Genomic DNA, 72,089 nt, shown 5'->3' on the forward strand with positions numbered 1-72,089 from the left:
TTCGATCGAAATTATAAATTTAGAGATGGCTGCTACCGAACACGGGTTCATAACGATTCCACCAGAGTCAAAGTCAATACTCACAGACCGCGGTGACTCCTATAGTCAGGTAACTCGACGTATCTATTGAAGGATGGACCAACTGGGCGAAGATAGATTTCAGTTTCGCAAAAACCTAAGGACACTCGAAGCAACATGAACCTAAACTTTCGGGATGGATAAAAAAACCGTAATTACAAAATTGGTAGACCCAGAAAAGTCTTTTGACAATAGTGACTGGAATACATTCATTGGATTTAGTGCTAATATACCGAAAATGAAAGATTATGTACCACAGGGAGAGACTTTAGTTCAAATTTTGCAAGGACAAAACGAGAAACAAAGTAATCGAAGGAGTCTTGAACAAAGTTGTAGACTATCTTCATTGCTGTTCAGCCTGTACATCAAGAAATCGGCAGTGGGAAACGAGGATATATATAGAAAGGGAATTATGAGTTCAAGGTGAAATAAGATGAAAGTTTCAATCTTGCCAGTGACACTGTAACTCAGTCAGAGATGGCGAAATACTCGGAAGTTAAGATCAAGGTAACGAATAGCTTATTGAGAACGGTTTCGTGGTTAATATGATGCTGTGCAAGTAGTATTAGGAAACGAGATGATGAATGTAGTGAATTAACATAGGATTTCTGTTAATATCGTGTCGGAATTTGTTTTGCCAGCACAGAGTAGCAACTGGACGTATCATGGACTCAGCAAGACCTCGAAATTCCCACGCAGAAATATTGAGCAGTAAGTGCGAAAGTGTTGCCGGTACAGGATTTCGTGCACGAACTGACCTCTCGATTATGTCCCATAAATGTTCAGCGGCATTCATGTCGGGCGATCTGGGTGCCCAAATGGCTTGGTTCAAATGGCTCTGAGCACAATGCGACTTAACATCTGACGTCATCAGCCCCTAGAACGTAGAACTACTTAAACCTAAGTGACCTAAGGATATCACACACATCCATGCCCTAGGTAGGATTCGAACCTGCGACCGTAGCTGGGGGCCAAGTTATTCACTCGAATTTTCCAGTATACTCTTAAGATAAATCGCGAACAATTGTGGCCCGATTACATCGTGCATTGTCGACCATAAGAATTACACCGTTGTTTCGGGAGACGAAGTATATGAATGAGTGTTGTGAAGTCGGACGCAACCATTTCCAGTCGACGATCGGTGCAGTTGGACCTGAGGACACAGTCCATTCCGTGTAAACACAGTCCACACCATAATGAAGTCACCGCCTGCTTGCACAGTGCTTTGTTAACAACATGGTTCCATGGCTTCGTGACGTCTCCACCAGACTTGAAGCCTACCATCAGACCTTACCAAGAGAAATCTGGACTTACCTGACCAAGCCACGGTTTTTCAGTGTTCTTGGAACCAACCGGTATGATCACAAGCCCAGGACGGGTGCTGCAGGCAGTGTCATGCTATTAGCTAAGGCATTGTTGGCCTTCGTTTGCTGCCATAGCCCATTACCCCCAAATTCTCTGCAGTATTCTAACGGTTACTTTCGTCGTATGTCCCGTATTGATTTCTGGGGATATTTCAATCAGTCTTGCTTGTCTGTTATCACTGACAGCTCTACGCAAACGCAGATGCTCTCAGACATTAAGTGAAGGCCGTCGGCCATTGTGTTGTACTTCGTGAGACGTATACCTGAAAACTGCTTGACACTGTTGATATCGGAATATTGAATTCCCTAACGATATCCGCAATCCAACGTCCCTTACGTCTACATTCAAATACCATTCCATTTTCAAAGCCTCTTGACTCCCGTCTTGCGCCCATAATCACGTCTCAAAGCTTCTCACGTGACTCACCTGAGTACTAATGACAATGCACTGCCCTTCTGTGCCCTGTGAACGCGATATTACCGCCATCTGTATGTGCACATCAATGTCTCATGACTTCTGCCACCTTAGTAAAATTTGCTATTTAGGCTGAAAAAAAAACTTTGGCTGAAGTAAAATGGATAGACAGATTGCAACAGAATGAAAGAGTTCCTGAAATACCGCAATTTCATATCATCAAACATAACCAAGTGCTACGAAACCATTTCTGATACTAGTAGTTTATTCGAACGTAGCCTTGCAACGATGTTAAAAATAGAAGGTAGAAACTTCATGGGAAAGAAGCTTTTGAAGTGTGGTGCTGTGGAGTTTCGATAATGGGAATGTATTGGTCTAGGGGCACGATAATAAGGTCTTTATCACACGTATTAAAATGTAATGAGTCAGGGGTGGGTAAACAAATACCAATTAAAACATTAAGATGCCCCCAAACACACTCGTTAGTGTAGAATACAGCTAAAGATCATACTGCTTCAACAAACAAATGTAAAGGCATTGACTCGGGTACCAGGAGACAGTTCTTTAAAAGAGAGGTAAGTTCATAGGATGTACTGCGAAGCACGGAGCAAACATTGTAAATTAGATGCGTAGATCGATCAACTATTGAGGAGGTCTTAAATTAAGTAAGAATAAAAGAACAAATAATTTGAACATAAAAAGCTATAGGTTAATGTTATACCTCCTGAAACATGAGTGAACTGTGAATTTCGTGGTGGAAGGAAGCATTTGGAGTGAATTCGATTCCAAGTCCTAAAATTGTTTTGTCCGGAGACAGGTTTTACGCAGCTTTCCACGCTAATCTACCCTCTGTAAGATTCTTTGTGTTCACATGACTACTGCAACATACATCCGTTTGAATCTACGTAATGAATTCCTATTTTGGTCTCCCTCTACTGCTATTATTCTCCTCCCCTAACCCCGCCACTCCCGTCCACAATATCACATATACACACCAACACACACACACACACACACACATACGAGGACAAATTGTCTACATAACCAAACCGACGACTCCTCCTTCTCTCCGTAAGCTTCTCATCAAGCGATCCCTTCTTTTAATCAGATTGTGCGATTAATATTTTTGCTACCCCAATTGAATTCAGCAGCTCCACATTATTTACTTGATCAGTCCACCTAATCTACAGAAAACAACCATTAATCTAATGAAAATACGAAACACGGTAAATGCGGCAGCAGACGAATAGCTGTTCGCCGCAAGACAGCAGGAGCATTCAAAAGCCAGTAGACAAGAATGACATACTGACGAAGGAATCAGACGGGAACACACGATGGTGAAAGAGAACGTAGATGGGGGAAAATATTAAAAGGGATTGTTACCCACGGTACAAAAAACAGCCATGAAATTCACTGTGGTTCTAAATGTAGGTCACGCAATTAGTGATCGGGAATATATCATCAACAAAAGATTTATTATACAGATGAGAGATAAGTGATAACATCTGTTGGTTTGGTGCGTAAGTTCATAATGTTTTTTTTATAAGTGAATTAAAAACACAAATACACTTAACAGAGACCTTGGTGATCAATAATATATTCTACTTTAGTATTTACAAAAGTCAGCCAATCCTGGTGTAACTTTGTAATTTCGCGACTGTAGAAATAACATGGATTCGAGGCGAAGAACTCATCTAACCATGTTCGGAGCGTAGAGGAAGTTTCTTTGAGGCTGTTAGACAGAGAGCAGAAAAGGTGAAAATCTGAGGATTATGCAATAGGTGAAGAAGGCGGCTCTGTAGTGGCATCTCAATCTAACTCCTGTATAGTCAGTTCAGCAGAAAGCGGGCTGGCGTTATCGCGGAGTATTATGACTTCACGCAGTCTTCCTTGTCGTTGTTTTTGGGGTCGTCTGCAAGATGTCTCAATCATTACGAATAAACGTCAGCAGTGATGGCTGCACCTCATGGGAGCAACTCGTAGTATACCACACCGTCACTGTTCCACCAGATGCATAACATTTTCTTTTGTGGTTGCAAGCAGGTCTTTGTGCAAGGAGTTTCTGCTTTGTTTGGGTTCAACCATTTTTTATTTTTGTTATGTTACCATAAAGACATTATTTATCGTTATCAGTAACGATATGGGATAGGAATGGTCGGTTTTGTTCACGAGCCAATAGATAGTGAGGAAGTCTAGATGCGCATATGGTTCAAATGGCTCTGAGCACTATGGGACTTAACATCTGTGGTCATCAGTCCCCTAGAACTTAGAACTACTTCAACATAACTAACCTAAGGACATCACACACATCCATGTCCGAGGCAGGATTCGAACCTGCGACCGTAGCAGTCGCGCGGTTCCAGACTGAGCGCCGAGAACCGCTAGACCACCGGATGCGCATATGGCCGGCCGCTGAATTTATAATTTTGCTTAGCGCATGCGGTATCCATACACCTGATTTTTTAACCTTCGCCACTGCATGCAAATGTCAGATGGTGGTGGAATGATACAGTTCATCACATATGCCAGTTCTCACGTACACTGACGTGAAACATTGTCAATTATTGCGTTTAAACGATCTTCATCAAACTTAGACCGCCTTCTTGAATGTGGAGGGTCACTAACGTCAAAACGATCCTCCTTGAAACAAGACTACCGTTTTTTGCTTGCTCTGTCTAGTGGCATTATGCTCATACACAGCGATAATGTTCTTGATTATCTCCACCGCTTTCGCCCCTCTATTTAACTCAATGTTCCGATATCCCCACTTGGAACTCGATTTTCTATCACTCACTTATTCTCTCCAAATGACAAAAAGACAACATGTAAACTCAGATAGCAGCAGTGATGATCCCTAAATAAACTCACAGCAACTGGAAAAGCAACATACAAAATGAAAACACTACTATCTTAGTGATCAACCTAATAGTTTCGACAGAGGGAGATGGCCCAGTCGTTAGCACACTGGACTCACAGTAGCAAGGTTAAAACCCGCATCTGGGCATCCTGATTTAGGTTTTCCATGATTTCCCTAAACCGCTCCAAGCAAATTCCGTGATGGTTTCTACACTACTGGCCATTAAAATTGCTACACCAAGAAGAAATGCAGATGATAAACGGGTATTCATTGGACAAATATATTATACTAGAACTGACATGTGATTACAATCAGTACCCAGAACAACCACCTCTGTCGTAATAACGACCTTGATACGCCTGGGCATTGAGTCAAACAGAGTTTGGATAGCGTGTACAGGTACAGCTGACCACGCAGCTTCATCACAATACCACAGTTCATCAAGAGTGGTCACTGGCGTATTGTGACGAGCCAGTTGCTCGGTCACCATTGACCAGACGTTTTCAATTGGTGAGAGAACTGGAGAACGTGCTAGCCAGGGCAGCAGCCGAACATTTTGTCTATCCAGAAAGGCCCATACAGGATCTGCACAATGCAGTCGTGCATTATCCTGCTGAAATGTAGGCTTTAGCAGGGATCGAATGAAGGGTAGAGCCTCGGGTCGTAACACATCTGAAATGTAACGTCCACTGTTCAAAGTGCCGTGAATGCGAACAAGAGGTGACCGAGACGTGTAACCAATGGCACCCCATATCATCACGCCGGGTGATACGTCAGTATGGCGATGACGAACACACGCTTCCAATGTGTGTTCACTGCGATGTCGCCAAACACGGATGCGACCATCGTGATGCTGTAAACAGAACCTGGATTAATCCGAAAAAATGATGATTTGCCATTCGTGCCCCCAGGTTCGTCGTTGAGTACACCATCGCAGGCCCTTCTGCCTGTGATGCAGCGTCAAGGGTAACCGTAGTCACGGTCTCCGAGCTGATTGTCCATGCTGCTGCAAACGTTGTCGAACTGTCGTGCAGATCGTATTTGTCGTGCAAACGCCCCCATCTGTTGACTCAAGGATCGAGAGGTGGCTGCACGATCCGTTACAGCCATGCGGATAAGATGTCTGTCATCTCGACTGCTAGTCATACGAGGCCTTTGGGATCCAGCACGGCGTTCCGTATTGCCGTCCTGAACCCATCATTTCCATATTCTGCTAACAGTCATTGGATCACGACCAACGCCAGCAGCGATGTTGCGGTACTATGGACCGCAATCACGATAGGCTACAATCCGACCGTTATCAAAGTCGGAAACGTGATGGTACGCATTTCTCCTCCTTACACGAGGCATCACAAGAACGCTTCACCAGGCAACGCCGGTCAACTGCTGTTTGTGTATGAGAAATCGGTTGGAAACTTTCCTCATGTCAGCACGTTGTAGGTGTCGCCACAGGCACCAACCTTTTGTGAATGCTCAGAAAAGCTAATCACTTGCATATCACAGCATCTTCATCCTGTCGGTTAAATTTCGCGTCTGTAGCACGTCATCTTCGTGGTGTAGCAATTTTAATGGCCAGTAGTGTATTAAAGGGCACCGCCGATATCCTTCCTTAATCCGAGCCCGTGCTCCGTCTCTAAAGTTCCTATGGGACCAAACAGATGACGTCATCGCTCCATAGGCTTACACATTACTTAATTTAATTTGAACTGACGTACGCTAAGGACAAAACGCACACCCATGCCCGAGGAACGACTCGGACCTCCGTCGGAGGGAGCCACGAGAACCGGGGCAAGGCGCCGCAGACCACCGGCTACCTCGCGCGTCAATGATTTCGTCGTCGACGCGACGTTAAGCACTAATCTCCTCCCTCCTACTACTCCAATAGTTTGGACGACCATATTCTCAAGAATGCCGACATTCACATGACTGTAACGAACCATACTGGATCGGATTCGCAGGACACACGATGATAGCACTCCTGTGGTCTCCACAGTCAACAGATACCAAATTCACAAGATGAAGTTCAGCATCGAGCCAGTCATTACACCAATAACCACAAAAGCAGCAGCATTTGGAAAGGGAGTAAATATCTTCCTCAGAAGTTGAATGTGGAGTTTTCTCGAGAGGGAAACATTCTGAGAGGAAGTGGAGTGGTGGGAAGCTCCCTGCGGCGTCACCTAGGGGCGCGGCGAGTTGTTTTTCGGCGGAGTGCAGGCGGTGCGCTGTCGGCGGTGCGCCGCAAGAAGAGCGCGCTGCCGTTGTTTACGGCGCGCTGCGCGCGCGTAACTCAGGTGGGAACGGCGGCGCCGCCTCTTGGAAAGCACTCGCTGTCCCATTAGTTACGCCGCGCGGGGCCCTCGAGCCGCGTTACGGCCGCTCATGTCTTGTTCCGCGCCTCCCGCCCGCCCGGCCGTCTTCGCGCCGAGCTCACCTCACGGGGTGAGATTCTCCGCCCCACAGGGAGCACTGCTCCGTCAATAGGTAAGTCATGCAGCGGAGGGGTCTGACTGAGTGGGGCTCGTGCCGGGGGTAGTGCAGACTTGGGCTTAATTTGACAAACCACTTCTACTAAACCAAAAACAACTCCTATAACACGTCACAGAACAGCAATTTGACAAATTGAATTTCAGTATGTAACTTATTTATAGTGCCTGAGGTATGTGCCTTACAACAATACAATAAATCTATCTACATATGTTCAGGACAATAATAAAAAGAATTAAAATTTATCTCCGTCCCACTGAATTCGGGGACAGCAACAAGACACGAACATGTTTTGGTTACGTGACAACCAATGCGTTTTTAACCATCAGCTTATAATTTTAATAATTATTGTGTTTATACTGGTTGTTGGTGAGGAGGAAAGATAGTTAATAGTAATTTATTAATGATCTCATTCATAATCAGCCATATCACAGTCATCACAGTCACTCAAGAAAGTTATAATTAAGCTTTACTTGTTTAATCAGCATCGGATGATGACTCTCCTTGACCGCAGTCTCGATGATTCGAAGCGATCTGCAATCATGTGTGAATAAAATGTCTTGGTTTTCTTGCGTTGCGTAGTCAGTCGGGAAACCTCAGATCAAGCAGAAAGTTTGCTTTGATAGAGTTTAATTATCCGATGAAATAATGGAGCTCTTGGATCTAATAATTGCAGGTTCGTTTCCAATTCATCGGAAGTTCCCTTCTGATTACCAACGAAAGGACACCTACGTGCAAATTTCCAATTAGAGAATACATGTATAATGAAATTCCTTACACACCTTTGATGTAAACGCTCACTGTGGTGTCACCGCCAGACACCACACTTGCTAGGTGGTAGTTTAAATCGGCCGCGGTCCATGTAGTACATGTCGGACCCGCGTGTCGCCACTGTGATCGCAGACCTAGCGCCACCACCAAGGCAGGTCTCGTGATACGAGAGTGGACTCGGCCCCAGTTGTACGAGAACCAAGCTACCGCCCAGTTGTACGCGAACCTAGCTATCGCCCAGTTGTACGAAGCCTTTCTCTCTCATTAGCCGAGAGACAGAATAGCCATCAGAAGTTAATGGCTACGAACTAACAAGGAGCCATTTGTATCAGTGCCTATAGCTTCGAGTATTCAAGAGAGATGTATTCCAAGGAATCAATAAAAGTTAAGTAAAAAGCATCTACATACTTTTCTTCTTATTCATTCATAAGTTCTCATGTTCCAGACTTCACGCCCGTCTGCGTTATGCCGAGCGTGCACTATCGGCCACCGCGTTAGTTTAGCATTCCTTTTCAGCAATCCACATCACGGTGTCGGTCCAGCTACCGACACTACAATTAATGGCGACGAGGGAAAAGGACCTTTTTCTGATTGCTTACATTTATTTCTGATTGCTTACATTTCTTTGTGTCATGGCTTCGCCACATTCTCCAGATGTACTGTCCGAATTTTATCGCTTGCAGAATCAGCAGACGCAGGCGTTACTGGATGCCCTTGGACAGCTCGTCCAGGGTCAACGTGCGCTGCACACCGATGCGGCCGCAGCCGCTTCATCGCTACCGCAGCCACAACCTGCCGTTGCACCGCCTTTTAGGCACTACGACCCGAACCACGAGACCTGGCAAGAGTGGTCTCGTCAGTTCGCATTCCACCTTGCTGCCTACAGAATTCAAGGTAATGAGCGGCAGCCGTTTTTGCTTTCTTGTGTCGGTGTGTCCACATACCGTGTGATAGTGAAATTGTTTCCCCGACGCGACGTCGCAACTCTGTCCTACGAGGAAATTTTGTCTGCATTAGATGCCTATTTCAAAGAAACAGTTAATGTGGTTGCAAAACGGTATACGTTTTTTCGTACAAAACGTACGGCCGGTCAAACTAATAGGGAGTGGGTAGCAACATTGCAAGGACTTACTAGGGACTGTGCCTTTGAATGTGACTGTGGTCTTTCTTATTCAGATACAATGGTGCGTGATGCAATTGCACAGAACGTTTTTGATGTTCGCATACGGGAGCAAATTTTGAAACTAGTTAATCCCTCCCTTCAACAAGTGATAGACATATTGGATAGACAGGACACACTTGACTGTGCTCAGGAATCTTTTGAATCTTCGCCAGCTGTGTGTAACATTAACCGGCCCGCCGGGCGCGCTCGCGCAACGCGGCCCGGTCAACTGCCCTCGCGGCCGTCCGCACAGCGACCGCCGCGTGCTAAGCCAGGTGTGCCGCGCCAGCACACAAATGCAGTGAAATCATGCCCGCGGTGTGCTACTAGACATTCGCGTGAACATTGCCCGTCACGCCAAGCTATTTGCTTTTTCTGCAATAAGAAAGGACATGTTCAAAGTGTTTGCCAGAAAAAGCTCAGATCAGACAATCACAATCATTCCAGGCCCTTTGCTTCGCGCCGGAATCGAACCAAGGACACTCAGGCTCGTGGACCTTCGCCTATGGACATTCATGTCGTTAATTCCACTTCGTCCAGTGACACTTTCTCTAACAGTAACTGTGATCGTCCCACAAAAACTGTGCGTCGACGTCGCCGGAAATCACGTCAATTAGCAAGTGATTCTGTACCAGTGTCTGTTCCAATTGCACAAAACAGTCGCTCTTGTCGTCAGCAGGACAATAAACTTTTTGTGGACTTAGACTTTGAAGGCAAAGTGATACCATTCCAGCTCGATACCGGAGCTGCAGTTTCATTGCTCAATCACGATACATACAAACAACTGGGCGCACCTCCGTTGCGTGCCGCGAATGTTAAGCTCACTACATATTCCGGACAGAAAATTCCTGTGTTAGGACAGTGCAGCCTTCTTGCAACATTCAAGGGACAAACAAAACTTGTGTCATTTTACGTTCTTCGTTCTTCTTCTGCAGTGAACTTGTTTGGTCTAGATTTATTTAAGTTGTTTAACATGTCTATTGTAAATCAGGTCCTATCTGTGCATCAGACTGTGCCTACAGACAGTGTTTCTCGGCTGTGTGACGAATTGCAGACATTTTTGCACCGGGCTTAGGTTGCGCTAAAAACTATGAAGCACATTTAGAACTAAAGGTAAACGCGCAACCGAAATTTTTCAGGGCGCGCAATGTTCCCCACGCATTGCGTGATGAGGTCGCAAGAACGTTACACGATCTCGAATCACAGGGTGTAATTGAACGTGTGCAAGCTTCTCTCTGGGCCTCACCCTTAGTAATTTTGCCAAAACCTTCCGGAAAATTGAGACTTTGCGTGGACTTCAAGGCCACAGTGAATCCACAGCTAGTGACTGCTACTTTTCCTTTGCCCCGCCCGGAAGATCTTTTTGCTAAACTGTGCCCGGGAAAATATTTTTCAAAGTTGGACCTAGCCGATGCGTACTTGCAAATACCGGTGGACGACGAATCCCAGCGCGTATTGGTGGTTAACACGCATCTTGGATTGTACCGCTTCAAAAGACTGCCTTTTGGGTGTGCATCCGCCCCTGCCTTGTTTCAGCAATATTTACAAACTATTTGTGCGTCGGTCCCTACTGCAGCAAACTATCTGGACGATATAGTGATCTCCGGACAGACAGAAGAAGATCATCTTGCGAATTTACGAACATTATTTCAGGTCTTGCGGCAAAATGGTCTTCGCTTGAGGAAGGACACATGTGTGTTTTTTGCTCGTGACTTACCATACCTGGGACATGTCATTAATGCCCAAGGCATACATCCGAGTCCAGAGCACCTCCGTGCCATACAAGAATTGCCTTCCCCTCAAAATGTGAAACAGCTACAGAGTGTGTTGGGTAAAATTAATTATTACAATAAATATGTGCGCAATGCCTCTTCCATTTCAGCTCCGCTTCATCGCTTACGCCGTAAAGGTGTTCCGTTCGTCTGGACGCCGGAATGTGAACGCGCCTTTCGCCAGTTGAAATCGGCGTTGCTTTCTAATACTTGCCTTACGCCATTCGATCCCCAGAAACCCCTTTTGTTGATGGTAGATGCATCGGATTTCGGGATCGGTGCTGTGCTTGCGCACAAAGTTGGCTCGCATGATCGCCCTATTGCCTTTGCGTCCAAATTGCTCTCGTCTGCGCAAAGAAATTACTCGCAGATAGAGAAAGAAGCTTTGGCTCTCGTGTTTGGTGTTACTAAGTTCCATGATTTCTTGTATGGTCGTCACTTCACCATCATCACAGACCACAAACCTTTGACATCGCTTTTTCATCCGAACAAGCCTGTACCTCCACGTACAGCGCAGAAATTCATTCGCTGGTCTATTTTCCTCTCGCAGTACCGCTACGATATCTTGTATCGGTCCACTGCTAAGCACGGAAACGCCGATGCGTTGTCCCGTTTGCCTGTTGCTGAGGAAAAAGCATTCGATTCTTCCGAACTTGCTTGCATGTTCATTGATTCGGAAACCGATGAAGTGGTCGAATCGTTTCCGATTGATTTTCGTCGTGTCGCTACAGCCACAGCTGCTGACCCTGTCCTTGCTACTGTTTTACGTTTTGTTGCTACGCAATGGCCTTTGTCAAAGTCTCGGATCGAGGATCCGTTGGTTCGCCGATTTTTTGCTCACAAGGACAGACTTTTTGTTCGACGTGGTGTTTTGTTGTTGCGTTCTGATAATGATCAGTCCAGAGTCGTGGTCCCACGTTCGTTACAGTCCTCTGTTTTACGGCTTCTTCACCAAGGACATTGGGGTATAGTGCGAACGAAACAACTTGCTCGTCAGCACTGTACTTGGTTCGGAATCGATGCTGCGATTACGAATATGTGTTCTTCGTGCCCGGCGTGTGCCGAACAACAGTCCGCACCGCCGCGGAAAGTCTTTGCGTGGCCAAAAGCCACTTCCCCTTGGCAACGCTTGCACATTGATTTTGCTGGTCCATTCTGGAATGCTCGATGGTTGGTTCTGGTCGACGCCTTCAGTAATTTTCCTTTTGTTGTCCGGATGTCTTCCACGACGTCCTCCGCCACCATCCAAGCGTTGTCTGCTATCTTTTGCATTGAAGGTCTTCCGCAGACTATTGTTTCCGACAATGGCCCACAATTCATGTCCGCAGAATTTCAGTCATTCTGCCGGGCCAATGGTATTCAACATCTGACATCCGCGCCGTTTTCGCCTCAGTCCAACGGTGCCGCTGAACGATTGGTCCGGACTTTCAAGTCACAGATGTTGAAATTGAAAGAGTCGCATTCTCGGGAGGACGCATTGTTGCTCTTTTTGTCTTCGTATCGCTCTCAGCCCCGAGATGGTCGCTCGCCGGCTGAGTTGCTCCACGGTCGTCCTCATCGCACCTTGATGTCTTTGCTGCATCCGCCGCATCAGGGTCCTGTGCAGCGGCAGACTCCTGCTTTTGCTCCAGGCGACGTTGTATTTTATCGCAACTATCGAGGTTCACGGCGTTGGCTCGCAGGGCGCATTCTTCGCTGCCTCGGCCGCGCGATGTATTTGGTTTTGGGGGCCTCTGGTGAGGTGCGTCGGCATCTCAATCAGCTGCGCCTCTGTCGTCGCTCGGGTTCTGCCGCTCCCCGTCTGCTTTCAGCGACGGTGCCGTCCGGTCAGCGCCCTGGGGACCCATCTACTGGCTCGCCTCATCCCCAGGTGTTACCGACGATGCCTTCCATTTTGCCCCATGGCGACGCGCCGCCGCCGCAGCAGCAGCAGCAGCAGCAGCAGCAGCCGCCGCCGCCGCCGACCGCATTCGACGCTTCGTTGCGGCCGCCAAGCGCCTCCCAGGGTCACGCGCCGCCGATCGCTTCCCGTGACCAGCTGTCCTCCGCCATGGAACGCCCGCCCGCTCCGGACCACATGACGTCATCGCGCGTCGGCTACCCCGACGCCATGGACGTTGACCCTTCAGGACCTCCTGTCTCTTTACGGGCGCATACACCGCATGTTGACGTGCACCCTGGACTAGTTTTGCAGGCGTTTCCTAGCTCCCCTCGGACCGGATGGCCGGGTGCGGGTGGCACAGCCTCGCCTGTTGTTAGGCTCCCCACCTCATCGCATACGTCAACATGTGGTCCTCCCCACGGCGGGCGGAAGCCTTATCTCACGACCGTTCGCCGATTTGCGGGGGAGGAATGTGGTGTCACCGCCAGACACCACACTTGCTAGGTGGTAGTTTAAATCGGCCGCGGTCCATGTAGTACATGTCGGACCCGCGTGTCGCCACTGTGATCGCAGACCTAGCGCCACCACCAAGGCAGGTCTCGTGATACGAGAGTGGACTCGGCCCCAGTTGTACGAGAACCAAGCTACCGCCCAGTTGTACGCGAACCTGGCTATCGCCCAGTTGTACGAAGCCTTTCTCTCTCATTAGCCGAGAGACAGAATAGCCATCAGAAGTTAATGGCTACGAACTAACAAGGAGCCATTTGTATCAGTGCCTATAGCTTCGAGTATTCAAGAGAGATGTATTCCAAGGAATCAATAAAAGTTAAGTAAAAAGCATCTACATACTTTTCTTCTTATTCATTCATAAGTTCTCATGTTCCAGACTTCACGCCCGTCTGCGTTATGCCGAGCGTGCACTATCGGCCACAGCGTTAGTTTAGCATTCCTTTTCAGCAATCCACATCACGGTGTCGGTCCAGCTACCGACACTACACTCACCATATATTTTCTTGAGTAACATACAATATATTTTCAGTCTCCTTCTCCCAGTAATCTCGGTAGCAAAATTACAATTATTCAATGCGGCTATTCAGCACGGAGAAGATCTTAGAAGGCCTCTCAACCCACCAGAGAGAATATTACAAAGAGTAATTATGCGCTCATGTAATAGTAATAGTACTGTACTATTTTGCGCATCGATTCTGCGAGTATATAGATGGTCAAGTAGGAAACGTAATTCACTCATAGAATTGTGCAGGGATAATTAGTAGAATATAAAGAGATATTACAAGCTGTTCTGATTATGTGTTTGAATGTTGATTGCGGATTCTCACTATGACAACTTTGAGGTTGGATCAGCCAAATAAGAACATGAAGTATGCTCTTACCTCATCTGTTCTCGCCTTACGTCCTGTTAGGATGGTCCCTGACCGAAACCTATAGACATAAATTTTTTTAAAACAAACAGCTGATGGCTAAAATGCATTTTTTTCGAGAATCAAACAGTTCTCAATATTCTGGCGCTTGTCCAAAAACGATAATCACAGAAAGAAAACAACTTCCAGACAGAACCATTTACGTTTCAACCTAACTACTGGATCTGCTGGCCAATAACTTTATGACCTACTCACCAGAGCAATCCTACTACCGGTCACCTAAAATACTATCCATTTGAAGTTGGGAATTAGAAATCTCTGTACAATAGCACATTAAATTCTGGTTACACTTACAGTATAGCAATAACAGACCAGATTAACATAGCTCTGCCTCCAAGATAACAGACGCACATCTAGTGTGTAGGCAAACACAAATCTCAGAATATCACGCTGTGCACATTGTCTTTTCATGTAGACGATGAACAACAAATCCTTACACTCAGTGTACGCCAGTTGTTGCCTTCGCTGTACACTAAATACATGTCGAATCAATTCAACTCAACTGACCAAGCTTGCACTGTTATTCACTAAAGCACACTTTTAGTACTCCTCTCGAACGAGTAATGCCTCCGAATTTTTATGTGAGAACGGTTAAAAGCTTTATAAACCATGTAAACTTCCTTCTCTAATGGCACTGTGCCTCCTCCACACGCACGTGCCCCCCCCACCCCCCACCCCAATTCCCTGTCAATCCCTAGTGTACACTGACACGATTGGAAAAATTACTCTTTTATTTTGGACATGCTCTCTGTGGTCTCAGTAGGTTGAAGCTTGCATGATTTCTTTGGCAAATTGTATTAAAAATTCTAATGTCTTTCTTCGTAATGGTGGCCTTTACATTGTTCCCTCTTTCTCTCTCTCTCTCTCTCTCTCTCTCTCTCTCTCTCTCTCTCTCGATGGCGCCTAGTGTGCAATGTGATCACTGTATGTGTCCCATGACGGCTTTTGATTCGTAACGTATTCTATGTTTTATTTTTTATTGACGATAAGACGTATATTCTAAAATGTCATGTGGTTGGAATATTGGCCATGTTTCGAATGTTATAAAATCTGTGTCTTGGTTTGTCTCCATCCCTGACACCAACGCCATTTGTCGCCAAGATTGTGTAATACCGCCGTCGAGTCTGCTGTCTTCGCCTGCCAGGGTGGCCGAGCGGTTGTAGGCGCTACAGTTTGGAACGGCACGACGGTTACGGTCGCAGGTACGAATCCTGCCTCGGGCATGGATGTGTGTGATGTCCTTAGGTTAAGTAGTTCTAAGTTCTAGGGGACTGATGACCTCGGCAGTTAAGGCCATAGTGCTCAGAGCCATTTGAACAATTTTTTCTGGTTTCTTCAGTCTGGCATGTAACGTCTCAAAATAACTTCGTTTCCAAATACGCCTAACGGCAGTTGCACATAATATTCTATACTTTTCTTATATTGCTCCCTTTTATGACCTTTCCTAAGCATATTGTAAATACTTTTACGTAATTCCCATTTATTGTTCAGCTGATGCCGAACAGTAAATGAGAATTATCGTAGAAAACTAACTTTATTAACATTCTACATCTTTTTTCTTCGAGCCTATATGTTTATTTCTCAGTGTAGTCTCCCCAGGAGAGACCAGTTTGTTGATACCGTCGCTGCGGAATCTCTGACTTGCTGGACGAAGCTACAGCGTCATCTCCGCTGGGAATTCTTCAAGTTTAGATACAAACGGAAATCGTATAGGGTGTAGTTCGGCATATATGGAAGATGAACGGTGAAAGGGAACACGAGGCGTCGGTTTCTTGCAGATATCGCAACGGTCGTCTGTGGTCTGGCATTGTCATGCTGGAGAAGATCCAAAGAAGAGCGGCGCGTTTCGTCACAGGGTTATTTGGTAAGCGTGTTAGCGTTACGGAGATGTTTAGCAAACTCAAGTGGCAGACTCTGCAAGAGAGGTGCTCAGCATCGCGGTGTAACTTGCTGTCCGGGTTTCGACAGGGTGCGTTTCTGGATAGGGTATCGAATATATTGCTTCCCCCTACTTATACCACCCGAGGAGATCACGAATGTAAAATTAGAGAGATCCGAGCGCGCACGGAGGCTTTCCGGCAGTCGTTCTTCCCGCGAACAATACGCGACTGGAACAGGAAAGGGAGGTAATGACAGTGCCACGCGAAGTACCCTCCGCCACGCACCGTTTGGTGGCTTGCGGAGTATGAATGTAAATGTCGATGTAGAGAAGAGGGTGTTCCACGCATGAACGAACTCTTCGAATTCGTGCTTTCAGGTTCTTTAGGGCCACCATTCGTCAATTCTCTAAGTCAATCTGCATATCCATACTGTCTTCTTGCGTTGCTACCATTTTAAAGACAACCGCATCATCTGCGAACATTCTTAAAGAGCTTCCGACGCTTCCTAGTAGATTATTTACATAGATTGTAAAGAATGATCATATCATACTGAGCCGTGCACGACTCGTGTTCATGCCGTTTATTACTTGACATCTTGTCTTTGCGGTACTGCCGTCTCGTTTCTTATTCGATTAACTGGCGTCATTAAGTTACTGGCTTGCCTGCCCGTCAGTGGCAGCAGCAGCAGCGCATGTCGGTAAGAGTAGTGTCGTACTATCTTTGGGGCGACCGCTAGTATTTCCGTATCATTGTGTGTCGGGACTTCAGTCAGGACGGAGCAGTAGTGAGGTGCCGACAGCCATGACTCGCCCCACCGATGCCGACACACATGACTGGGTTGACTTGGTTGGTCGTTCGGTCGGTCGTCTCATCGGACGACGTGTATTTGGTCGCCGACTGCTTCTGGGTTCTCTGTGTGTGCCGACTTGTGATTCGTCCTTGTTGTTTCACAGTTTTAGTATTGTTCTAGTTGTTTGTGGAAGTGTTTTCGTGGAACATTGTGTAGCTTCTTTGGGTTTCACTGGGCAGCTGTTTTAATGCTGTCTGCGTGCTGCATGAGCAGCGAGGAACCCTCTGCGGCGCATGGCCAGGGGCCCTATTCTGTATCGTTCATACCGAACGGTGTAGTAGGTTAGGCTCGGTAGTGACGTCATTTTCGGTTCTTTATCGAAATATCCAATTCAGTAAGCTTGTGGGACTTGTTAACGAACGGTCGTCCCACCGATTTTACAACAATTGTACCGAGAGGTTTTGGATTTCGGTCTGGCCCTGGCGATCGGTGAGCTGTGGTTATCTTAAACATATTTCGCTTTGGATTAGTGATTGCGTTACTGAAGAGTCACCAGAGGATGCATCCAGGTGGAAAGTGAGTTCATTATAGACTATTTTCCTTTCTTAGATATATGGTTGGGTTAGGTTCTTCAAATGACTGAGCACTATGGTTAGATTGTGACTGTGAATGATTACATCCAAACAGAAAACGTTTTCGGTCAATATTCTCTCAAAACACGTTATTTTAATGCAAATAAGAGTTTAAAGATCATTAAATACCAAGACATCGGCTCTGCTTACGTATATTACATGAGCGTGAACTGACGTTACTAGTGACTTTGTGCACTTTTTCCCACAAATGGTTTAGTTAGTAACTATCGAAACGTTGCTACAACTTTCAAGTAACAGTGGAAAGAATTATGTGAAGCCTGATACTAGAAAACTTCCAAACTGTTACGCATTTCTGACTTACGCAGCATCGTTTGGCAACGCCGTCAGCCTACATTCCTACACAATAGTACAAGAATTCTGCCGCGTGTAGTTATTTTTTGGCGTAGCCACGTGGTTAGCGCGCGGGATTACTACACTTAAGGACATAGGTTCACACACAGATGGGTGCAAAATTTTTTTTGCTCTTCATATATGCAACACGTTCTGAGACATTGTTATTCCCGTAAGTTAAGATTTTTCTGCAGTATTACTACATGTAAGAGCGCACTTCCTCAGTAATGATTTCATGATTTCTGTGTGTTTAAAATGCTAAATATTAAATTGTTGGACATGAAATTGCTGTGAGTGAAACAACCGACTGTTACCTTTATATTTCTTCTTGTCAGACATAATTCACCATTTTTTCCGAATATGTAGTGATTTCCGAGTATGCGGTTAGACAAGAATCTAAGAGCACAGCTTAAATTACTGAGAATGGAACTAGCAGCACTCATCTTTATAATCGTGTTTGTCACAAGTCTTTATCTGCAATCGAATCCTCAGCAACAGTCGATAGAGATGAAAGACCTGCGCCGTAAAATTTTTAGACTGTAGCACCATATACGAAACATTTTCATTCATGAGATGCATGTTATAAACTCTGACGAACAGCAAGAGCTCTCGAAAACGCATTTTTTTTTCAATTTTATTTTTAAGACGGAAATCGTTGACGTATCATATAGGTAAATGGGCTACTTAATCATTTGGAACTCTAAGAGCGAGTTATAACCACATTCGTATTACTCTTTTAGCACAGGCTATAAATACTGGCCAGAACTGTTCAACAATAAGTGCATCTCCATACACAGGGTTGCTGGTTTTGTTTCAAATAAAATACCCATAGACGACAATCACAGTAGCAATCCTAAACACTCTTTCACTGTCACTGAACTGTGAACCTACTAACCTCATTTTTGTCCGACATCTCCGCTTGTATTTTAGCAACACTTTGTACTGCGAAAACGCAAGTTTGTTACTGCGAAGAATAGCGCGCCTGTGTCGTCTGCTAGCCGCTTTGTGTTCGTGGCGCTGTGCGCGCTGCAGTGCGCATGCGCGGATGTGCAACCGCGTGCTTTTCATTGGCTTGCGTGACGCGAACCGACAACAGCGCTTCGGTTCTCTAGACCCGAACGGTATAGCTACTGAAATGCATACTGAATAAAGATGGGACTCTAATTCGAGTACTAGACCTTTCGGTGCTCTTGAGTACCGAAACGATCGGCACAATGGCGGAAAGATACAGAATAGGACCCCAGGCCGGGACCGTGGGCGGCTTGCGATCGCTGTCGGATCGTGAGGCGTTAGCTGCGAAGTTCGTTGCCCACCGAACCTGGACGCTGAAGTCGAGTTATCAGTTAACCTGTTATGAAGCCTCAACTATTGTGATATCTCTACGTTCATTTGCGAGTTCTTGCTCCCTGGACCGTACAGGCTAGCAGCAATGTATGATGTGTTGGAGTCTGGGAAATCTTGCAGCCGTCTTCCTATATTGTGATTAATTATTAAATTGACTGTTACTTACCAGTGAAATGCACCAGCGGTATTGTCTCCCCTGTGGTCTTTAACGCCCCAGTTACCTGCCCTGGTCATTATCGGATTTTTCTGGCAGTGTGCTTTTGCTCGTCATGTTGATGCTGTCCAGCACGGCGTGTAGTTCGACAGCCTTTTAAGTGTTTGGTTCACATTTTGCTTAGAGTGGTTATTGTTCCCATGGCTGTTTTTAGACGCCAATTTCTGAATATATAGTGCTGTTCGTATTCTCGTCTTCTGCCGATATTTCCCATCGTTGTGCCGTTGGTCACACGGAAAGTAATTGGTTAAATTGTTGGTCGGTCCTTGGGGTGTCCCTAGTTTGGGTTTCCATCCGATTGTTTAACGTCAACCCTTGGCTGCCTGTCTCACCTCACCTTGCGTTTGAGCTACCTTCAGGCCGACCCATGGAACACTTCTGAGCATCACTTGTTCTGTTTGTTTTAGATTGTGATTTTCATTTTAGTTTGAAGTATTGTGTGAGGCCTTTGGCCGTGTATTAATTCAGTCTTTTTAAATTTTATGTAAAGACATTCGGCCGCTTTAAATTAAAATTTTGAAGATTGTTTTTATTTAAAAAATTTTTTTTCCTTGAAAGTCATTCTATCTGAAATTGTTTGTAATCCAGGCCCTAACCTGTTAGTTGTTTGATTTGTTATGTTTGGCCTTCAGCAGAGGATTTACGTGAACCCCCTTTTAACAAGCCGTTCAGTCGTGTGTATTCTTTCACGGTAATTTTTTTTTATAAGAAGGAAGGGGTATATTTTAAATTTGTTTGTCTGACTTGTTGTTCAATCCTTCAGCCGTTGTTTCAAATTTGTTTGTGGCCTTCAGCCATGCAATAAGTTACTATTTCTTTAATTAGGCTTTTGGCCGTTCTGTTGTAAGTTTAAGGAGAAATGTCTTGGTTAGAAAAAATTGTTTATTAATGTGTTTTAAATACAGTTTTCTTTCAGATGTGTAGTACAGGCCTTCAGACGCTAATTGTTTTTAATTGCATGTTTTTTAGTTTTACCATTTTTAATTGCTTTTGATTTCTAAGCCAGGCCTTCAACCTTTGGTGTGGTTTTGGGCCTTCAGCCCAAAAAGAAAACCCAGGTTCTGTAACTAGGCCTTCAGCCGTATTGTTTGGTTGTGATCTTCTAAAGCAATGTGTAAATGAGTGATTCTTACAAAAGCAAAGGTGTGTGTTTGATTGTGCAACTCATAGTAACTGTTTACAACCCCATCCGCAATCATAACTTTACCCTTTGCACTCTCTAAGTGCCTATCAACCTGTTTTCACATACATCCTTGGATACTCTGGAAATTACATTTACATCTGTCGATTTTGTTCCGTTGCAAGTGACGTGTTGAGTTGTGTCTACAAGGAAGTCTAGAATCCAATTGTAAATGTGATGGGATATTTCGAACAGCTTAATGTTTTTACTTCGACCAAAATCTCTTAGCGGTTTTACTCAGATCGGTAGACAAAATTTTTATATCAGAGTCACTGAACGCGTCTCTCCTTGCTCTCATTTGGGCTTCATTCGGCTTTCGTTTGTCAAGTTTCGGCTGCTCCTGAAACTGTCATGAAGCACTCTTTCAGTCAGAGTTTTAAACCACTGTGGTGCTTGCCCAGCCTTTAAAGCCTTGCTCGGAACATACCTTTCTAAGGCATAGTAATCGTCACATTCGAAATTTTTCAATTTTTGCTCTACATCTTCGTCCTCAGTAACGAATATTTCATGTTGCCTACTTAGGTACTCTACAATTAATATCTTGTCACTCTTGCCAAACAAACGTATTTTCCTATCTTTCTCAACAATTTTAGTAATACCCGTAATTGTACTTACTATCGCAGCTTTATGATCACTGATGACTTTCTCTACGTCAACTGATTTTTAAGTTCAGTTCTGTTTGTTGCTAGGAAGCCGAAGACGTTATATTTACGAGTTGCTTCTGTATCTACTCGAAGTGAGACACAACTAAGATAACACAAACCGCAGTTTCAGTACAATTGCGGACCAGTACCGTGGCCGCAGTGGCAACATTTTTAGAGGGAACGTTAAACCCAAGTAAAAATGGAACTCTTATACGATCACTTCGTTGTCTGTTTGTCCGACTGCTAAAAACCATTTTTCTCCGGAACGGATAGACGTACAAACTAGAAATGTATGGTACATACTGGAGCCTATGCTTCCTTGATGGTGCAAAACACTGAACCTTCGAAGTCAACGCAATGAAGAGATACGGCCATTTATATCACATATTTTAACACTCGCAAACTTACTCATCAAAACCAATAGAGGACTTCCCGTTGGCCTACAACCATTAAATTTAGGAAAAACGTACGTTACACATATAACCAAAGGAAAAAATCCGAAAACTCTGTTATTACATTACACGAAAACAACCTTTTTGGCATTTCTTATCTGAATCTCCATCTTTTCCTGCGGCTGTTAAGAGCTTTTCTCCTCAGGAAGGTGTAGACGTATCAAGTTGAAATTTATGTTACATACTAACGTTTACAGGCCCTTGGCTGTGTAATAAATGTAAGCTTCCAAGTCTATACAACCAAACATACGGCTATTTATATCACATACCTTGATATTCGCTAACTCATTCAACGAAGCCTATTGAGCTGGTGCGCTGCTGGCGCCAGTCTCCATTGATTCTCATCACGATCGTCTGAGTCGATTTTCGATGCCTGCGTGGTGAGTGGCTGAGTCGGTTCGACGAAGGAGCGTGGGCCGCTGCTGCGGCGTGTTCAGCCGTTGTAATGCAGACCCGCTGCCGACGGTGACCGGGGTTTCTCGGATATCTGAAAGATTTCCTTCGTGTCTCTTGCATGTGATTCAAAGTCAATGAACTGGAGTCGTTGAAGTGCTCATCGGTGGGCTCTGTTCATGATAATTGAATACCCCTGTGCACTGAAAACTATCTTGGCTGTTTCAGTTGCCTTTGATATTGCTGCCGGCCGGTGTGGCCGAGCGGTTCTAGGCGTTTCAGTCTGGAACCGCGCGACCGCTACGGCCGCATGTTCGAATCCTGCCTCGGGCATGGATGTGTGTGCTGTCCTTAGGTTAGTTAGGTAGTTCTACGTTCTAGAGGACTGATGACCTCAGATGTTACGTCTCATAGTGGTCAGAACCATTTTAACCATTTCTTTTGATCTTGCTGCCTGATTTGTTGACGACATCTAAGGGAGTGCTAGTGACGCACACCCAATAGCCATCTAGCTGTGTCTAATGCATACCAAGTAGTGAGTAAGTCTGTGCCTGGCGTTCAGAAGCGGGCTGAAATATTTTCTCTAATTCCTTTTCTATTTTATTAAGTTATTTGTGGTTTTACAGGTTGTCTAGTCAAATCTTAAGAGCCACTGTCACGTATGTTAAGCCTGTTTAGGGTTCATTTTTTGCCGTGTAGTATTAAAGGTTTATTGATAACTGGTTCGGTTAATATCCTTCTGTATCTGTTGCTTCAGCATGTTGTCTGCCACTGATGTGTTTATGTTTCAGATAATTGGCGGTGGTCGACGCGAGCTAGCACCGATCGTGCTATCACGGTGGAAGAGTGAAAATTAAGGACCTGGATCGGTATCCATGGTTACGTTGTCCGCCCCCGGTAGCTGAGTGGTCAGCGTGGCAGAATGTCAATCCTAAGGGCCCGGGTTCGATTCCCGGCTGGGTCGGAGATTTTCTCCGTTCAGGGACTGGGTGTTGTGTTGTCCTAATCATCATCATTTCATCCCCACCGACGCGCAGGTCGCCTGCAGCAGGCGAACGGTCTACCCGAGGCCCTAGCCACACGACATTTCATTTTTATGGTTACGTTGTTAACGTGCGGCAGTTACATCTTGCCGGTGGAGCGTTGTGGTTTTCCACGAGCTTACTTGTAGCTGGAAGTTGAGTATATTTTTATTTCACCTCCTGGTTCGTGCATCTCCTGTATCTGTTAGAACCTTTAGGTTTGGTGCCGTCCATCACCAATTTATCGTATACTTGAGGCAGTCCCATATTAAGACGATTTCATATGTTATTATATTGAATGTATTATACTCCTGTGAATTTGTCATAAACTTTAAGACAAATTTTGGAAAGACCTGAGCTTATTGGGCTTAAATGGATTAATGTTCTTGGCCAGGTCATGAGTTACATGAAAACCAGTTTCTATGTTAGATGAAGCATGTTTGAGATTTGATTAATTGTTGTTTTATGAATATTGTTTTAATTAATAGAAGTTGGGTAAGCAAATTTTGAAAGATCTATATTAGTTGGCCTTAATGCATCCCCTTAGTTGTGGAAGTAGTTTTAGAGTTTTGATGTGAATTACATGAAAAAGTAGTTGCAATGTAAGTGATGAAGTTTGTGAGGTTTAGTTATGACAGGTATATTTTATTAATAATGGTTTTATGAATATTGTTTTAATTAAAGGAATTTTTTTGAGACAATTATGAAAAATACGTGGCAAGCGCCTTTTTATAATCGTTACTACTGTTAATTTGATAAGAGCAATATGTTTGTAATAAAGAAGTGTGGCACCTACAAACTGGTTATGTGTTTAATTTCGGTATGTCGAAAGGTATCCACACGTCACCTATAGGGTACTTCCTGTTGAACTAGTATCACGAAACTTGGCAAGAAGCAATATTTCACAATAAAAATAAAGGAAAAATTTCTAAAATTGTAAATTTGTAATTTCCTCTCGAAAACCTATTTCTTATGACATTGGTTGTTCGATGTCAAACATTAAATTAAAACATTCACTAGTTCATAATTCTTACTGACTGCGTCGCTATCGTAAAAGTCAAACATCAGGCGGGGAATGAATTTGTTGCTCATATGACGTTTTTCTTAATTTATGCATCATAAGTAAGAGTGAGTACTGCACGTAGATCTAGCGTTTCAAGTTGTATGTGAAAAAAACATTCTCAGACATTCAACGTAAACTGCTTACAAAAGTTTCGGTCTCTTGTCGCTGTTCTGTCCTACATGTTGCCCTCTTGCGTTGGCTCTCTATTCACTCGAAGTAAAGTTCAGACAAGACATACACAACAATCAGACATAAATCTCTGTCTGTGACACCAGTTTTAATCCCGTGGTTCCTCAATATACGTAGATCAGTGCAAAAGAAATGAACACATGATTACAAACTCCAGCTATTGCCTGCAGCTTTGCTATTCACATAGATCACTGAAAGCATCCTCCAGCTTGTATTAAACTTTACGTACAGTTTCTGCAACTCGCGTTTCGTGGGACTCTGTCAGGGTAGCGGCTGCACTTGGTATTTCTCTCAAACAACTTGCTGTTGTAGATGTTCTGTGTTGGCAGAAAGAGAGAGTGACATAATGTCACAACAGATTGAATGTGTATAGAGATCACACTGTTATTTGGAGTACATCTACATGATGGGTTATTGCCCATATTCGGCGGTACCGTCAACTTCAGTTCCTCTTCCTACAAAAGCGATCAAATCTCCCACTGTGATTAGATTATCACCTCTCTTCATATTCTAAGTTAACCGTCCACTGCGCTCAGACATTCTGTATCTTCATGTTTGGCTTGTGACATCGGTCTATATTCCTGAATTATTGCTGTTGACATTTGTTTTCTGGCGATTTTTATGAGAATAATCCTATCACTAAATTTTTCGTACCTAACTTGCTGTTCATAATTAATCTATCTCCTGTTGTACGCATTCTGATGCCGTTAACATTGTCTTACAATCGTCTGACCAGAAATCTTTATCTTCTTTCCATATCACTTCAAAGAGACTTTTAATTTCCATTTTAAGATTTTGTAGCTTCCCTATCTCATTCAGACGTCTAACATTACACTCCCCAATTCTCTTAATGTGATCCTTTCGTTCGTTATAGCATCTTCTTCTCATGATCACTTCCCCTAAGCACTCCCCTCCCGGAGGACCAAATGAGGGACTAGTTCGGATACAGTACAGATATTATCATGATATTACTTCGCTTAAGGTTCACATTTACTGTGGGATCCCATTAAGAGTCCTTAGTTCAGTGGATTCCATTGCCTTCATAGCGCTGATCAGGACTGAGTCTTCCTCGATTTTAGGAGGCAACTTCCCATCGCAAGGCCAGGAGGGTGCCAGTGAGCATTTCTTCACTCTTTCACCGTTTTTAACGTGGTCACTGGCAGAAACAGGATTAATCGTTATTTCGGAAATGACCGACCGTTGCTGCTGATGATTTTTACTCAAATTTCAAGCAGTGCCCCAGACCTAACCCCGGTAGAGGACGTTCTGATAACTGGTGAAAGACGCTACCCCTGGGCCATTGTAACCTTTCTTTGTATGCTATGTAAAATAATAACAATCGTAATAATAAAATACTAATTAAAAGAGTAAGGGACTGACTCAGGTAGATGAAAGGGTCAGCAACAAGAAGTAAAGTTTCACGATGTGGCACTACTGCGATGATGATGCACTCTAAGTATAAAAATGAAATATAATAACAATTACAAACAAATAAACCATCGTAGTATATTACGCAAACCCTTACAGGAAATTACGTAGCACTGATGAAAACAAATAAATAAACATTTAGTCTTCACGGAACATGCAATAATGTAAAAAAAGAAAGAAATACGCCTAACAAAAGCAGTGGACCATGCTGAAGTCATGATTGGATTTCATAAAACGTCGCACACGTATACCATAGGTTGGTGTCTAAATGATGGGTGTTGGATTGCTCTGTAGCACATAGAAGGGTATCAGAGTGCATTAGCATTGTACGCGCTTAATGCAGTCACCAGGTCAGGTATGGTATACAACAGGTATGAACTGCGTCGGATTTTGAGTGATCACTAGAAGAAAGAAATGTGGCCCGTCACGAATTCCTCTCCTGAGACAACCTCTTCATCTCAGAGTAGCACTTGCAACCTACGTTCTCAATTATCTGCTGAATATATTCCTGTCTCTCTCTTCCTCTACAGTTTTTCCCCTTTACAGCTCCCCCTAGTACCATGCGTGTTATTTCCTAATGTCTTAACAGATGTCCTTCTATCCTGTCTCTTCTTCTTGTCAGTCTTTTCCACATATTCCTTTTCTCTCAGATTCTGCGCAGAATTTCTTCATTCCTTACCTTATAAGCCCATCTAAATTTCAACACATGTCTGTAGCGCCGAATCTCAAATGCTTCGATTCTCTTCTGCTCAGGTTTTCGCACAGTACATGTTTCACTACCATACAATGCTGTGCTCCAAAGGTACATTCCTGAAATTTGTTCCTCAAATTAGGGCCTATGTTTGATACTAGGAAACTTCTACAGGTCAGGAATACCCTATTTGTCAGTGCTAGTCTGCTTTTGATGTCCTCCTTACCTCGTCTGTCATTAGTTATTTTGCTGCCTAGGAAGCAGAAGTACTTAACTTCATCTACTTCGTGGTCATCAATTCTGATAAGTTTCTCGCTGTTCTCATACCTGCTACTTCTCAGTACTTTCGTCTTACTTCCATTTACTCTCAGCCCATAATCTGTACTCATTAGATTATTCATTCCATTCAACAAATCATTGAATTCTTTTTCACTTTTACTCAGGATAGCAATGTCATCAGCGAATCGTGTAATTGAGACCATTTCACTTTGAATTTTAATCCCATTCGTGAACCACTCTTTTATTTTCATCTTCGCCTCATCGATGTACAGATTGATCAGTAGGGGTGAAAGAATACATTTCTGTCTTATCATTTTTAATCCAAGGCCTTCGTTCTCGGTATTCCACTCTTATTATTCGCCCTTGTCCTTTGTGCATATTTTATACTTCCCGTCTCTCCCTGTAGCTTACTGCTATTTTTCTCAGAATTTCGAACATCTTGCACCATTTTACTAGGTCGAACCGTTTTTCCAGGTTGACAAATTCTGTGAACGTGTCTTGACTTTTCTTTAGCTCTGTTTCCATTTCAACCTCAACGTCGAAACTGCCTCTCTCATGCCCTTAACCTTTCCTAAAGCCGAAGTGATCGTCATTGAACAAATCCTCAATTTTCTTTTCCATTCTTCTGTATGATATCCTTGTAAGCTACTTGGATGCATGAGCTCTTATAATGATTGCGCTTGTTAGCTATTGTATTCTTCGGAATTGTGTATGATATTTTTCCGAAATAGTCGTTTTGTTGCCACTTCCACCAATGAGTTTAGAAAATCTGATGGTAAGTTATATATCCCTTCTGCCTTATTAAATCATAAGTCTTCCAAAGCTGTCTTAAATTCTATTCTAGTACTGGATCCGCTATCTCTCCTAAATTAATTCCTGTTTCTTCTTCTATCACATCAGACAAATCCTCCCCCTCATTGAGGCCTTCAATGTACTCTTTTCACCTAAATTACAGTTGTAGCCCAAATGTTACCACCCTTACTTTGAATTACACCGATATTCTTTTTTTTTACTTTCTTATATGCTGACACCGTCCTTCCGACAGCCATTTCTTTTTCGATGTCTTCACATTTCCTGTAGCCATATCGTCTTAGCTCCCCTGCACTTCTCTATTTATTTCATTCCTCAGCGACAAGTATTTTTGTACTCGTGAATTTCCCTGAACATTTTTGTACTTCCTCCTTTCATTGATGAACTGAAGTATTTCATGTTTTTCCATTGTTTCTTCACAGTTACCTGTGAGCTGTGGCGGTACTGAATTTGTAGTCTGTTCTGTCTGGCGCCACTGGCTCAGGTGCAGTATCGACTATCCCTCTTGCGGCCCCGTTGTCGATATTTATGAGGAAGAGCTGGTATTTGTGGGTTGTGTCCTTTGAAGGTCTTTGCTTGCCAATATATATAGAGGGTTCGCTGACACAAAAGGAGGCACGAAGTTTGGGGATTGCCAATTGCGTCGCGGCAGGAGGTGATAACGAGGTTCTAGCGGCCGAAGCCACGAGCTGCGCATGGAGGGCCTGCGCACACCGAAGATACTGGAATATCAGCGTCGACTACAAGCAACAGGCCGACATCCCGTCGGTTGGTTGACAACATTCGTGTCGGACGACCGCTCGTGGCCTGGCTGCCTCTTCTATTTAACTTTCATCGACAACGCTCAGTAACCGCAGCGGACGCACCGTGGATTCATGGAACTGCTTGCTGATAAAGGGGAGTAACATTCTGTAATCCTCGTGGTGATTTGTAACATTGTCTACCTGCCCTCCTAATTATTTTCGGGTTTGCACCACACCCTCGGAGTTTTACTCGGTCGGCTCTTTGGTCGTAAATATAGACCGCAGTATTGTACTACGACATTTAACGAAATAATAAAAAAAAAATTTATATATATATTTATTATGTAAAAAAAACTTAAAATGAATGAAAATGGTTTTGAAAATGTGGAGAGAAATGTTGCTTTAAAATATCTTTGTTATTTTCTCTTTCTCTACGAACTTTGTTGTAGAACCCCTTATTTTTAAGTGTGGTAATAAAACTTCATTTAGACAGGATTAAGCACATATAAAATTCCGCGAACCTTAGCAACCCTCTCATGCTGATAAATTCATACTAACTGATTAAGAACATTTAGTTGAAAAATATTTTAATTAATTTTTTTACGTATTTCGTCATTGGCACACATTTTCAAAATGCAGTGGCTTTTTAAATATTTACTGAATTATTTCCCGGCGTTAGCTATGGAACACAAGACTGTCTGTTAGCAGAAAATGGTTAAATATTGCCAGGCCGACCTGAACGTTTATCATCGACAAAACACACTTCACTATACGTTTAAGTTATTTGCTTTAGAAATTGAAAGAACCAACAGATTAACAAGTTCCACGTCAATTATCCACCTATGAATGCACAAATGTAAAACCAGTAATAAATTCCGTCAGCCTCAGGATCGCTGTAAAACAAAAATATTTCGTAATTCACTGCTAATTTTATCTGCTCCCGATTTACGGGTTTGGTTAATTTTTTTAGCGGAACAATTTTTTAAATGTGCCGCCGCTGCAAATCGTTCCGTCGCGGCACAGCCCAGCAACACCAACGATAATCGCTAAAAATGCTGAAAATTCTTTAAAGAAATATTATAGATGACATGGGCAAGCTAATTTACATTAGTAATACACAATTTTCATAAATTATAATGTATTTGGACCACAACAATAATTAAACTTACATTACTTTGTAATTTTTCCTCTAATGCCGGCTAAAGATAGATACAGACAAAAGGAGTCTACTCATTCATAAAATGCTACGTCACAGGTTCCTCTCTCTCTCAGCTCTCGAGGAAGACGACAAAGAATGCACACTATGTATTCCTATTTATACTATTGCTTATCGTTAATGGCTCTTTGCAATCCCACATTATTATTTTCCTCTATGGCTGTATTTTACATTTCCTCCTTTTATCGCAGTTACCAACATATTTCGTAATTCCATTATGAGCACAGAAATATTACAATCATAAATACATCGAGAATATTATTACAGAAAATATTACAATGATAACGAATGTCCTTTATACAAAATTAAATAATATTTTTGTTAAACAGTTACAGTACATACGAATTGCTTCATAGTGGCGTACATAGTACAATTAAATGTCATTTCATTTTATTAATAGTGTGTGTGATGCCAGGGAACGATACATTGCCCCCTGGCAGCATTTGGCAAAGAGTTTCTATACTTTGACACAATGGTGCCAGTAACGTTCTTTACAATTGTTTTTTTTAATGCAATGGCTCTTTTAATAAGTCCCAGGGTTATACGAGGACGGTTCAGAAAGTAACCTCCGATTGGTCACAGTGCGGGTTGTGGGGGGAGTAGCGACGCCATCTGTGCGTTCACGCACTCAACAGGTCAGTCAGCATCAAGCCGTGGTCGAGTGAACGTAGTACCTGCGCTAGTTTAGTTTTTGTGGCAGTTTGAAATGTGTGCTGCAATAGAAAACCCCGCCAAATGTGAAGTGCGTGCTGTCATAAGGTTTTTTACAGCCAAAGGATATTCTGCAGCAGCTATTCATCGTGAGCTTTGTGCCGTGTACGGACCAAGAGTTATGAGTGAAGGAGTTGTCCGTGAATGGGTAGGTTTATTTAAAAGTGGACGAGAAAACGTTCATGATGAAGAGAGGAGTGGTAGACCATCATTGGTGACTGACGAACTCGTTCAGACAGTTGATGCAAAAGTTCGTGAAAATCGACGTTTCTCAATGTCGGAGTTGTCTACTGGTTTTCCACAGATTTCTAAGACTCTCTTGTACGAGATAGTGACAGCAAGATTGGGTTACCGTAAGTTCTGTGCACGATGGGTGCCCAAAATTCTTACCGACCACCACAAAACTCAAAGAATGGCCTCTGCATTAGACTTTCTGTCACGTTATGAGGACGAAGGAGAACCATTGTTAAACAGAATCGTGACCGGTGACGAAACCTGGATTAAGTACGTGAACCCTGAGACAAAAGAACAATCAAAGATGTGGGCACATTCAAATTCGCCTACCAAACCAAGAAAAGCCTCGCAAGATTTTTCTGCCAGAAAACTGATGGCAACGGTGTTTTGGGATGCCAAGGGGGTGTTGTTGGTTGAATTCATGGAACGTGGTACGACCATTAATCAAGACGTGTACTGTGAAACAATAAAAAAGTTACGACGGGCTATACAGAACAAACGCCGTGGTATGCTGACTTCCGGTATCATTTTTTTGCACGATAACGCCCGTCCTCACTCTGCTCGCAGAACAACGGCCCTTCTTGAGTCCTTCAAGTGAGACGTTATCAACCATCCACCTTACAGCCCAGACCTGGCGCCAAGTGATTATCACCTCTTCATGCATTTGAAGAAATGGCTCGGGTCACAGCGGTTTGATGATGACGAAGAGCTCAAAGATGCGGTCACAGGCTGGCTCCAGGCACAAGCGGGTGATTTTTATGCAGAAGGAATTTCAAAGCTTGTGAAGAGATATGATAAGTGCGTTGGGGGGTTGGGTTGTTTTGGGGAAGGAGACCAGACAGCGAGGTCATCGGTCTCATCGGATTAGGGAAGGACAGGGAAGGAAGTCGGCCGTGCCCTGTGAAAGGAACCATCCCGGCATTTGCCTGAAGCGATTTAGGGAAATCACGGAAAACCTAAATCAGGATGGCCGGACGCGGGATTGAACCGTCGTCCTCCCGAATGCGAGTCCAGGGTTTAACCACTGCGCCACCTCGCTCGGTATATGATAAGTGCCTCAATCGCTATGGAGACTATGTAGAAAAATAGTGCAAAGATGTAGTTGTAAGATGTATATATTAAAATATTTTTAATTAACTTGGTGTATTTTTTTAAATCTACCGGAGGTTACTTTCTGAACGGCCCTCGTATATGTTCATGGCTCCCCCATTTGGGCGAAGGCAGACAGGAAACCTGGGCAAAACTGTGCCGGAGCCCAGCCATCCCAGTTGGTTCATGATTAATCTTGTCTCTTTAACAGTCATTCCTTTGAAATGATTTAGCAGTTTGTCATCAACGGTTACATAATATCACAGTCACATACAGTTCAACGAAAGTTTGTTGTGTGTGATTAACAACTCGTAATTGTCATTTTTGTGATATACTGCAAGATCACTTGTCCTAGGAAATATCACTTAGTTTTTTGAAATCATTTAGTACCACATCACTTTTCATAATATTCTCACTACCTACGTGTTACAAATCCATCTCCTACACTTGTCAGTGTGCATTTTCTCTCGTCAATTTACGGGTGTACATAATAAGTGTTCAATGTTTGTCAAAAATCGAGTTCATTGACATGTTATGCAGTTTGTGTAAATATTTTGGAATATGTCAACAATGCTGTAGTTGGTGAGCGGTGCGGAGTGATTGTTGAGCGGCGCTTGGCGCGGCGCGTCGGCTCCGTGTAGGTCACCGCCCCCGGTGTTGACAGCTTCGGCGCGGAGAGGCGTGTGGCTGTCTGGTCTGCTACGGACTGCTGCGGCCACTGCATGGCTGAAGTAGCCGGATGCGCGTTGTATATCAGCTCGCCAGTGTGACATCTTCTTGCAGTGCTCCAGCAAACATGCAACACGTTCACAAACAGTGTACTATCCTTATGAGCATTTTTCCTGCTGTGGGAAAGAACGCACACAGTTATTGGCAGTTATTATTCAGTAGGCCTTCACTAGTCTGGTTTGCACAATGTTTCGTTGTCACAGTAACACGTTTTATGGGCACACAATAATTTTTCACCATGTCATGACTTATCATTAGTCACACGCAAGTTTTCACCTTAGAACAAAACGTATCTCTGTAGTCAATGCGCTTTCCTGGCGTCCCTTGACATACAAAGAGTTATAGTTTGACTCTAGCTTGGTCCACCGTGTGTTATCGGCTCACTGTCCGCGTCGTGCTAGTTCCTTGTCCAGTTGCACACACAGCGATGATACAGTTTCTAATTGCTTGTTCGAAACAACCTCGTGACGTATTGCTGCAGTTTTAACAGGCACTGTCTGTCTCTGCCACACAATACTGCACTTTCGTTTAAGTTTTTTTTCGGTCACTATGTCCGTTGTGCAATGTTTTGTAACAGCACATTCGTAAATTCTTTGTTCGCTCTTTACCAAGGTGTGTGGTAATTGCGTACATGGTAACAAATATTAAAATTTCGTATTAGTTTGCCCAAAAATCATCTATATTTATGTTCAAGTAGATTTTATTTGTGCATTCCAGCCGGATTCATGCATATTGTTCAATAACTCCTTTGAAATTATGTCTCACTTTACTTGCAAGGTCCTACGTAACTACAGTGTAGTCTCTGTAGGCTAAATTTGACTTGGACTGTATCAGGCTAGCTCTTTTTACTGATTCTATCTGCACATGCTTCAATTGAAGCATCCTTGTGCGTAACTTTGCGTTACTTAAATTTGCAATAAGTTTGCCTCCCATGGTGCCCTCGGGTCACTACTGGGTGCATTACTCTCTTTGATATTACTGGTTTGAAAATAAAGTTCTCAGGGTCTCATATTATTGATATTATTCTGGGTTCGAATCTGTCAATCTGACAGCTACACACACACACACACACACACACATATATATATATATATATATATATATATATATATATATATATATATATATAATAGAAAAGACTGTACCAAGAAATATTTCAAGTGTGACACACATATAGAATATCATGCAGTACACAAACTAATCACTACTAAAATGTTCCTCCTGACTGATCTCTGTCACAATTTAACACTACAAATTATTGCACTAATCAGGTTATCTGTGCAGACATTTAGAGCGTGTTTAAGCTAACACTAATTGAAAAGAAGACATAACACAAATAATCATAAACAAAAGAGAAAGTCAATCATATACTTATAACTAAATACTTCTACACTAGTAAATTATCTCTTCAGATAACACATCATTAATGATCATTCATTTCCAAAAGAATGGTGTACCGTTTTACACATAACACATAGGACTATTAGTCATTTACTGTAGGAATATTTTAACATCCTTACGCAGATGCAGTCCCCGTACTCTCCCTGATTGGGGATCTGCTAAGAGATAGCTACTATTTCCTTCTTGGACCAAGGAATGGAGTATGAGGCTCGACAGTACGTTTTGTGAGGCTTCACCTCGATATTGTATTGATATTCCTTAACAATTCCTGGTCGCTCTGAAAATACATCTGCATAGTTAGATAATAACTGTACCAAATCCTGCTGTTGCATTGAGTTCAAATTTTCGGACTGTGATACTTTGTTCACAAGTGCGTCCACATTTGCTTTTAATTGATCACCTTGTACGTCTGGATAATAGAGATTTGGTCCTAGAGAATGATTGTCTAAATGTAGTATCCACTGATTCCTACATTCTATGTTAATACCATTACAATTAGGCACAGGTACCTCTTCAGATCTGAGCATGGACAATTCATCAAACTTAATTTTCCCCCAGAAAGGTCGGTAACTGCGTCCCTTTCTCTCAAAAAATCTACCGCCAAAATGCAGGCTACCTCTAAACCCTTTACTACCAGGAACGAGCACGCTATGGCTTCTCCCCCAATATACATCTCTACCCGCACTTGGAGTTTAATTATTTGTCGCTTTGCACTGATGGCTCCAGTGACTTTGCAATTGTTCACAGGAAAAGTCAGCATACGCTTTTCTTTCTCCAATACTCTGAATAGGTCCATACTCATGACACTGACAGTAGCACCAGTATCTACGATTGCTTGCACATCAATATTGTTAATTTTCATCTCTATTATCGCTTGTACTTCGTCTTTGTGCTCCTTTATGCACGTGAGTGGTTCAGTTATTGATTCATGTCCCATCTGTACCCCGTCATTATACATGAGGATACAGATTTCCGATTTCTGTGTCGGACTGCTCTCACCCCAAACCTCAGCCGACGATGGAGAGCGAATCTCGGCTGAATCTAGTTTGTTGGATTATTACAGGTGGATGAGTGTGGCTGCTCTGTGTCGCTGACCCCCACTATGTGTAAGTTGTGTTGCGTCGGCCGCCACGGTTGCGCAATTGGCGCATTTTGTGGTGGCGGTTGGTTATTGTCATATCTTTCACTGTTTTGCTGGTCCGGATTGGGCCTCTGGTTCTGTGGCCAAGTTCGGTTTGCATCGTTTCAGGTATTGGTGTTCGACGGCCCCCTGGCACTTTTCCATCCACTATTGCTTGGTGGGCCTGTTTCATATCGGTCATTGAACCTCCTTTTCCGATCATCGTTCACCGGCGGACTATTGCCGTTCCGGCCTCTACCTCTATTCCCGTTTTGTACATAATCTTGTCTCCTATTGTTACCTCCGCCGTTTCCATTATTTGGTGGAGGCGTGTTATTTCGACCATTTCTGTAAGCGTTTCCGTTACTTCTAGCCTGTTCAGAGGCTGCCTTAACATCCTCCTGAATCAGGTCAATTGAGTCCAGAACAGCCAAGAAATGTTCCATGTCGTTCTCCGGTACGTGTATAAGTTTTTCCTTTACGTGTATCGGCAAGTGTGATTTCAAAAGTCTGATCAAATCCCGGGATGAAATCTGCTCGTCCCAGTAACGGGTCTTATTAATGTGTTTCTCAAAATATTTTCGCAAATTGCCTAATCGTGGAGAACACGGCTCTGGATTATATACCTCTTTCCGTAATCTCTCCTGAATACATGTTGACCAATATTTGGCCAAGAATTCCTTTTCAAATTGCTCATATGTGTCGCAACTGTCAGCTGCTTCGGTTGCCCATAATGCAGCATCTCCTTGTATGCAAGACATAACGAACTGTATTTTCTGTGTATGACTCCAAACGACAGGCAAAATGTTTCTAAATCCCTTGATAAATACTACAGGGTGAACAGATTTTTTCTCCGTTGTAAAGATCTGAAACTGTCGGTTTTTAATCAGGCTTTCTTCAATCACTATTTTGGAGTGACATTTGTTTGTTTCTCTAACATTGGTTGCCTGTTCTGTTTCGCAGTCGCAATTTTTCACTGCTGTATTTATATGCCTATCATTATTGGACCTGGCTGGCGTGTGCACCACCCTTTTTAGGTCCTGCACTTCCGCACTCGAGCCCATATCCTTGGCCTCAATCGCGGCGTGCACCTTCTCGTCTGTTTTTTTTATAAATTCTTTTTCAATTTTGTTCGCCTGTTCGGACATTTTCTGCTCTATTGCTTGACTTGTCAATTTCTAATTTTTCCAACCTGTTAGCCAGTACACTAACTTCATCTACGATACTGGCGTTAGCCACCTGGATATTATCTACTCTTTTCGCTCAGTTCTTGCACCGCTTTGGGTATGGTTTCATAGTTTTGTCTCAAACTAACAATCTCAATTTGCATAGCTTCCAAAGATTGCATTAACTGCAAGTCTCTCTCATGCTGGCATCGATCACGCTCTGCTTGTTTAGCATCACGTTCTCTATCGCGTTCTGCTTGCATACGTGCAAATTCAGCTTGGAAATTGAGCATGCACTCGAACATAACCCTTAATGATTGCACTTCTGACGCCTCACCACTCTCTGGTCCGTGTCTAGTGCTTTGGGTGGCACAGTATTTCTACTTTCAACTGAAGCACTGGCTGGCAGTGGCAACATTTCTTGCCCTTCTGCCCCCAGATTCTCACATTGCACTTCCTGAACTACGCCACTAACATTACTTTGTGCCCCACTTTCTAACTCGGTGTCACTGCTAGCTAACTGTTGTTCATTATCCATGTTTATATTTTTCTGACTACGCAATCTAACCATAGTCAACAAAAGAAACAAAATCTGAACTAAATATCCTAACACTCAGGCTTCACTGACATAGTCACACAAGAAATGGTCATTTGTTGTAACACACTTATTATATATTACGATGACTAACTACTCAAATGTCCTGTTATTTTAAAAAAAAGAACACTAACAACAAGCACACCACTAATGATCCGAGAACACCGCACTGAGGCTACTTTACTACCCACAGGACAACTACACTGTAGCTTTACCTTTTGGAGATCTATCTTGAGTGCAGCTGCCCGCTGTTATTGTGGTAGGTAATTCATTTTTTGATATATGAGCTCTCTTCTTCAGCTTGCCTCTGGGTATATAGTGTTCTCATGCAAAAACTCATATACAGGTATTACCACACAATATTGGTTAGGCAATACATACAATACATGAAAAATTATTAATTGTTCTCCAACAAAGTTCGACTATAATAATTCCCTAATTATCTGATGGGTATTTTGTGGCCACTGCTTATTCGTGCCCCGCGTTATTGGGCGCCAATTTAATGAAATAATATATATATATATATATATATATATATATATATATATATATATATATATATATATATATATAATGTATGTGGGGACAAATGTTGCTTTAAATATTTGTTATTTTCTCTTTCTCTAGGAACTTTGTTGTAGGACCCCTTATTTACGTGTGGTAATAAAAATTCATTTAAAATTACGTGAACCTCAGCAACCCTCTCATGCTGATAAATTCATACTAACTGATTATGAACATTTAGTTGAAAATTATATAAATTAATTTTTTTTACGTATTTCGGCCTTGGCACATATTTTCTAAATGCAGCGGTTTTTTAAATATTTACTGAATTCTCTTTCCCGGCGTTAGCTATGGAACACAAGATTGTCTCTGTTAGCAGAAAATGGTTAAATATTGCCAAACTGACCTGAACGTTTAATTATCATTGACAAAACACACTTCACTATACGTTTAAGTTATTTGTTTTAGAAATTGAAAGAACCAACAGATTAACAACTTCAACGTTAATTATCCGCCTATGAATGCACAAATGTAAAACCAGTAATAAATTCCGTCAGCCTCAGGATCGCTGTAAAACAAAAATATTTCGTAATTCACTGCTAATTTTATCTGCTCCCGATTTACGAGTTTGGTTAATTTTTTTAGCGGAACAATTTTTTAAATGTGCCGCCGCTGCAAATCGTTCCGTGGCGGCACAGCCCAGCAACACCAACGATAATCGCTAAAAATGCTGAAAATTCTTTAAAGAAATATTATAGATGACATGGGCAAGCTAATTTACATTAGTAATACACAATTTTCATAAATTATAATGTATTTAGACCACAACAATAATTAACTTACATTAGTTTGTAATTTCTCCTCTAATGCCGGCTAAAGATAGATACAGACAAAAGAAGTCTACTCATTCATAAAATGCTACGTCACAGGTTCCTCTCTCTCTCAGCTCTCGAGGAAGACGACAAAGAATGCACACTATGTATTCCTATTTATACTATTGCTTATCGTTAATGTCTCTTTGCAATCCCGCAACATTATTTTCCTCTATGGCTGTATTTAACATTTCCTCCTTTTATCGCAGATACCAACATATTTCGTAATTACATTATGAGCACAGAAATATTACAGTCATAAATACATCGAGAATATTATTACAGAAAATATTACAATGATAACGAATGTCCTTTATACAAAATTAGATAATATTTTTTGTTAAACAATTACAGTACATACGAATTGCTTCATAGTGGCGTACATAGTACAATTAAATGTCATTTCATTTTATTAATAGTGTGTGTGCTGCCAGTTAACGTTACAGACACTAGCCGTCGTTTGAAATTTTGTCCCCATTTTATATTGCATTTCCTTTCTGGTTTATATTCGAGCGTTAATGTTCTAATGAATTAGCTTCTGGTGATAATACAGCCGGAACAATTGTACTACGGCGTAGGTTGCCGTTAAACAAACAGGGTTTTGTGGTTCGACTTAGATGTTAACAGGTTCAATTCTTTGATTATAATTGTATTAGTTATAATCTGGACAACCTGTTTTTCTATGCAGTGCGTTGCTGTCTTTGAAAGACAGGGTCGTTATTGGTGTATTTATAGCTGGATCTTGTGGTTCCTGCGAGTGAATTCTCTTGTAATAAGTGTTCACCAGTAATATTTTATGACGTTCTTTCAGAACGGTCTTAATAACTGACAATCAGTTTACCTTTGAAAATATTGACAGCCAGCTGTCATCCGGATTTTAGTCAAAAGAAGATTGTCAAAAGGGACGGGTTTGGATCCAGTCGCATCTTGGTTGCCGATAGAAATTAAGAGGTTGGTGGGTTTGAAGTAATCCTTATCATTGTCATATTGTTTCCTAATTTGTTTAACCTTTAGGCACACATGCGCATCTTAACCGCGAACCTCTCGACGTACAGCTTTCAAATTGAAAGTTACGTCATCTGTTTTGAGTAATTGAATCAAACTTGTCGTCAATGGTGCTTATATAATTTTCATGTATTAGAAAAGAGCATTTAATAAGATAAACTGTGTCCAGCGCAGTACTAAACACCGCTGTTTCACCCGATAACTGGTGGGCTGTAGGCCCGGCCGTCTTGTAATTATTGTCATATTGTGTGCTGTTTTGATTTCTCTAGCAAAAGCTTATTCATTTTGCAAATATATATTGGTGAGCCCTCCCTTCCAAGTTATCCTTAATTCCAGTGAGTACCACGTTTCAACCTGCTTTGTACATGTGTTACTCTTTCCAACGTCCATGATTGCCCTTTTTAGAGACGTCAATTCCACTTCAACTGTACTGCGTACTGAACTATTCCTTATTTCTGTATCTGTAAACTTAGAGAAATTCAGGTTTATCCTGTCATTACTTAGTTGTTCGGTATACCACCTCTTTGCGAATTGATTCTTCCTCACTAATCTCATAAACTCCAGCCCACTCTTCATCACTACTGTATTGTGATCTGAGTCTATATCTGTTCCCAGGCACGCCTTACAGTTTCGGAATCTCTGTCCGTTCATGATGTAGTGTACCTGAAATCTTCCCATATCAGCCGGCCTTTTCCAAGTATAACTCCTCCTCTTGTGATTCTTGAACAGAGTATTCGCTATTAATATCTCGAACTTATTTCAGAATTCAGTTAGCTTTTCTCCTCTCCTTATCCGAAGCCCATACTTTCTTGTAACTGTTACTTCTGCTCCTTCCTCTTCAACTGCATTCCAGTCCACCCAAAACCATTAGATGTTCCTCTCTCTTTGCGTTCTGTATTACCCTTTCAATATCCGCATATAATTTCTCTAGCTCTACATCTTCAACTTGCGACGTCGGCATGTTGTCGGTGTTGATTTGCTGTCGATTCTGATAAAAACAACCCTGTTACTGAACTGTTCACAGTAACGCACTTCTCTCCCTGCCCTACCTTCCTATTCATAGCGGATCCAACTCCCGTTATACCACTTTCTGCTGCTGTTGATTTGACAGCTTATCACCTGAACATACACCTATAATGGTGTGACACGGGTTGTGTTACCTAATAAAGAAACCTATACGTATACAGATAGTGCGGCCTTCAAATGGTTCAAATGGCTCTGAGCACTAAGGGACTTAACATCTGAAGTCATCAGTCCCTTGGACTTAGAACTACTTAAACCTAACTAACCTAAGGACATCACACACATCCATGCCCGAGGCTGGATTCGAACCTGCGACCGTAGCAGCAGCGCGGTTCCGTGCTGAAGAGCCTAGAAACGCTCGGCCATAGTGGCAAGCAATGCGGCACTGAAAATAGTTATTTTAAAAAACATTTTATTAGCCGTTTTAAGATTATTTTGTAGAATTATGTAAATTTCTTTACGGTAACAAATTACGACTGCCTTGGATCGGTAATGCAAGTGGGAAACATAGACTGCTTATGTATGACGTCAACGAGGAATCTGAGTTCGTCATTCCATATGACCATCCTCGCCGAGTTTAACGGAGACCTGGAGAGGTCTGATACTTTCATTGTTTTTGAGATGCACTGTGGTGTTAACTGTTGGCGTCATGGTATCGGAGCTGTCGTGTATGAGTTCAGGTCATACCTTGAGTGACCATGTAATTCTTAAACAAGTTGTCATTGTTTTGCACCGAACAATTTTCCATACTAATCAACTCGTGATGTGGCGACAAGAAATTCTCGCAGAAGTTTTGTCTAAAATCAGAAGAAGATGGTTTTCTGAACCCCTGTCGCACCAAATTATCCAGTCTACGTGATATAACCGACTGCCCCTCAGCACATTCTTGCAGCGCCAATAGATGCCACGGTGTGCCATAAACTTCGTCTGCTGAATTAATAGATACTTCGCCCCTCGTGTAACAGTGGCATCAGGAGATTAGATCGTTTACCGGATATATTCTGGAATTCTCTCGAGTCTTCGGTTTCGCTTCTTTGCACCCTTGTTATGTGGTCGTTATAAGTTCTCCCTTCAACCTTCTCCCATAAGATAGTTTTGATATCCTGGAGCAAGTTTAAGGACTTAGTCATCAAGTGCTCTACATCATTATTAAGAGGTTTAACTACCCAGTCCCTTATTACTGACTTCTGGCCATTAATTCCTCTAATCGCACAGGCAACGGTGGTAAACCTCCTCCGGCACATCGACGCTACGCAAAACGACAGCCCTATAGCTGTAATGCAGCACTCCCGTAATGTAGCACTCCCACCCTCAACGTACTTAACTGAGCCCGAGACGGCTCAGCCCCATTTAAAAACACCACCAATGAAAGGAGCTTGGTCAACACGGCAGCAGTGGAAACGGCAGCATTACTGAGGTCATCCTGCTTTAATTGTCTCGTTAGGCAGCTCATCTTTCCGGAGATTCGGAACGGCAGTCACACCTCCCTTGCGGCTTTACTGAAAACAATGGACACAAGTAGCAACTGCGAAAATCACCCACTCCACAGTATTATTGGAAGATTTAAATTGGAGAAAACAGCAAAAAATATTTCCGTAGGCCAGTAAAGAACCTCCCTCTCTCGAATCGATAACCACGATCTTCTAACTCGATGTTGCAAAGATTGAATCCCAATCGGCGATTTTGACATCGCTAAAAACATTTATTAAAATCCGATCACTAGCGCTTAACATGCTCAACTAATTGAATTTTCGTTCAGAAATTACCATACTTCTTTAGCACCATTAAAACTTTGGTGCAATCCAAACACAAGTGATCCTAACTTCAGTTATACTTCATCTTATCTATACGTTTACTCAAATGCAACATAATTAAATTTTCAATGGCAGGTCAGTCAGGTCTGTCTCTTTCTCTGCTAAACATCGTTAGTTATACGTTGGTCAGAAACCTTACATTCATTCAGATTCGCCAAAAACTTTTATAATCGATACTACAGCAGAAACATTTAGATCTGTGAACAGGCGCGGAGGGTGGTGGTGATAAGGGCACAGAAACAACTGCGCACATGGCGTTGATACTTGGGTTACATTGTCTCACAAATTATAAACACGAGACAAAGACAGCATGTCACTGAGACATATCTCTACGGAAATTAGAATATTTCTCCTTATTCTGACATAGGACAATGATTGTCATAAGAAGTGGACTTCCACCGCTGAACTCTAGAGAAATTAGAGTATATACCAGTAAGAACAAGACTGAGAAAATGAGTGGTGAGAAAGGGAACGGGTGGTGATACTCGTTGAGGGGTGGGGGGGGGGGAGGAGGTGAGGGGGTTGGATACAGAAATCCTATATTCAGTCAACCAGGAATCCGCCTCGTGTTTACACTTTAAGATCCACTCGAATATTTAGTTGGGCAGTTTCTATCTTCACTAAACTCTCTTCTTTCACTACGCTTATTACACTCAGGTAAAATTACTACTCCATATATATCTACTGCAAGGGTGAGTCATTTGGCTTGGCTGATATCGCATACCACTCAGGTTATACTCAGGTTTTATATTGCCCCTGTGCCACACATCAGAGCTCCGGACGTAGTTCGAAATAAGTAGTAGTGGTGCAATGTACCCTCTGCCATACATCACACTGGGACTAGCGGAGTATGTATATAGATGTGAATTTAGGTGTGGTTTCAGTGCCAGGTTTGTACGGATATTATTAGTTAGCACCTTCTTCTTGTTCTTGTTTTTTTTCTTCTTCCTCACTTCAAGGCTCAGGCAATATACCCGTCCCAGCTTCACATAATTAACTCCATTTCTTTCTCGGCTGTCCTAGATCTTTTCTCCTTAAGGACTAGTACCCGTTTACATCGACTGGAACTGTCTCTTCATTCATCCATTTGAGGGGCTGTCCCTATTCTTTCATCTTACAAGTTACGTTGTATATTCCAATTTATGGCCGATATCGTCATTTTTACGTTATTCCTTCTTGAGAAGCCTTTGACGGTTACTAAAAATCTTATTTCTGCTGACCTTATGCTCTTATACATCTTTTTCTCTCATTCTACGATTCACTGCCAAGATGTCACGCAGACACAGCCAGTGTTTTGCAAAATTTCAGTTTTCTGGTTAGATGACTTCATTTTTGAAAGTTTAATTCATAATTTCGTATGTTTGTTTCTTTTGTTTTCTATCTCTACGTCTGTCTTTGCCCAATTAAGTAAAACTGTAGAACTGTTCAAGTACTTTTATATCGATAACAATGTAAGATCAAAGTGAGAAATTTCCGCAGTGGGACGTAACTTTTGTTTCAGTGGAGGAAATTTGTAGATCGTGATGTTTTCTTCCCAACTCATATTACTTATAGACCCAGTGCTGTAAGTTTAGTTCTGTAAAAGTGCATCATATGGACACGGTTCGGAGAAGGCAGCTCTCCATTAGACTTCTGTGGCGACAGGCTGGTAACCAGTTCTGAAGGAAAAGTAAGGTACTCGCATTGTTCACGGGAATCACTAATCTTCTAATTTTAATTCTGTAACTGGAATTATTGGTACACACTATTCGTAAAAATTTGGGTGAAGATAACGAAGTCTATTTTAATAAAAACCTCTAGCTCCATGTAGTTAATACTCTACTTAATAAATTACACGCTCACGACTGCACTGAATAAAGCAATTTTGATAAAACTGACTACAAATTCTGCTTCTAGTTGCATGCATTGAGAACTTCTAGTCCTTCAAGTGCTCTGCTTGTGTAAAGATGTATGCGGTTTGGGCTGGATTATCCAGAACACTACAAAATTTCATATCGGATGGACCATTGGTAGATTTATGTTGTGTGTTGCTCTGTCCTGCGCAACGACACATTCTCCGCTGAGATGTCAATTTCTGTACTATCAATAATCTATCACTATCATGTAGTCTTACGGAAATATTCCTGTCACTGCACAACTCCCATTAGTAAGAAATACGATTGCATCGGAGTCTTGCCATATCATTTAGTAAGCAGTAACTCAATGCTCTTGTCTTCTGGAGTGCACTTTTCTTTATAAGACATGTTATTATATGATTCAGCTAGATGGAAGTTTAGTTACCTGTAGACTTTGCGCATCCTACTTTTCCGGGTAACTGTCTACACTCGGCGCCAAAGAATCTGGTATAGGTATGCTTATGAAAGTACAGAGATATGTAAACAGAGAGAATACGGCGCTGTGGTTGGCAATGCCTATATAAGACTACAAGTGTCTAGTGCATTTGTTAGATTGGTTACTGCTACAACAATCCCTCGTAATAAAGATTTAAGTGAGTTTAAACAAGGTCTAATGGTCGGCGCACAAGCGGTGGGACACAGACTATCCGAGGTAGCGATGAAGTGGGGATTTTCCCGTACGACGAGTTCATGAGTGTACCGTGAATAACAGGAATACGGTAAAACATCAAATCTCCGTCTTCGCTGCGGCCAGAAAGAATCCTGAAAGAACGGGACCAACGACGATTGATGAGAATCGTTCAACGTGATAGAAATGTAACCCATCCGCAAATTGCTGCAGATTGACGTACGGCACGCTAAGAAAAAGTAAACATAGATTGCCTCACTTTGGTGGACCCAAATTACAATCTCCTTACTATTTTCACCAGTACTAAGCAGCTGCCGCCAGGATTGTTATTTGTCGTACGACATTGCTCGTTAACATATAATTTCAGTTAAGAACTTCGATTGACAAACACATAACTACGCTTAGCAACTGCACAAGCAGCTTAAGACTAAATGATGAATCCCTACAACGGCGAAACCCATTCAAATGATTAGGTTTTACGTCATAGAACAAGATGCCTCGCCCCTAAAGACCAGCTTACGGTAATACTGACCAACATCAACCGAAAAGAAATTGGTTACTCAGAATATTTGAAAACATTTGAGAAAGATCTAAGTTAACAGAATCATGGGCCAAAGGTCACGGAAGAAAATTTTCCAAAGGGCGATGGCGCTTTAAGATTTACACGAAATTTGGTTAAGAATATATGAAGTCCGTTACTAATTATTTTAAAGGAGCTAAGCTTACCCCAAACACGCCTCCACGAGCGAGCAGACTATGGGGCTTCTAAACACAGTAAACCTTTCGCCGCAATGGACGATCATATACACTAGGCACAAGGCGTGAACTTTACGAGACCTTCAGGGTAAATTGCCTAGAACAAAACGGTTGCAGAAATGGCCTAACCGAATTTTTAGTAGAAGCTGCTTCTCGATAGTGCGTGTCAGATTTATTTAAGCAGAATTTAGAAGGAATCAGCTGTAGTAAATCATAACGGAAAGTAATTACAAATACATAGATACCCCTCCCAGCATCATATGTAATGGAAATAAAGAACTTCAAAGTAATGCCAACACTTAATTTCAGGGGGTTACAGGCATGCTAACAACGGTAGTACTTGATCAGGTGTACACATAGAATTAGCTATACCCGGCAAGCACAAGCGGCTAACAAACTAACCACAAAATTATTACTACACAAGAGGCTGTTTCGGCATGCAGCTGATAGCAAGTGATGCGGATTTACCAGAATTAACTGGCCTGCTATCTTACCAAAATAAATATCTTCTCTACATATTAGCAAAACTGAAATGAGCAAAACTGGTCTAATCAAGGCAGTAAGAACAACTGAATCTTACAGTGAGGCTCCTTTCCGGATTCGCTTTTGAACGTTCGCCACCACTTGTCCAGAAAATCGGCCGATCACAGCCTTCTAGAAAAGTACAAACGAATGCCACCGTTGAAAACAGATTATCGGAGGAACGGCCACTAATACCAACTAAATCCGAGAGGAACTAGGATTCAATGGGTCACAAGTCAGTTAAGAACAAATGTATTGCCAATTACAGAAAAGGGTACACCATAACATACCTAACAGGCACGCAACAGTTCCATTGGTAGACGCTTTCTCCAACGGCAGAGTACCTGACGTCTAAACTTCAACTGGTGTAATAGCACCAATAACACTCCATAGGCTAGGCAGCAGCGTACCAGCTGTTTTCGACCAAATGGAGAGCTCACACGCTTTACATAAATCGGATCTCAGTCTCCACACTGCTGCGAGCAAGCCCCTTCCCTTTTCCGGCAGCGCAGGTCTCTCTCCTCCGCTTCCTTCCCACCCTATTATAGACCGGCGGCCACCAGTTTCCCAGCAAGTGGGCAGAGACATAGAAAGGTTATATACTATCAGTAACTGAGCGCCAAGGATTAGACGCGCATGTGGCACAATCCTACTGAGCCGTGGTAAAAATTTGCTGCTTTGAAGAGCGCGCCGCAGCGCGTAATATGAAGCAGTTGCCCCTCGTTTCTGGCAGTGGCGCCGCTGTGGCAATCGCAGCTTTAGTGTCTCCCTCTAGTGGGAAAGCGGAAAGGTAGCCTGTTCACGTGCATTTAAGGGACGATATGAGCTCGCTAGAGGGGTGTCTGTGCAGTTGGTCAACGGGGTCAGTGTGGGGCAGTCAGTGTCTGTCTGTCGTCCGGAGTGCTAGTATGTGATAGGCCGCCAGTCGGCTCGAGTTTGTTCAGGCAATGGTCATTGGCAGCTGGATCGATCGGTTGGTCGGTCGCGCACTGGGACGCAAGATGACTTGTCGGTGCATGTGAGGTCGCCACATCAGTCCAGTGGGCCGCGCCGTATAGCGAGGGACAGTCGCTTCGCGGCCGACACGAGAGCAACAGGAGTCAACCCACGACATCGGTCTGGCCGGCGCGAGCAGCGACGCTGTGAGATGGGAGATCGGCCCGCCTTCCTGCGTCTGTTGAAGCAGCTTGCAGCGGACGGTTCGGGTGAGCGTTTTGGGGGGGGGGGGGGGCGGGGCTGGGCCATGTTTTCGCCAGACACCGCAGTTTATTAAGAGTTAAGTGATTCGTGATGTTGTTCCATTTACTTTTTAAATTCTACTTGTTTTCTTGGTCAGTCCCTCGTACCCAGCTTGCTCGTCTGTCTCCTGTCCGTATTTGTTAGGCAGTTAGTGTCTCTCTGTGTGTCTGTCAGTCTGCCATACGTTAAAAGCTGCCTCTCTCATGTTTGTCGGATTCGGTGTTAACGAATTTATTGCATAAGTTGTAAAGGCCGAATTCATGAAATATGTTTTTTTTTTCCTGCGTGTCATCTTGAGAGGCGGTATATGTGTATGTTTGTACATTTTATGGAAGACTGCGTTTCATGGGTTTTTATTGAAATGGTCATTTTAGTACATAATGTTGCCACCCTTCCACCGTAAGAGTTTTCGTTTAAAAACAAGTTGCACTTTCGGTGACAAGTAACTTTTTTAATGTGAGTGTTTTGTACCATTTCCATCCCTCCTACAGGGTGCATAGTTTATGTGTTTGTGTGAGTTGTTAAAATTTTTAGTTTAAAATAATCTGGTGTGAGGCAGATTGGCACCAGTGTAGTTTTTCAGAGGATGTTGTGAGCGGTCGTGACTACGGCCTTGTTAAAAGGGAGCGGCACGGTTCCCAGCCCGAAAGCGCATACTGTAAAAAAAAAGAAAAGAAAATATTTTGTTATTTCTGCCTCTGTAGAAATGATATTTACAGGGTGCTTTCTGATCATAGTTTTGAAATCCGTTTTTTCTTTTCTTTAAGCAAGGGTTTCTTAGGAATAAAATTTCCATTTGTTGAAAGAAGTTTGTTTCCATCAGTTACCCTCTGGTAACTACTTCCACGCTCACATAGTGTGATTAAATGTGTTAATGTTCTTGATGAATCGCTAGTAAATAAAGTAAATTCTATAAGAAAAGATTTTGAAAGTAAATCCACGCTTCACCTACCACCTTTAATCTTAAACCAGGAGGGTCGGGAGCAACAAAGTAAGAGAGAATTTCCCAGCATCCTGGTTCCCAGTGACAATTTTCCCCTTACACGAACCATGGCAACATGTTAAAAGTAACCTTCTGTCCTCCGCTTGTTTTGCGCCCAAATGGTCTTCTAGGTACAGTGAGGTTCGATGCCTGCCCTTGTTACACTGGGTAACCTCCCTCTGGTGTTTAAACATGATGTTATTTCTTCTTAATGACGTTAGGATCGTTACCTTCATGAAGGAGGTCATTAATCAGTCACACTTTGGAATATGAATGTAAATGTAAATTTGGAGGAAGCAATCCAATGAGTCACACGGTCATCTGCCTTGAAAGAAAATTAAGCCATCCAGTCGATTCATGCCAATTCGTCTGCGACTTGCGAAGGTAGATAATGAAAGTAGACTTCAAACAGAGGTTTAAACGTTCTGCAAAGGAGGTAGCTGGTGGTGTTGGTTTCATAAGAAATAACGCTAGTAAAGCGAAACCTTTTAAATTCACGGGACACGAAAGCCAGCACAATGTCGCTAACCAGAACTTCCAGGGTCCCAAAGATAGCGAAAATATGACTAGTATGCTTATTGGTTATACTCCTAGTGCCTACCGAACCTGACAACAGTCAAACAAAACCGAAGAAGGCGTCTACTACCACCAACATGACCCAAATACTCTGTCTAGTATGAGACAGAGAACGCAGATAGTAGATGAACATTTCGTCCATAGTGTTCTCCAACGCCGGCCTGAGTGGTCGAGTAGTTCTGGGCGCTTCAGTCTGGAACCGCTCGACCCCGACGGTCGCAGGTTCGACTCCTTCTTCGGGCATGGATGTGTGATGTCCTTAAGTTAGTTAAGTTTAAGTAGTTGTAAGTCCTAGGGGGCTGATGACCTTAGATATTAAGTCCCTTAGTGCTCAGGGCCATTTTTTTGTTCTCCACCGTATCAGAGCTAAGTTTTCCTACCTGAGTGTTGAAGTTGGGTTTCAATCTCAAAAATGTCTCGCACTAGCCTACTACTATACTGATGCTTCCTTTTAACGCAGGACAAGTGAGGTGCACTTCAATGCTCATACTTATATACCCCAGGTGCCCTCCACACAAGGAATTGTGAAAGCACTTAAATAGCAGCGGGATTAGCTTCCAGTCATATCGGATACACAAGCAAAGCAATCCATTGTTAAACAGATACCTGCCACGTGTTCCCCACCTTTAAGCTACATTGTTTTACTTTCCACACTCAAGGATCAACGACTGGTTTTTCGACTAACACTACAAGCAACCCTGGAATCTTTCCAAGAACCGTCCCTGCGCAAGCTGCTTGGTCTTCACCTTGTAGGACGTCTGCTGCCTCAGATTTTTGCCACACTTTCGACTAATGGCGTCATCTGCATGATTATCTGTGCCTCCTATGTAGTCAACACAGAAACGGAAGCTGAAAATCCGCGCAGGCCACTTGGCTTTTCTCCGGTGTCTACCGTGGCACAGTTAGCACCTACATTAAGACGTCAATCTCTAAGTGGAATGTCTTGTGCTCAAGATAAAACCTAAATTATTTCAAACCAGATAACACGGTTAGCGCTTCTAGCTCGTATTCCATGTACAGTCCCTCTGCTACCGGTAATGACCTGGTATGGTAGCCAATAGGCTTCACTCTCCCTCTTTCTTCTCAGGGAGGATGGTCGCGATACCTGAGTTTAAGGCATTTGTCAGCAAGATAAACTCCATTTAGAAATCTGGTATGTCTGGGACGAGAACCCCAGCAAACCCGACTTTCAACACATCGAAAGGTGCCACTTGAGTATCACCGCACTGAAAAGACTCATCCTTCCTCCACAGTTTTTTAATGAGAACTGCCAGCTGTGTGAAGTTAGAAATGGATTAGCAAAAAAAAAGTCCCTATGAATCTAGCTACATTTCTTTTATCAATAGGTCTCACACATGTCCACAGGGCACAAGAGAATCTAGGAACAATGTCTCTTTTCGGGCCAGGTTGACGTTAGCAGGTTTTATGGTCAGCCCGGCTTCGTGAAGTCGCTGAAGGACTTGGTCTGCATGATCCAGGTACTCACTGAATGTTTTGCAGTATACAGTTCTAAATAGCAAATATTTGTAGAAACACTTAAATTGTAAGTCGTCCAGCACAGAATCTAGTAGGTACGATAATTCGACGGCTCAAGTAGCCATGCAAATTGGAACTCGGTTATTGTAGGAGAGTTCCCATCCGTGCAACAATTAGACATTTAGACATCTTGACGGGAGGCAGTTGAAGATAGGTCTGATCCAGGTTGAGAATAGTAAAATAATGTGCATCAGAAAATCAGGTTAAACAGTTATGAAGGACAGACAATTGTAGGTATATCTGAATCACCCTTTGATCAGCGCAAATATACGGTGGTTGTCCAGTACCACTCCCCGCAGGGGAACCAAATGGACATTAGGGGGTGGTCAATGTTCGAATTTTACCATCAACTGAAAGCTGACAACAATTTTTTTTAGTCCTCTCGTCTTCAAAGGTGATAAACAATAGGGCAAATGCCGATCCGGCAGCTGATCTACCACTAAGATCTTATACCAGATTTTGTCAGTAATTCCTAGCCTATCAGTGAGTACTTCTGGGTACTGTCCCATGATGCGCAGCAAGGTTCGTCCCTGCTATTTAACCAAAGCGGGATATATTTAACGGTTCCCATGCTGCCTCTGCAAAACTATCTCCACGCTTGTGCCAGAGTCTGCGTTAAAATACTTCTCCCCTGGCATAAATCGGGACATAATGACTTATACAATGGAATGTATAGCCACTGTACTCAAGAAAATCACACCCTAGGAGCACATTGTTTCTAAGTCATTCAATAATGGATTCCGTAGTCCATGATAGTTCTTGAATGCCAAAACTGATTCGCACCCTGCCCACTCACACTGGGACACACCATACTAGATCCCGCTAAGTTACAAACATGAGAAACTTAACTGTACCACTGCCAATTCGCCGGAGATATATTACTGCCAGAAACTAACAACCCACAGATCTGTTCATGATTCACTGTAGCATATATGAACACCTTTTGAGAAAACCCTGATCTAACCGCAGTATTATATCAATCTGTTGCAGGTCCATACAAATCCTGTGCTCACGTGCCATCAATTCTGCTAACCTATTCGTAGCAGAAGTGGACAGTCCCGCACCAAGACTTGATATTCGGTTGAACATGCCAGGTGGTTGATCTTTGCTCCTGTGTCGTAGAAGCAGAGCATTCTGGAACGCGATTGTCATCACTGAAGGGGACATTTTTGATGCTGAATACCAACTGCTCTCACTCGGAGAAGGTCTGCGCTGTAGTAAAGCATTACATCCATTACTTATCTGCATACATCCCTCCCAACATGTTATTAACTATTTTTGTTTCATAAACATCAAGGCACAGAGCCACCATCGGTATGCGGACATGTTGTACGTACCACATCAAACTTTCATCACGTCCCTCAAGCTGATAAAAATATTCACTCGCTACGCCTTGGCGTCACTGATCAGACAAATTTTCCTCTAACAACCTCCATCGAAAACACTCAATGTGTCACCCACACCAAGAGCTTCCCAAACAGTTCGATTTATCTTTCCACGAGTCAAGGGGATGATAACGTGGAAAATTACCGAAACCATGGTGTGCAAAAGAACCATTTGATCTTGCAAGTGCACATTTAGTCATAGCACTTGTTCGTTGGTGTCACCAGTTACGTTTACAATCACATGCACCATAGACCGAAGAGGGTTAAGTTACTTGTTAAATAATTTGCACCCTTTTATCCGAGTTCCGCCAGTGAACTCGGACATCTCTTATGATCAACCAGTCCAGGGAAAAAAAGCCCTCATCCCGGATTGACTTCTCCTTCCTAGTTATCAATCAACTCCCCAGCTGCAACTGGATCTTCTGATCACGCTATTCTTCAACTGCAGTCTTATGTTTAGGTTCCATATTAAGTAAGGCGAGATCTTGCACTCGATTACCTAACTGATTGAAATGAACCTGTATTCTGAAGAGCGTGAGTGGTGACACTATCCTGCTTCCTGACCAGCAAGGAGGCTGCCACAGTCTGAACAGGCTTCACTTACCTCACCCACGACATTAGTTCCAATGATAAGACTGTGCCTCAGCACACCCTGTCAGCATAGCCCGCGCCCTGCCACGCTGCTCTCTATTTCCTCGTTCCAGTCAGCCAGCTCATAGTGAAGATCAGCATCTACAAAATAGAATGTGCCCAAAACACCTCTCTTATCCATGGCCAAATTCCTCTCGAGCATTGTGAAACACAAAAACAAAAACACACAGTACACAGCAAAATTATTCTGTCCTGACAGTATACAGGTTGAGAATCATGCCATTCAAATGTACCCACACTCTGCTACTGGTTAAATGGTAGGCATCTGGTTTGGGAGTCGTAAACTGCTACGTCAACAAAACTGTACATACTTAAAGAGCAGTTTATCATCAAAAAATCACTGAAACCCGGGAAGTTTGTACAATACACAACATAAAAGTAATGGCACAGATGGTTAGTATGCAAGACAGTTAAATCAAAGGCTCACCACATCATAAATTCATTTCTTAAAATACATTGGTGCAAAAAAAAAAAAAAAAAAAAAAAATCAATGTGTTGGTGAACACAAAATAGAAACTCTTTTCTTATCAGAATAACTTAAAGTACTAAGCAGGTGCAGCAGGATTTATTAATTGATATATGGTGTTGCTTGTTAACATTTACAGGCCAAGAACTTCAATTGATGTACAAATAACTAAACTTAACAACTACACAAACGGCGTGAAGTCCAATGGTAGATGCCTGCCACGTCAATGTCTTTAAAGTAATTGTATTTCACATAGAGGTATCATTAAGGAACAAGATTTGTCGCCCCTTAAGGCCAACTATGGCCACACTGACCTACCTCAAGTGGAAAAAATTTCACTACTTAAAAATCTTAAAAAATGGTTCAAATGCCTCTGAGCACTATGGGACTTAACATCTATGGTCATCAGTCCCCTAAAACTTAGAACTACTTAAACCTAACTAACGTAAGGACATCACACAACACCCAGTCATCACGAGGTAGAGAAAATCCCTGACCCCGCCGGGAATCGAACCCGGGAACCCGGGCGTGGGAAGCGAGAACGCTACCACACGACCATGAGCTGCGGACTAAAAAATCTTAATACCATTTAACCCAGATGTTGGATAACGGAATCAATGACCTGCAGACATGCAGATAAGTTTTACACTGGGCGAAGCAGCTTCACGAATTACACGAAATTTGGATAAGAATACAAGATGCCCGTTACGAGAACTACTTAGTTTATTGGTCCTTAAGATTATGTCCCAACATTCACAGTCCCATGAGCAAGCAAGCTTTCTGTCTTATAAACACAGTGAGACTTATGGCACAGGAAATGTATTGGCAGTTGCGAGTAGGATCAGGCTCGAGCTGCACAATGTTTTGGTGACAATTTGTGCAAGACTGGGACTCTAACTCGGATGTCACGCTTTACGTGAGCGCACGCCTCCAGGACTGACTGAAGCCCCCTAATGTCACCGTGTATCTATGTACTGGCACAATTACTATGATTCAGTCTAGGAGGAAAATTATGATTATTGTCATTGCCTTGTGCATACGTGTCTGAAGAACATTGCACAGTACATCGTAAAAATGCAGACACTGCAATCTAGTATCTCCTGCCCTTACGCACAATGGTCGATGAAAAGCACCAGGTACACGACATGAAATTCGTAGGACCTTCAGGAAAAATTACCTTGAAAATGAAGGATGCCGCAAACGGCCAAAACAAACTTATACTAAAACGTTTTCAAAGGAGATCTTAATCACCGTTGACTGTAGAAACTACTGAGTTCACTATAGGAATTTCAGCCTTTGGGCCATTTTCAAGTGGCACTGTAAACTATTTTGCTTCAGCACATGCCAGACTTTCAAATCCTCCAACACGTATACATCTCATAGGGAAAAACAGACAGAACACGAAAAGCTGCTCTAGTCGGTGTCACTTCGATTTCCTTAAGCGTGATTTAGTAGCAATCAGCTGTAGTGAATGCTCCCCCCCCCCCCTTTCCCCAACTCGTATCATCTTAAATTGAAATGCAGAGCACCAGAGTAAGGCAAACAGTCTCAAAACCTACACTCAAGCAAACGATGACAGTAGCCGATCTAAAATAAATAAGGAAAAGAACTAGCTAAGCCCGGCTGACAGAAATGGAAAACAAACAAATCACACAGCAATTTCTACACACGTGGCTAGTTCGGCAAACAGCTTATAACAAGTAACGCAGATATACTAGAATCAGGCAGCCAGCGTTTTACCAAAATAAATAGCTCTTTCGCAGGCGTATGAGACATATATAATATCAAAAATTATCCGATGAAAGCCGCACAACCAACTAAATTATACAGTGGGGCCCTTTTCTGGGCTTTGCTCGTGAATTCAGTATACAAGGTATTAAATAATAGTTAACCTGTCGTCTAACGGACACACATTACCAGAATTACACACTATTCAAATAAAGTACAAAATGCTATTAAATAAAACAAGGCTGACAGGCACTGAACAGGCAGTACTCCAGACAAGTAGTTTGCACAAAAGAAAGAAATAGCTGTACGTTTTGGCTTGCGTTTACAATCAGCGAAGTCGCGCTATCCTATCAAGTGGTAAGTAGGAATCAAAATATAAGTTGCGATCCACGTTCGTCACCATAAATCACGTATATTTTCTTCAGAAACATGTTTAACACAGCCTTTAGGGAAGTAAAAACGAGTTCCTTCATTCGCAACTTCATATAAGAGGAAAGAACACAAATACCAGCTATATCCGAATGAAGCCATAATGCAGTCCGATGCACGTCAGTTGAGAATAATATAGGCACGCAAACTTGCCCAGCTAGGTTCGCTTCCTCCAACGGTTGAGTAGGCTATAGTTGAACTCCAACAGACGTGATGGAGCCAAAAATACTCCACAGGTTAGACAACCTCATTCCGTCTATTTCCGGCCTAACAGGGCGTAAAATCGAACATCCAACTCTGCACTGCTTCTCTTGCCACAAACACCCCTATGTTCACTCCCACTGCTTATCAAACGCCCTCTTTCAGGCCTGCATCTTCCACTGTTCCAGAATTTGGGCAGAGATACACATATCACAGATAATATCGATAATTGAGCGCCATGGATGTCGTGCGCACATGGCACGAAAAACGATGTAAGACTGAAAAGCGATCAGTTTAAAGTTCCTGTTCTGCATACTTACACAGTGTCTATTCTTGTCCCTCAAATGAGTATCTAACGGTCCTAGAGCGTTTTATTTCTTGAAAACTACTGGAGTTACTTAAAATTCCAGTAACGTCTGGGCAAGATGACATTTTGTAAATATCGAAAATTCTGGTATTGAAGAGCCTGTTCGTTCGGTTTCACTGAGAACACCAATGTCATTTGGGTAGCTTATCATCAGTCACATGGCGATGTTGTACTGGTGAAGAGCAGGCTAAATTTAAGAGATTAGTCAGAAGGAATCAGTATCCAAAGAACTGTAATACGGAAGTAATAAGGAATGAAGACTTACGCGTAAAGTTCCCTGAAGCTATACGTAATGTAATAGGGACTAGCTCAGTAGGTAACGTATTTGAAGAGGAATGAACGTCTATAAAAAGGGAAGTCGCGGAAGTTGTGAAGAAACTGTGACTAACACAAGAAGTGTAATAATTGATCGATGTAAGTAGGAAGTGAAAAATCTTCAGGGAAATTCAGGAATATAGAAATACAAGTCACTGAGGAATGAAATGAATAGGATATGCAGGGAAGCTAAGACAAAAAGCTAGGACGAAGTGTCTGCATGGAAAATGTGAAGAAATCGAGAAAAAGAGAAGGTTGTCGGAGGACTCACCGAGTATACAGAAAAGTCAAAACAAACTTCGGTGGAATTAAAAGCAAGGGTGCTACGGTAATTCCTCTGTTAACTGCAGGAGAGAGGGCGGATTGATGGTAACAGTACACTGAAGGCCTCTAAGAGTGGGAAGATTTCTCTGAGGTGACAGAAGAACAAAGAGAAGTAGATTTAGAAGAAATAGGGGATCCAGTATTAGAATAAGAATTTAAGAAAATTTTTTAAGACCTAAGATCAAATAAGACAGATAACATTCAATAAAATGGTTCAAATGGCTCTAAGCACTATGGGGCTTTACATCTGTGGTCATCAGTCCCCTAGACTTGGAACTACTTAAACCTAACTAGCCTAAGGACATCACACACATCCATGCCCGAGGCAGAATTAGAACCCGCGACCGCAGCGGCAGCGCGGTTCCGGACTGAAGCTCATAGAACTGCTCTGCCACAGCGGCCGGCAACTTTCAATCAAATTTTATGAAATCATTAGGGGAAGTGGCAGCAGAACGACTGCTTACGTTCTCATCTTGCGGTTGATGATGGAAACAAGGGTAAATAAAAATAAAGACTCGTCATAAAATCCGTCGAACGAGAGAACGTGTTCAACAACGTAAAATGGTGCCAGATTAAATTCTGAGAAAAATAGTGCTAAGTTATAGGGACAGGTGGGTAATACGCAACATGTACAACAGCCAAGTGCGATAATGAGAGTGGAAGATCAAAGACCAAGTGCTAGGATTAAAAAAGGGTATAAGATAGGGATATAATCTTTAGCCCCTACTGTTCAATCTATATGTGGAAGAAGAAATGAAGGAAATACAAGAGAAGTTGAGGAGAGAAATTAAAAATGAAGGTGAAAAGATGTCAGTAGTAGGATTCGCTGATGACACTGTTGTAATGAGTGAGAATGATGAACAATTACATTATCTGCTGAATGAAACGAACAGTCTAATGAGTACAGGGTATGCATTGGGAATAAATAGAAGAAAGACGAAAGTAATGAGAAGTAGCAGAGATAAAAACAGCGAGAAGGTTAACATCAGGATTGACTGTCATGAAGTAGATGAAGTTAAGGAATTCTGCTACCTAAGCAGGACGTTCCTGGTCAAGAGAAGCTTACTAGCATCAAACTGAGGCCATAATTTCGGGGAGAAACTTCTGAGAATGTACGTTTTGAGCACAGCATGGTATGGTGGTGAAACACGGACTGTGGGAAAACCGAAATCGAGGAGAATCGAAGCATTTCATATGTCGCGCGGCAGTCAACTGTTAAAATTTAGGTGGGCTTGTAAGGTAAGGAACGAGGAGATTTTGCGCAGAAAAGAATATGTTAAAAACAGTGACAAGGAGAAGAGGCAGGATTGGACATCTGTTAATACATCAAGGAAATAATATCCTCGGTACTAGAAGGAGTTGTAAAGGGTAGGAACTGTAGAGAAAGGCAGAGAATGGAATACATCCAGCAGGTAAATGAGGACTAAGGTTGCAAGTGCTACTCTGAGATGGAGAGGTTGGGACTGGAGAGGAATTTGTGGCGGTCCCCTTCAAACCAGTCAGAACACTGATGACAAAAAATTAAAAATAATTGCTTTACTTTCACCATTACTTTAATCACAGTTTTTACATTTATTTTGTTCCCGCCTTCATCCTTTGCAATCCGAACACTTCGTTCTTGGTCTTCCGTTATTACTCTTCACCATTCAGTACATAATCTTACGAATCCCGAATCGATTAAATGTGGTTATGTAGACGTTCCTTGGTCGTCGGGATATTTCTAAGTCTTGTCAGGGCATCTGTCTTCAACACTGAGAAGGATGTGCGTAGTTTCACACTGCTGCATCTAATTTCTGTCTGTGGCGGTTGCGCGATCTTAGCTTAGGAAGGCCTTAGGCTTCACGTGGAGATACAGCGCGACGGCCTGCTCCCGTCGCCGGGCGTAAAAGTCATTACGGGACAGATGGATCTAATTTTAATGCTCGTGTTTATACTTAGTACCTCTTACACGTATTCCTTCCTTTATGACAGATGTGTTAGGGTTTTTGCAACCGACATACTCATCCAAGGAGCGAAGTCTCTTACGTACACGCCTGTTCGGTAGAGTAGGACACGGAAGTAGCCCATTGGAGTCCTGGTGGCGACATAAATGTTCAACACAGTATCTGACCGGAAGGAAGATGCCAGGTAGTGCCGTAAAGCGGTGCCAATACGTAAGATTAAACTGCTAACCCCTCCACACTCTCTCGAGGCCACTAATGGTGATCCCTCTCAGTCGGATGTGGACATTGAGCTCGACAGTAGTCTTGGTGCTCTTCGAGAAGAGTCGGACGCTTTCCGATTAGGCTGTTGTATCTACGCCTCGTGGTCACAAAGCCACGAATATCATACGATTCTTTATTTTCTCTCTTTGCAACCGTTATCAGTGGTAAAGCTCTCCCTTAATATTTATTGCTCTGCCCCCAAACATCTTTTTCTTCCTCTAGTCGTTAGCTACGTCAGATAAAAAAACTTGATGGTAATATACACACGTAATTGCTGCTCATCTAAAAAATGACTGGTCCTTATCCTCCAGTTATACTACTTCCACTTCACTGTTGTTCGTACTGGATATCATTGTCTTCTGTGTATTTCATCGTCATTTCTTCTGAAGTTGACGATAATTTTATTTCACAGTACACTATAAATAAATAAGTAAACGGATTCTGTTCGCGTAAGTATCCTGGTAAAAAGAATTTGGTATCAGATAATATTACCGCCCGTGCTTACAGGGCGATATTCGTGAGTAATAAAGACAGCACGAGACGTAAACGCTCCAGAAGCATCATACAGATTTTTAAATTATTCCTGAGAGGCAGGTCGACGACACTACTCATCAGGGGTATCATTATTGATGTAGGGATTTTTTCCCTTCTACAATAACGGTAACCATTCTTATGTATCGTGAAAAGTGCTTATGAGATGGCTCATTCATGTTAAAAGAATTGCAGACTGTAATGAATTCAAAAAGATAATAAGATATTACTTTCGCAGTCATTAAAGACTCCTATCTACACTTTGTTCAGTAATGTAGTTACAGCTTCAGGGTGAACTAGATTTTTACCAAAATCTGAGCTTCAAAATAGTTTCGGATTTTGTAGCTACATTTTTCAGCACATATTTCAGCACTCGTGTGGAAGTTAAGCAAAGAGCAAAAGTAATAAAAAGTCACGCGTAACAACAGCAGCAGCCGTATTTTGGCTGGGAAAGTAGTAGGGGGTAATTGCGAATACCACACACTCACAGAATGCAGCCGGAATTGCTCTCTTGTTCATTCTCATTCTGTGTGGGTGACAATTTGTTTTGCTACACGTGATAATTTATCTGCAATTAGCCGTAAATGTGCGGCCGTATTTCATCACATGCGTAGCTATACATTGCGTTGCTGATGAATGGCTGCGTTTGCGTTGACGCTTCTTGCAAAGGCTTTTCAACAGTAATACTTACGCTTCTTTGTCTGCTTAATGGCTTCATTAGTATTGTGTCAAAATATTAGAGATACGCCTGATATAAGTCAGGAATACCCTCAGGCATTTTCATTTCGCATCACTGTCTAACAAAACCAGTAGTTTTTGAGACCCTGAGAACCTCTTAGAAAACATGCTCTTAACGGCCATAAAAACCGTGTTTCTCGCAGCTATGTTTTCCATCTTTACCCCAAACAAAATTAAGCGCTCCAAAAGCCATTAAAGTACATTAGTTCCATATTTCTAAAGAAGATCATTCAATATGAAATTTACCATACAACTTAACAGACCTCCACAACAAAACTAATCAGTTTCACATTAATTAATCGTGACATATACCACTGTTTTCACGGCCTACCACCAACGTTAGAGCTCTTCGAACCAAAGTTACTTCTGAAGCCTCCAGATCACAACATTCTACCACTACGAGACGAGTGGCTTTTTCATAGTCATCTTTTTACAGTGACTAGTAAAATCAAACAGAACCTTGAACACCAATGCTCAACTATCCGTAGATATTTCTTCCCCTTCAATTCCCCATATTCCACGTTCTGAGGCTCCTGCATAATGAAACACAAGTAAACTACAAGTGGGCTCGTATCATTTCTAATCCACTCTAAAACTCAAGTTCAGTTACATTTCCATCCCCATTCTACCTCCTTGTATACTTGCCTAAGCAAATGGAAAGACAAAATGTCAGAGGGTAGCTTAAATATGGTCCGTGGCAGTTCCCATTCAGGATCTCCGGGACAGGACTTACAACCTGGAGGTGACCACAAGATAAGGATGGAATAACCAAAGAAGAGTGCCATTCTCAGAGACGGAGCGTGCTATGCCGGATGTTCGAACGTGGTAAGAAAATCGGAAAACGGAGATGGAAAAGTTCATTCTTGATCCAGTGTGAAACAGTGAAGTGGAACTCAATGAAGATATGGGTTACTGTACAGACGAATATGGCCTTACACCAAAATAAGCAGGAAATGATATAAAGGGAGTGGGATTCCTCATGAATAAAAAGGTAGGAATGACATATCTGTTACTATAAACAGTTCAGTGATGCGATTATCTTCACGAGAATCGACTGCAAACCAGCGCCAACAACAACGGCTCAGATATACATTACGACATCACTGGCAAAAGGTGAAGAGGATAATATATGAGCATACGTAAAACGAGGCGAAAATAATGATGGATGAATGGGGCGCTGTAGCAGGCAACCAACAGAAGAAAGAGTTCGGGATGTACGGGCACGGTAGAAGGGATGAGGTAAGTTAAAGGTTAGTAGATCTCCGCAGTAAACCTCATTTCGTAACAGAAGATACGGTGTTCAGAAACCGCAAGTGGACGTGGTAAATTTGAAAAAGTGGTGAAGACGTGAGAAGATATCGGCAGTATAACATCATGGTGAGAGAGAGATTTTCTAATCAGATAGTTTGTAAGGCGCATCCATTGGGAGATATAGACTCAGATAACAGTTTGGTTATAGTGAAAATCAGAGTACAAAGGGCTCATGTATGGGAATCAGTGTGGAAAGAAGTGAATACTGAAGTACTGAGAAACGATGAGATGCATTTGAAGCTATCTAAGGCGATAGGTACTGCGATATGAAGAACGATTGTTGGCATTAGAAAGGGTGTGTGTCAGGTAAATAGTCTGTCGCCTTTACTGTTCGGTCTATACTTAGTGTAAGATATTGAAGAAAAGGCGTCTTTGGTGAAATGTCTATCCTCTGCTTTCGCAGAGGATAGACATTACAGGACGTTCTGAATAAAATGGCCTACAGATTACAGAATATGGATTACGAGTAAACCGAAGACAGGCTAAGGTAATAGGGAGTATCGATAGATTAGCGATAAATTTAACATTGAAACTGGAGACCACAAAGTAGATACGTGAACGATATCTGCCACCTCGGAAGCCAAACAGTCCATGATGGATGATCTAGGAGGACGTTAAAGGTAGATTCGCAGAGACACAGAGTGCATTTCAAGTACAAAAAGAAGTTGTATCAAACATTAATCTTAAGTGGAGGAAGAAATTTCTAAAAATGTGCCGCAGGAGTACGGTACTGAACGGATGTGAATCACGAATTATAGAGAACCAAAAAATTAAAAGAATTACGCCGTTTGAGATACGTTGTTATTGAAGGATTTTAAAAAGTAAGAAATGTGTAGGCTCTACACAGAATCGGTGAGGAGACTATATGAAGGAATCATTAAGTAGTAGAGAGGACAGGCTGATAGGAACGGCAGCATTAGGGAATACTTCCATGGAACCTGAGGGAACTATATCTGGTAAATCCTGTAGGCATGACAGACCAGAATATATCCGAAAAATAAGTGAGGATGTTGATGAAAGTGCTACTTTAGAATGTTTGGACTTTGAAAGGAATTCAAGACGGCCTGCATCAAACCAGACTAAAGATGATATCAAAGAAAGAAATAAGATTTCAGTTTTTCTAACAGGAACAGTAACAGTTAATCAGAAGTGTACAGTATCTCGTTACTAACATCGCCATATAAATGATCACTGTTTATATATTTGAAGTATATGTTGGTATTCTAAATTACACTACCTGTGGAAAATGAGAAGCACACCATACACTTGACTGAAAAACAATACAGCAGTGGGAATCCGTATTTAGGTGAGGATATCTGTAAGAAAATTAACATTTTCGGTTGCAATTGTTGTACATAATTTGTATGCAATAATATGAGGTTCAGTAGCCCGTCAAACGCAATCAAATGGTATAGCATTTGATGTCAGTAGTGAGGTATATAGCAAGAAATTATCGATTCAGGTGGTAGAATATGGAACTCCATGCAAAGACAGTCGGCTCTCCGCGGTGTTAGTGTGTGCGTACGTGCCTTTACTGACAGTGCGTATTGTGCACACAAACCGCGATTTTGGTAATGCTATACGGAAAACGTCGCTTATGGTAAATGGGACTCTCTAATCTGAGCCATTCAAGTGCAGTTATCGATTATTTCGTTAGATTGCATACACCACGTGGACAGAAAGCAAAATATGTTGAAAGTTGAAACTTATCTGAGATATCGAAGCGGTTGCTTTTGAACAAGACAACAGCTACAAACCGTTATTCCTTTCAGCTTCTCGCTGATTTGTAGTTGCCAGCAATTGTAAGACGTGTACGACTAATTTTGCTACATTAGAAATGTCTTGCGTTCAACAAACGACTGCAGAAAGCTGCTGTATCACCCAAACAAAAGAAGCTAGCTTGGTGTTTGCTGCGTTTATGTCGTGGACTTCACAATGGCATATAGTGATCTACCGTGATAAGGAGAAGTATAATTTCGATAGGGGGAGGGGGGACGGATTTAAATACTATTGGCATGTTCTGAGAACAGAGTAACAGGTAAGAATGAGCAGAAAATTGTGTAGTTGAGGTGTTATGATTTTGCTAAAGGTAAATGACGCTTTCGTCGGGAGAACACTAGAATCAACTCAAGCATGTACACTGAAATGAGCAACAAGGGAGCGAACATCTAATTTTTCAACAAGATAGTGATTGAGCATGTTTCTGCTTCAACCCAAAAATGGATTGAAGAAACGGATATCGATGTTTTGTCCTGGCCTGCAAGTTACCTGGATGTGAACCCTGCGGGAAACCTTCGGGGAACACTTTAATGGTATGTTCATAGCAATGGAAGGTAATTTGGGTCCGTATGTCAGCTAAAAAGAGTGATATGAGAAGAAAGGGTGACTATTTCATTGCAAGAACTACAAATCTAATAAAATCAATGCCGAAGAGAATTTTGGAGGTAACTGGGACGAACTAAGATTGGACGAAGTACTAACAGTGCAATAGCACAACAGGACATCGAAAGCCTGAATACAAGATTTAATCCCAGAAATGCAAACGCCTTATTTTGTTACTCTTTCTACGTAAGTAAACATGTAATTCTACAATGATTGCTTACATCTTTTACATATCTACTATTTTCATAACAAATTCAAATATGTATACTTCAGACTTTGTACAGTTACTTTCCTAGGAACCCTTTCTTCATACAGATTTCCTCTAGTCTTTAACGTTGCACATCTGTACACCATCGAGGTGGACATATATTATTACAGTTGGAATCCTCTGTTACAGGAAGAATGGCAACTTATGTCCATTGGTGCTGTTAGAGTTTACTGACGTTACCAGGTGTGGTGGGAAAACCGAAAAATAAGTGAAGCGAAGCGTTTGAGACGTTGTGCTATAGAAGAATCTACATATACATTTATGTGATTACTCTGCTGTTCACATTAAAGTGCCTGACAGCGGATTCAATGGACCACCTTCAAACTGGCTCTCTACGGTTCCACTCTCGAACGCCGCGCAGGAAAAACGAGAACTTAAATTTTTCTTTGCGAGCCCTGATTTCTCTTATTTTATCGTGATTATCATTTATCCCTAAGTAGGTAGGTGCCAACAGAACGTTTTCGCAATCGGAGGCGAAAACTGGTGATTAAAATTTCATGAGAAGATCCCATCGCAACGAAAAACGCCTTTCTTTTAATGATTGCCACTCCAATTGAAGTATCGTGTCTGTGGCACCATCTCCCCTATTTCGCGATAGTAAGAAACGAGCAGCCCTTCTCTTAACTTTCTCGTTGTCATCCGTCAGTCCCACCTGATATGGATCCCACACCGCACAGCAAAACTCAAGAATAGGGCGGACAAGCTTGGTGCAAGCAGTCTCTTTAGTAGCCCTGTTACACCTTCTAAATGTTCTGCCAATGAATCGCAGTCTTTGGTTTGCTCTACCCACAACATTATCTATGTTATCGTTCCAATTCAGGTTACTTGTAATTGTAATCCTTAAGTATTTAGTTAAATTTACAGTCTTCAGATTTGTGTGACTTATCACGTAATCGAAATTTAGCGCATTTCTTTTAGCACTCATGTGAATAACTTCACACTTTTCTTTATTCAGGGTCAAGTGACACTTTTCGCCCCCTACAGATATCTTATCTAAATCATTTTTCAATTAGTTTTGGTCATCTGATAGCTTTGCAAGACGGTAAATGACAGCATCATCTGCAAACAATCTAAGAGGGCTACTCAGATTATATCCTATGTCGACAACATAGATCAGGAACAATAGAGGGCCTATAACACGTCCTTGTGGAACGCCGGATATTATTTCTCTTTTACTCGATGATTTTCAGTCTATTACTACGAACTGTGACCTTTCTGACAGAAAATCACTAATCCAGTCGCACAACTTAGGCCCTAATCCATAGGCACGCAGTTTGGTTAGAAAACGCTTGTGAGGCACGGTGTCGTAAGCCTTCTGAAAATCAATTTGATTCTGGGAATCAATTTGACATCCCCTATCGATAACACTCATTACTTCATGATGATAAGGAGCTAGTTGTGTTTCACAAGAACGATGTTTTCTCAATCCATGCTATGAGTAAATAAATCGTTTCCTTCGAGGTAATTCATAATGTAGTAGCACAGTATATGTTCCAAAACCCTACTGCAAATCGACGTTAGTTATATGGGACTGTAATTCAGCAGGTTACTCCTGTTTCCCTGTTTAGGTATCGGTGTGACTTAAGCAATTTTCCAGTCTTTAGGTACGGAACTTCCTGTGAGCGAGTGTTTGTATATAATTTCTAAATATATCAGCAGACTCTGAAAGGAACCTGACTGGTGTACAATCTGGACTGGAGGCCTTGCTTTATTAAGTGATTTGCACTGCTTTGCTACACCGAGGTTACGTCGTACTTCTGTGTTTCTCATCTTGTCAGTAGTTCTTGATTGGAATTCAGGAATATTTCTTTGGTGAATGGATTTTGGAAAATATTAATAATTATGTCGACTGATAAAATAAAGAACAGACGAAGAGAGGTACATATGCAAAACACTGAGAAGACGAAGGTACGGTGGTCGTGTATACATTACATCGCCGAATAACCGCTGTGATATAGCAGACAACTGCAGAGGGTAAAACCTGCACATCCTAAAAATCAAGAAATGAGGACCTAGGGTCGAAGTGCTACTCAGAGATCAAGAGGCTAGCGAAGGATAGGAATATGTGGCGGGCCACATCAAACGACTTAAAAAAAAAGAAAAAGTGTTTGGGCATATAAGATTCGGATGGTGAATGATCACAGTGAGGAACACACTGACACGGTGTACTCATGCGGCACAACGGTATTAGATGATGGCAGAGATTGAAAGGAACCACATTGTGGGTATCAATTTGGCCACCTGGGTAATGTTGTAGTATCCAAATTGGTTGGCACTCTGATGTGATAACGTACGAAATGCAGGTAAGAGATAAGGAGATGGACGGTTCATAAAATACAAGGAAACGACCATATTTGATATATGAGTACGTTAACTGTATTGTCATCCAGTGGAGATTTTTTTCCAGGTTGGACATCGATCAGTAGATTGCGATACAAACGAGTTAAGGGGCATCTGCCAAAAAGAAGTAACTGGAATATTGATCGTTGCATATGTTCACATGGAAGTCCAGAATATTATAATTTCTGTGAAAAATTGTAGCTGTGTGTCACTTACGAAACAAGTCGGATGTAATTTACCCTAAAACATCTTTCTACCCATAGCACGTCAGACAGGGCACAGCGAAGTATTGTGAGAGTAACGTTCTGTACGTAGCTCTGCCCTGCGAAGGTTGTCCTTCCTTCTCTTCATCTTACTTTTACAGCATTATATTTTTAGTCTCTTGACAGTTTCAACCACACTGTCGATGTTTACTACTTAAGAAATGACAGAAGGTGTCCGGGAATGTCGCCTCTCGAAACGAGTAACAGAAACGGAACTACAGACTATACCAGCTGATTAAAGTTGTTTCCAAGTGACACGTTACTGGAAACATTAAACAGTAAAGTATGTTTACGAAACTGACACAGGAAAATAAATACGGCAACGAAAAACTCGTAAGATGACGAACATCGTTTGTTAGCAGAAACACTGCATGGGGGCTTAATTGTAAAAATGCAAATAATTTTATTTTTTTGATTTAGTAGCTGTCTGTTCGGTTACGCTGTCTCGTAAACGGTTGGCCCTGACTCGTATAATACGCAATCTGACTGCATAGAATAGCAACAAAGAATGAAAGAAAATTTCCGTTAACACATTTAATTAATTAAGTCCCCAGCAACTATAAAACGTACGAAACCAAAGCATAAGTGTAACTGTTCTGTGTGTGGAAGTGTGATTCAACGTACACATCCGGCACGGTTCTTCTTCAATAAGACAAGAAATTTTAAATACCATTTATACTGAAGTAATTTAAAAAAATTAGAAATACTATAATTGCGCAAGAAAACCAGAATTACACTCTAATACAAGAACACGAGCCAGATGCTTTGTTGACTGAACCTGTAATGTCGCATTATTTAAGACACTGAAATAATAAAAAGATAAGGGAATTTCTTTACCTTCATATATATTGACGAAAAGCACTCTGATCATTACAATATCTCCATTCGAGCAACATCTGCTGTCTAGCCCATCAAACAACTGCATAAAACATGGAACAAGCACTCCCTACTACAACATCTCAACACCGACTCACTACTACCACATCTCGATAAGCGCTCTCCACCACGACTTCTCGACAAGAACTTTTCACTACGACATCTCAGCAAGCACTGACTACTACGAGTTCCCGACAAGCACTCTTCACAACGACATTTCAGCAAGCACTGACTACTACGAGTTCTCGACAAGCACTGCCAGTGGAGGCGGCGGAATAATACTCTTTGGCGCAATCTCTGGCGCTGTGGCTCAGTGTAGCCACCTTTCAACACTTAGAAAATAATTATAATCTCAATGTTGATGGTTGTGCAAAGTAGTGCAAAAACTATACAATAGTCACAGTATTTTTCTCTATTGTATCAACAAGGTTTCGAATGTCAGTTCAGAGTAGGCATTTTATCTAATGGTATGTAATACTTCTTCCAATACCAAAACATTGCGTCATAAAGAGTATGCAGCCACTCCCCTTCTGATTCTTAGTGGAGAATGCAATGTAGTTGAGGTGATGAAACAAACAGATAGCTAAATATTTAGTTTATTTTTACCAACTTGTTTCAAACTTCAGAATTCCTTGACGCTCGGACTTACTGCGCAGTGTCACAAATCGTTCGTTTAACAGTTTTCAATTTCGGTTCACAAAGATACACGTTAGCTATCAAAGATGTAATGTTGTCACATAAACGAGCTCTCAATAGTAAAGTATTTGTTCTGATAACTGCAATCCCATTCTGATTATCTTTAAAATGGACTACTTATGAAACTATTAAAATCTTGATTTCCTTGGCTTGCTTAGGAAAAATCTTGATGACTACTTACGAAGAGAGAAACTAAACTCTAAATTAGTGTCCTGTTAATATTATCACGTGGAAACTCAAATCATGTATCGAGTTCCTCGGAGATAAAAAAAAAAAAAAACACTTTGTAACTCAATATATCCTCTCGCTTTAGTAATACGTTTCGTAAGTTACAACTTGCGTGGTAATCAACGAACTTGATACTCTGCCATTTCCTGCTGGATATTTCCGCAATGTTGCTAAGTGAAAATGAGTCAAATGACAAGTTGTTATTACAGATTGCATAATGTTTGATGTTAGTCATATTGTCATTATACGGAAACTTAAACCATAACAGCTTAGTAGCAGTGTCTCAGCCCCTTACTTATAATTACTTTAAAACTTTGAGTAAGAGTTTTTCATTGTTTCTTTCGACTGAGAGTCTCTTCCTGAATGTTTTGAAATCTATATGCACAGTTTAAAAAATAGTTATACAATGTTGCATGTAAACAATGAAGCCATCCTCGTTTTCAAAGTGGTATCATCCCCTTATGCAAACCAATCTACGCTTTGCATAGCTTACGTGAAAATTTCCTTATTTGCATCCTGCAACCTTTAGTCCTTGCACTATTTGCCTTATACGTGTCAACTACAGACGAAATATCAAGCTCATAGAGACAGAAGCTGTCTACTATGCGTGTTAATGAATGATGGAGACCACATTGGTAGTTAAAATTGATTCCTACTGCTCGGTAAGTGACTGACGGTATTCAGTGGACGACTGGAACGAGGTGTATACTGCTCCGCAGTGTCAAATGAGGAGCTACTTTAGCGAGCAGTAGCGGCTCCAAATTACGAAAACTGACAACGACCGGGATAGTGGTGTGCTGATCCCAAGTCCATCCACACCGCATCCAGGGACGCCATTATCAGTGCATGACACGGTTGTTGGTTGGCACCGATAGGCCCACTGAGGTTTATGGAACGACTCTGCGTTAGAAAGCTACATTGCCTTAAAAAAGTTAATTTTTGTTCCCTTTCGGTTTTGGGCAGCTGTTTCAGGGCGCAGATCTGTATTGCATACAATTATCAGTCACATTATTATGACCACCGACTTACGATCGATATAAACTCGTGCAGGCGGTAGCTGTGCCATCTAGCGAGGAATGACTAATAGTCAAACATTCGCACGGTGCATGTAGATTCAGTGAACGTGATGTCCGTGTATTGAATGAGGAAGGTGCGCGATCTATCTGAGTTTGATGGTCTGGAGGCTCGGAACGAGCATTTCGGAAACTGCACGACTTGTTAGGTGTTTGAGAAGTGGTGTGTTGAGTGTCTTTAACACTTGACGAAACCATGGTGAAACCACGTCCAGACGTCGTGGGGTTGGGCGGCCACCTCTCACTACAAATGTCGGAAGTCGTAGGTTGGACAGACTGGTAAAACAGGGAAGGCACCAAACTGAGGCGGGACTAACATCAGACTTTAGTTTTGGCAGATTCCAAGTGTTTCTGAACACACTGTGCACCGACATTCCTAACGAGCCATTCATGTGCCAATGTCTACACCACTACATCGAAGCTACAACTGCAATGGGCAAGTGATCATCGGCACTGGACGACAGCGCACGGTATGATGAATCCCGATACCTCCTTCATCATGAGGATGGGAGGGCGCAAATCCGTCGTCTCCCAGGGGAGCAGCTCCATCGCACCTCTACTGCGGGACACAGAGAAGCTGCCGGCGGCTCCATTATGCTCCTTTTCTTTTAAACCGAGATATTTATTTGAGAAAAAAAAGCAAGAAGTAAAATCATCTATAAGGTTGTGAATTAGAAGTTTGCGTATTACTTTATGTCATTCTGCTTCCGGTATTTGTTTTCTCTGTTTTATTTTCAAGTAGGTTGGACACGCTGTCCATTTGCTAAGCTTCCTTTCAATCTTTTCGTTTTTAAGCATATCGATATGTTTTTCCTATATTCGTTACTGAGCGTAGTCCTTGTGTGCCATTTTTCATTTCTATTTACTTTTCTTCAAATTTGTTGTGGCAATTATGAAACGACTGGCATTTCTCTGATGTCGTAGTTTTAGTTCACTTGCAATGTTATATACTACATATGAGCCTAGATAATTCACATACTGATCACATTACATTATAGGTATTTGAGTTACATATTTGCATTTAAAGTATGAAAACATAGTAGAAACAGAAGGAGGTAAAGTTTAAGTTCGGCTTTTAAGCATGAGTCACATTTTATTCATATGGAAGAAGATCTGACAGTTGAAGGATGAAAGGTGGAAGTAGGTATGAGTGAAAGGGTTTGTTAGAACATATTACAACTTTGTGGCACTTAGGAGGGAAGGAAAAAAAAAACTTTTTTTAAAGAAAAAAAGAACACTTTAATCTGTACCTGTTATTTCCGTGGTGCTCTGTGAATCCATGGGTCCAGTGGAGCTCGTGCAAGGCACTATGACGGCTAATGATTATCGTACACTGTTTGCAGGTCACGTACACCCCTTCACGACAATCATATTTCCCGACGGCAGTGACATCTCTCTACAAGATAGAGCGCTACGTCACAAGGACTGAAGTGTGATGTGTGGTTCGCGGAACACAATGGCGAGTTACAGTTGACGTGCTGGCTCCCTAAATCGTCACATCTGGGATGTGATTGAACGAAACGTCAGAGCTTATGTCCCCCTACCAGGAATTTACTGGAATTAGGTGACATGTGGATGTGGTGTTAACTCCCTACAGCGACTTTCCAAGGCTTCATTGTTGCCGTGCCACGTCGTGTCGCCGCTGTTATCCGTTCAAAGGTGGACTTACCGGCTAATAGGTAGGTGAACACAATGTTCTTGCTGATCAGTATCTCTCTTCATGACATAACATTTGAACTTAGGGAAGCCATAATCGCAATGATGGGAATTATCACTGCTCACAAACTGATTGTGTAATTTTATCATTGAACGTTTCCTGTGGCCATATAGCATAGTCTACAGACCAAGAGTGTGGCAGTTCGTATATTGGTATAATTAAATATGTACGTAATTCCCTCATCAGTTATCGAGAGTCTATTCTATACTTTCTCGTAAAGCACACAGAGCACGATTGGTTTTAAATTGCGGAGAGACGATATGATACTCATCATAATTTAATGGTGGCCTTATGATAAAGTAGCATGTTTACTGGTTCTGTGTCATTTTCCTTCAGAAATGAAAGACATATTAGTTGACATACAATATCAAAAATGGCTCTGAGCACTATGGAACTTCAAATCTGAGGTCATCAGTCCCCTAGAACTTATAACTACTTAAATCTAACCATCCTAAGGACTTCACACACATCGATGCTCGAGGCAGGTTTCGAACCTGCGACCTTAGCGGTCGCGTGGTTCCAAACTGAAGGGCCTACAACCGCTCGGCCACTGCGGCCGGCGAAGTACAATATCGCAAAGTGAGATGTAAAGCTACGGTACATAATCAACATGCCACCCTCCACGCTTTCACGCAGCAGCGATTATGATCACACGCCGAACTTCCATTGATCTGATGAACATTTGAATCTGGGATAAGGAAATGTCTATCAGGAGCAAGGGTTTTGGAGAAACATTTCATTTTTTCCCCTCTCTATTTCTGTTTTCTATTTTATGAAGTTTGCCGCTGATTTTGCACTTCTAAAGGTTTCAATCGTTTTACTGTGGTTAAATAAACTTGATTAGATCATCGTACAAAAGCCTTTAAAAGATGACGGAACATAAAACTGCATTTGATTTGAGTGGTCTAGTAGTTACATTGCGGTGAATGAGGTAGCTCTGACAGACATAATGCGACAAGCAAACGGCTATATTTTAAGAGATGAGCTTTCAATCCATCTTAAAAAATTGTTGCAGCTCCATTAGAAATATTGCAGGACAGGACATTTGCGTATGTGAAAGGCACTGTGGTGCTAACATCTGACCGTGATACTATTGATCTGGACTCTCTCTGGTATCCCATTGCGTGTTGCTGAGACACTTCAGGTGATCAGAGGTGGTCCACGCGGCTTACGCCTCGTCCTGCGCTACCGACAGAAAGGACCGACAACGGGCAATAGCTTCAGGTGACGAAACAAGACTACAGGTGTAGTCAGAGAAGTGTCCTTGACTGGAGAAGTCCTTGTCTCTGGTTGAAGTTCGCCACAGTTGGCAACATTTGTGTGCAAACGTGTCTGAACCTTGTCGCTCCAGCACACAAGGCAGTGACAGCAATACGTATGAGACTTCTCGGTAAAGCGCTAGAATAAATTTGCCATCGGGTATGAGAAACTTACCCGATTTTAATGAACTAAGGAAAGGTGCCGTCGCATCTTACGGCTTTACACCTACGCTCGATAAAGGGCAAATTTTCTTTTCGTTGTGCGTTAGAGTTATTGCCATGCATTTAGATTAACTAAAACACTGCACGAAATTTTTATGTTTGCAGTTGTAAAAACGCAATGCGTAGCATTTGCATTTGTTTCACGCAAGGTCACACACTAATCTGTATGGAAT

Source organism: Schistocerca piceifrons, chromosome 5, assembly GCF_021461385.2.
Source record: "Schistocerca piceifrons isolate TAMUIC-IGC-003096 chromosome 5, iqSchPice1.1, whole genome shotgun sequence".
Lineage (NCBI taxonomy): Eukaryota > Metazoa > Arthropoda > Insecta > Orthoptera > Acrididae > Schistocerca > Schistocerca piceifrons.